Source organism: Pinus tabuliformis, chromosome J (assembly GCF_031772625.1).
Source record: "Pinus tabuliformis cultivar Carrire ecotype Pingquan chromosome J, CPIR1, whole genome shotgun sequence".
In the NCBI taxonomy this organism is placed as follows: domain Eukaryota; kingdom Viridiplantae; phylum Streptophyta; class Pinopsida; order Pinales; family Pinaceae; genus Pinus; species Pinus tabuliformis.
In genome coordinates, this window is record NC_142295.1 from 364,689,231 (window position 1) to 364,761,319 (window position 72,089).

General features: G+C 35.5%; 1 protein-coding gene across 1 annotated transcript; it reads left to right on the forward strand.

Moving 5' to 3' along the window:
- Nucleotides 1–14,649: 14,649 nt before the first annotated feature.
- On the forward strand, nt 14,650–32,033 carry LOC149227251 (uncharacterized). The gene is made up of 5 exons (XM_089377729.1): nt 14,650–15,025; nt 15,282–15,321; nt 20,638–20,735; nt 30,781–31,097; nt 31,222–32,033. The coding sequence occupies exons 2-5, from the start codon at nt 15,313–15,315 to the stop codon at nt 31,704–31,706; spliced, it is 909 nt and encodes a 302-aa protein (XP_089233855.1). The 5' UTR covers nt 14,650–15,025; nt 15,282–15,312; the 3' UTR covers nt 31,707–32,033.
- Nucleotides 32,034–72,089: the final 40,056 nt, after the last annotated feature.

Sequence of the window (72,089 nt, forward strand, 5' to 3'; positions counted from 1 at the left end):
ACTCTTCAACAGGAAATCAGAAAGCAAGGTCAGTATGGGAAAGCAGGGACAAAGACTCAAATGTGAGTCTTGCATGTCAAAATAAATAGCAATCAAGTCATACCTAGGTTCCCTTAAGATTTGTTTGTTGGAACTGCAAAGGTTACCCATGGAGACAAGGACCTGGGTTAGGGCCTACTGTGGAAGATAGAGACATAATTTGCCTCAAAGAAACACATGAGCATGAAGGGTGCAAGACACCTCGGTTTGAAGGATACTGGAAGATGGCAGTGTGGAACAAGGCAACAGGGAATGGAGGTATCATGGTTTTAGTAAGGGAGAAAGAAGGTCGTCTCATTCAGTTAGAAAAAGAAGACTCAAATAAGCAATTCATTTGGTTTAAAATATCAGAAAATGGAAACCACATCAGAATTGCACCATGCTATTTTGCGTCGTAGGTTTCAAAAATATACAAAGGTAGAGGGCTTGACCACAAAGGTCCATTTACAGCCTTAAAAGCAGATATTGCAACATATTCGCAGCTAGGTGAAGTCCTTATAGTGGGTGATTTCAATGCTAGGACTACAAGTGAACAAGCTAACATTCTTTGTTGTAAAGATGATTGTGACCCTATTTGGCTTACAGAAGAAAGTAATCATCAGTGGGAAAGAATTTCAGAGGACAAGGGCTGCAATATCTTTGGTGAACAATTGCTTACTCTATGTGGGGCCTTTGATTTAGTCATTTGTAATGGCTTGACTAGATGGACAAAGTCCGGTAATTTCACTTGCAATACTTACAATGGAGCAAGTGTAGTAGATTATGTAATTTGCTCGCATGGTTTGTGTGAGAACATGGAGGAAGTTTTGATTGGAGATCAACTGTGGGACTTGAAATCAGATCACAAACCAATTTATTTATGTTTCTCTTGGATTGGAAAGAAACAATTAGAGTAAAAAATTTAGCATGTCCAACAAAATCTCCCATAGGGCAAAATTCTTTTGACCCCAGAAAATTGTAATACCTTCAAAATGATGCTAGAGAGGCTCTTCCAAAAGGAGAAAATTACAATTCACAACCTTCATAGTCATGAATTAACACATTTAATTCAATGCACACTTGCAAAATGCAAAAGAGCAAAAATTAAGAAGTCTGAAACAAATTTCTTTCCTGTAAATGCTTGGTTTGACGAGGAATGCAAAAAGACAAGGTGAATGTGGAAAGAGTCAAACAAGGATAACATAAAGCTCAAAGATTACAAGGAGTTATTAAGCAAGAAAAAGGCCGATTTCATGGTTTCACGGAGGGAAGAACTAATATTCCTTGGGAAAAATAATCCCAAATTATTTTGGAAGGAGCTCCAACCGAAAAAGATACAAATTGGAAATAATATTACAGCTTCTAAATGATTTGGCTATGCAAGACAACTCTATGAGCAGGTTCCCAAGGTTGACCCTCCCCCCTTGGTCAACACTGATACTGAACTCTTCATGGTATAAGAGGTAGAGATGGGTATCAAGAAGTTGGGTGTTGGAAAATAAAAAGTCTTAGCTGAACTCCAAGAAGAATATCTAAAGTGGGGCTCAAAGATTCTCGCCCCTCACATTACAAAAATCTTCAATATCATACAACAAGGGCTCCCCACAGATTGGACAACTAGTCTAGCAATACCTCTTTTCAAGAGCGTTGACGTCAATAATCCCTCCAATTATAAGACCATCATGATAAACCCTTTCTTTGCAAAGCTATTTGGAAGCATGTGAAAACAAAGTTAGCAAGTGGGCAGAAGAAAGAGATAAGCATGCTAAAGGGCAAGCAAGTTCTAGACCTAAACATTCCACAGTTGATCATTGTATAACTTTAAGGCACATCATTGAAAAAGTTTGGGAGAAAAATGAAGAAGTATTTTGTTGCTTTATTGGTTTCAGAAAAGCTTTTGACTCGGTTCCTATGGATAAGCTTTGGCACAGAATGGAGGAACTTGGGGTTCCTAAACATTTTAGAGCAGCTGTGCATAGGCTGTGTGAAGAGGTGAAAGTCAAAATTAGAACTTCAGCAGGCATTTTTGAAAGTTTTAGAAGTGATATCGGGGTCAAGAAAGGTTGCCCACTGTCTCCTACCCTTTTTGGTTTATATATCGACAAGCTTGAGGAGTGGCTAAATTTGCAAGAGGGTGATGATATCTATTTGGGCAAGTTTGTTATAAGGCTTCTTTTGTATGCAGATGACTTTAGTCTGATTGCTAAATCGGCTCTTGGTTTGCAAGAGCACTTACTATCCCTTAAGCATTTTTGTAGAAGTGTGGGGATGCAAGTCAATATCAGCAAACGAAAGTAGTGGTCTTCTCTAAGAAAAGAAAACATAATCAGCATAAGTTCTACTTTGAAGGCAACATTCTGGAAGAAGTTGCAGATTACAAATACCTCGGAATTGACTTCAACAAAAATCTAAGCTGGAACGTTTGTAGAAAGAAAAGAACTTTGGGGGGTTGGAAAACATTTTATGCTTTTCAAAATAGGTGTAGAGAGGCAGAGTTATGGGACTAGAAAACCACTCAAACTCTTTTTAGGCTTCTAGTGATTCTGATGATTCTCTATGGTTGTGAACTATGGGCCAGCAGTACATCCGACATGCAGTGGAGACAAATTGAGAAAATTTAGAAGTGTTTGATTACAAACAAATTTAAGATTAAAAGTGTTGTTCCTTATGATATCTTGTTAAGTGAAACATGGATTGCTCCTATTGAAGCAATTGATATGGTGTGAGTCATAAGATATTTAAAAAAAATTGAGCAAATGGAAGAGGGTAGATGGCCTAAGGTTGTCTTTAATGATACATTGTGCAAGAGCAAAAAAACTTGGATGCAGCAAAATAACAAATGGTTTAGTAAATGGGGTATTGGCTTGAATGTGTGTCCCATAAACAACAAAGAGATAAAAGATTTTGTTATGGAAAAGTTCCACAAGCGTACTTGGGATAAGGAGCTAGGAAGAAAGAAAAATTACTATATTGAAGTGTTTAATCCCACTCATAGCCATAAACCAAAAGCATACATAGAGGCCAATATCTCTTGGAGAGCCAAAATTCTTATTGCTTAGTTAAGGACTAATTCTCATCAACTCCGTTGTGAAACAGGGCGTTGGAAAAGGCCAAAGGAAGTGTGGGAGGAAAGAGTATGCATTTTTTGTTCTTCCGAAAAAGTGGAAACATAAAAACATTTCATTTTAGAATGTGAGGCCTTCAAAGGCAACAAGAAAAGTTATGCAGATATGTTGGTAGCTAGCTCTTGGGATAATCTATTTAGCGAGGGGTTTTTTGAGAACCTAGGAGCATTTATTTTGAAGCTTCACAAAAAAAGGGCCGAATACATCAAGCAGATGAAGAAGCAATATGTCCCATAGGCTATCTTTAGCCTTGTAGACGTTAAAAATAATTTCTTTCTTTTTTTCTTTCTTATACATTTTTTTTTTTAGGCATAGGGTGAATTGGTAACTGCTAGACCTAATCTAAAAAAAAACCCAAGATCAATTCAATAGAAAAAGTTTGATTAAATAAAATGGCTTAATTTCTAAATAGAATGGAGACCTTTAATGAATTTGGCTCTAAGAAAACCAAACTATTCCAGAGTAATAATTTTGGATAAAGCAAACTATTCCAGAGTAATAATCTTGGATAAAGCTGTAGCAATAACTTTAGAGATAATTTTGTGTAGACTATTACACATGGCAATAAGCCTAAAGTCACTAAAATCATATGATCAATTCACTTTTGGAATGACCGTAAAATCCACTTGATTTTCTTCCAAATAGACGGATCTCCTCCAACATGTGCATATAAAAAAGACTGATTCCCCATTTTGGACGTGCATATAAAAAAACTGATTCCCCATTTTGGACGTAACTGATTCTTGAATAGAGAGTTGAAGTTATTGACCCCAGAGGCTTCTGGCTTTGTTACCCTCGCTATCACACAACTCCCAAATGATACTGTGAAAATACTTTGCATTTTAGCCTCTGGCTTCAATCCATAAAGCCCCACTCTTAAGGTGTCACTATCTTCCCTGGCTTGATAGCATTTTTGCTGGAAGAACCTCTCACTTTACTTATCCAATTTTGATTAATACTAATTTAATATGTAATAAGAATTCTAACTTTAATTTAATTTCTATAATAATCTAATTTTTCTCAAAACTTCTTATTTTAATTGAAGGTAGATGAGGATTTGTTGAATTTTTAATTTTTTTTAATTAACGATTTAGATTTATTTTCAAGGGAATATGCTTAGGTATGCTTAATCTTAATGTTTATCAACAGTTGTAGTGTGTTACATAGTTTGCTAGATTGCATTAACTTTTAATAGATTTTAAAAAGTTAGGTTCGTGCCAATGGCTCCTTACCCACCAATATCTTAGGGATTATGAGATTATTCCAATTCTAATAAGTTCATATTCTAATTAGATGGAGAAATTAATATATAAGCAAATTTTATTTAGCAAAATGGTCCATTTTATAATAAGATGTGTAATTCCTCCTTTTTATTTTTCAAATTAAATTAGATTTGTGCCACAGGGCTCCCCGCCCAATTTCCTAGGGATTTGAGATTATTCCAATTCTAATAAGTTCATATTCCAATTAAATGGAGAAATTATAAGACGTGTAATTCTTCTTCTTCTTCTTCTTCCTTTTTTTTTTTTCTCAAATTAAACTAGATTCGCCATAGGCTCCCCGAGCACCAATTTCCTAGAGATTTGAGATTATTCCTAATATGTTCATATTCTAATTAGATGGGGAAAATAATATATAAGCAAATTTAATTTAGCAAAATGGTCCATTTTATAATAAGATGTGTAATTCCTTTTTTTTTCTCAAGTTAAAGTTGACCCATAACCTTTTTATACATGGTTAATGAGCTAAATGTGCACATTGGTAAGACATTCTTCGTGCTGTAATAGTTTGTTCTGTTATACAGCTATATCAACCACATTAAAAATATTAATGTGGTTGTACTAATTAATTTTATTTTAATACTATTTCAATTTTATTTTAATAATTTAGTCATAATTTGATTTTTAATAGAAATATTTAATTCTAGCCCTAATTCAATTTGACCAAATTTAAGATTATTAGTTTGATCTAACAGTTTCAATTATTATTATTTTTTTTGAGGAAAATCTCGGCAAACAAATCACCAAACTAGCAGAGCTGACCCCGAGATCATATCCCCCCAACCAAACTAGGGATCACATCCCACCAACCAACCAACCAAACTAGGGATCACATCTGCCAACCAAACTAGCAGAGCTGACCGTGGCCTCCCGTTGGTGAGGTACTTTGGCAACGAGAACTCGTCCAATTGAGTTAACCCTCGAGGTTTTTTTGAGAAAATATTAGGCATATCTACCCAAAGGGATCACACCAGCTATAACAGAGCTGACTGTGGCCTCTTGTTCGTGAGGTAATTTAGCAACGAGAACTCGACAAATTAAGATAATCCTCCCGTTGGTGAGGTACTTTAGCAATGGGAATGCGACCAATTGAGTTAATCCTCAAGTATTTTTTTTTATTTTGAGAAAATATCTAGGCATGTCTACCCAAAGGGAGTTAATCCTCCCGTTGGTGAGGTACTTTAGCAATGGGAATGCGATCCTCCCATTGGTGAGGTACTTTAGCAATGGGAATGCGACCAATTGAGTTAATCCTCATGTTTTTTTTTTATTTTGAGAAAATATCTAGGCATATCTACCCAAAGGGATTACACCAGCTAGTACAGAGCCTAACCCCAAGGCCATTAAAGATAATTGACCCGGTGACCTCCCATTATTGAGGTGCTTTAGCAATGAGAGTTCAACCAATTGAGCTAACCCTTGAAACTAATTATTCTTCTAATCAATTTCTTATTTTAATTTGACCTATTATAATTATTCTCCAAATCCCTTTTTCACTTAATCTTATTATTAATAATTGATATTCATCAATGATCACATTTCTTTTTATCCTTCTAATAATTATATTCATTTTCTAATTTCTTACTTTTATTTATATTTAATGTGACACTCTTTGATTCATTATTTAAACTTTCTACCCCTTAAAAATAAATAAAATATTTATTCAAAATGTCATATGCTTCAACCTTCTATAAATTTTCCTAACATAATTTTAATTATAAAAATCTGCATATTAAAATAATAAATTAACATAATTTCATTTTAATACCTATTTTCAAATATTATTAAATTTATGGTTCCATAATATAGATCCCTAACTTAACTATAATTATTATAAATATTATTAAATAATTTCATCCACAAGATATGAGGTTCCAATCCTCGGATGCTCTTAAATCCACAAATTTATCAAATTACCAATCGTACATTCGTTAAATTCCCGCACATTTAAAAACCATTTTAATTTTAAATCTTAAATATCTATAAACTCATGATTCACATTAATATATAGGGGGATGATTCACATTAATATATATATAGAGGGAGTTGTTTTTGAGTCGAGATTCGAGGGGCAGAAGGAGGGGCGATGCCGGAACACGGGAGAGAAGCGGAGTCAGAACAGGCGTTGACAGAGTCCAATAGATTACAGCCATTCGCCATCTCCGGAGACAGACAACGCATTTTACTCCATTAGGCTTTTGGTTTCTGAACTTAGGAAGGCGGGGAGTATCCTCTGGTCGGTCTACTACAGGAAAAGTCGCTTTCCCTACAGCGACACCCGGCTGGAAAGGGCGGTTCACCGCATGCACATTTATCTCCCTGGACACGTAGTGCAGATAGGATGCTCTCCCCATGCAGAAGGACATCTGGGATTATCTTTGTTTCTCAGGTTCTAGTTATAAATTAGACTCTGATAGTTTAGCTGCGGTTTTTTCTTCCACCTTAGGCCTCAGGCCTTGGGTTCTTTACATGACTGCTCTCTCTCTGTTTCCTTCTTACTGAGAAGGTGGCCATAATTGCTTCCTATCAGGCGAATGCATATTCTGGGGTCTAGGTTGCGTAAATCAATGATATTGAATGGTTTCATTCTCTGTCTGTTTTTTCTGGGGTGGTGGTTGTGGATTTCTATAAATTTCTAAGCTGAACTGTTCTTGGCCCGGTTTGATGCTTTGATGAAGATGGTTATGGTAAAAGACGCTCTCTCTCCCGCTTGTTCCGGCAACGCATGAAAAGGTCAGTTTTATCAACCTCCCCTTATCTGTTCTTAGTTTTGTAAGGCAAAAATCATCGACGACGAATTACAGTAGTTTTTGTTTTAGCTTCTGGTTTCTCATTTAAGCAATGTGATAGTTCTGAACATGTATATAAAATGCTGAAATCTATATTCTTAAAGATAAAGAACTCTTTCGTCTTCTATAGTCCGTGTACTGATATTCGTATCAGAATTGGGAGGTGGTGGTGTGTCTTCCAGCTTGTTTGCTGCTGTGTTGATTGTCATGACCATTCCCCTGCAAAACCGCTTCCACCTACCTGAAAGGTGGTTTCCAGGGCTGCCAGAAAACCAGTGAAATTCCTGGTTTTTCCTCATCTCTCCGGTCACCTGAAAATTTTGAATTTTCTAGGGTCCTTCCCAGCTTTAATTGCCTTTATTTTATCTCCCATTCTCACAATCCATCCTTAACTGGCATAGTACGTATGATCTCTTCCATTTAAGGATGTAAAGCAGTCTTGGGGAAGGAGAAGTCCTTTTATGTCTTATCATCTAGTAGATTTTTCCTTATTGCTGATTTCCGCCACCCTTTCCCCTATTCTGGAGTCTTCCTCCGTATTGATCCTGTGTCCATATTACTCTGGATCCTTCAATTCTCCATATTCCGAGACATCCTTTGTCAGAATTGTAATCTTTGATACTGATTTCCCTGGCATTCTCTATTAAAAGCTTTCACTTCGGGTCTGTCTTCTCTCAATTTTTTTCTATCAGAACAGTCCTTTCTGCATACGGCCTTCCCCTCCAGGTCTTATTAAAAATGGGGATAGTATAAGGAAGGAAGTTATTAGGAGCATGATCACCGTTTCTGGCACAAGTGGATGACAGCATCAACACTGCCAATGAGTACTCACTCAATCCCATTAACTGCAATGGATGACTCGGACTCTTCAGCCACGCGAGCGCTTGTACAGGCAGCTATACAAGCTGAGGAAGATCGGAACAATCATACAACCTCTACAGGCTGGCAAGCTACAGTGGAGGACATGATCATTAAGCCAGCTTGCAGAGGATCACAAAAGCCAAAAAAGGCCTCTTCCAAAATAGCTGAATCCCCTTCTTCCTTCTTTACCAAGGATAGGAATCCTGTCAAGACCGACCCTTCTCCGAAAGCCATATGTGTAGACGGTACCACCCTCACAGAAAGAATCGATAGCCTGAAGAAATTGTCGCTGGTTGGGAAGTGGCAATTTCCCGAGATGGAGGATCAGGACATGCGTAAATGGTTATCGGTCAAGTGGGCTCCCCTCATTGGGTATACCCCAATCATCTCCCGTCTAATGAAGGAATGGTATTCCTTCCATTTCCTGAAAGAGTCTGACGTGGAGATTATCTTCAAAAATCCTTGGGTCTATGGAAGAAGTTTCTTAGCTCTATCTCGCTGGTACATAGGTTTTGATCCCTTAAAGAACACTCCTTCAAATTGCCTGATCTGGGTGAAGCTTCCAAACCTGCCCTTGGAGCTATGGACGGAAGAATCTCTTTCAAAAATAGGGAACTCGATAGGCAGGTTTGTCTATGTTGATCCCTGGTGTAGAGGAGAGACTGATAAGAGAGTTGCCTGGGTCCTAATCGAAAAGCCATACAAAGGCGGTTATCCAGATCACTTAGAGATCGCATGGGGAGATAGCAAAATCCTACAAAGACTAGATTTTTGGGGTATCCCCTTTAGATGCTCCTTATGTCATAAGACGGGCCACTTGATCAGGAACTGTAGCCGCCGATTACTTCATAAAAACAGGAAATCAAATATCAGGCGGGTCAGACATTCTGAGTCTGAGTTTTCCCAGGAAGCTGGTATTCGGGTCTCTGGAATGCAACAACAGTCGTTTCAAGCACAAAACATGGGAAAAAAGTCCCAGCTTTCAGATCCTCCTTCTGCACCTGATCCTTTCTGCTCCTATAGAGAATCACAAGTCCGCATAGATTCAATCACCTCGCCACCTTTATGCTCTCAAATTCCTGAACCACGTGAGGATACTCCAGTTCCTCCTCCTCCTGATATGAATAAAAAAGACTTTGTCGTAGGTTCTCTCCCTATACAGATTTCATCCTCCTCTCCGTCTCCGTTAAACTTTGTCATGGTGATTCGAAGGGAAAGGAACCTATCCGGCCCCAAGATTTTGACCCACGTCATGCCCGCTCCTCGGGTAATGCTTCCCCAGATTCTCTGGCTAATAATTTTGACAGTGATATTGACTGCCTCCTAAATAGAAATTCACTGGAACTTGAACCGCTTACCATACACAAACCGTCCAGCCCGCCCTATCCGTTCATCAGTCCTCAATCCGCTAAAAATATCACTGTCAGGAAGAAATCAAAGGGGGGTACTCGTCATTTTAGAGGGAGGACTGTAGCTTCTGAGCAGGATGTGAGAAATTTCTCTTTAGTGGAAGTTCCTGTTCTGGATTCACCTGAATTTCGGCCCCTTAGAGCATGTGAGGCCGGTGAATCATCAAAATGACTTTCCTTATCTCAATGAACATCAGGGGATTGGGCGCAGCCCCCAAATTTAACGCGCTAAAGGATGTGTTCTACTCGGCCCATCCGAAGATCATTTTCATTCAGGAGACCATGCATCCCAGCTTTGCATCTATAGTATATTTTAGAAAAATGTTCCCTGCGTGGCATATGGTGGCCACAGAAGCAAACGGTCAGTCGGGTGGCCTGGTGGTTCTGTGGGATCCAGTCTGGATCAAGGCTAAAGCATATAAATGCTTTGCTGGAATCTTAATACATGCTTCAATCAGGGGACAATCTTGCTCTCTCAACTTGCTGAACATCTATGCTCCATATAAAAACAGATTGGCCTTTTGGGAAAAACTTTTTGACTCACACATTCTAGAGGTTGAATCGCTGCTATTAGCTGGCGATTTTAACTTGACTCTTAATTCTAATGAATGCTGGGGGAACTGCAGGAAATTTGACCCTCTGGCAGAGAGAATAAAGAAAGAACTTCTCTACAGGGACTTGACGGATATTGCTCCTGACAGAATGTTTCCGACTTGGGATAATTGTAGGACCGGGCAAGCATATGCAGCTAAGAGAATCGACAGAGTCATTATACACGCCAGCATTATTGGATTTATGGGTATGCCTGTATTATCAATCAGAAAAGACCACTCATCCGATCACAGGCCTATCTCTCTGACCTGGCATGGGAACAATTACAGAGCGGGATACTCCTTTAAATTCAATAGGATATTCTTGGAGGACCAGTCCTACAACGAAATCATAACAGAGAATTGGAAGCTCATACAGGAATCTGAATTGGCTCCTTTCATGCCTTTCCGTGAAAAGCTAAAGAGGTTGAAAGATGTCTCGAAAGAGTGGCAAAAAAATAAGCAAAGATCGGATAAAGAGGAACTGATTTGCATACGCAAGGAACTGGACGGCCTTTGGGAGCAGGCCGACCCCAACCGCCTCTCTTTTGACATGAAAAACAAGATTAGAAAGCTGGAAAAAAGGAAAAATATGATCCTCCTAAAAGAGGAGGAATCATGGCGTCTCAAGAGCAGAGCCATCTGGCTCAAAGCAGGAGACAGGAACACAAATTTTTTTCACAAATTCGCTAGTGCTAGAAGAGAAAAAAATTCTATCTGGAGCATTAGAGATGATCGGGGGAACATTCTCTTATCACAGGACCAGATCACGGCGGAGGCAGTACGGTACTTCCAAGACCAGTACAGAAGAAGGGAGATTGCTTTCCAGGACGCCTTTTGGGGTGTTGAGCATATGCCAGATATGTTTAATGATGCTGCAAATGAAGACTTCATAAGGCCCATCTCTGAAGATGAACTTCTTAAGGCCATGAAATCCTTCAAAAAGGATAAAAGCCCGGGGCCTGACGGCTGGCCAATAGAATTCTTCCTTCATTATTTTGATCTCTTCAAATTGGATTTGCTGCGTATGGTGGATGCTTCCCGGATGGCTGGAAATATTCACTCTGCAACTACCTCTACATTCATAGCGCTTATTCCAAAGAAACATAGGGCTGATACCTTTCAGGACTTTCGGCCAATCTCATTATGTAATATCATGTTCAAAATCATATCAAAAATTGTTGCAGAACGTATGAAGCCTCTTCTATCCTCCTATATTTCCAGAGATCAGCACGCCTTTTTAAAGGGCAGATTAATCTTGGACGCGGTTGCCATGACCCAAGAAAGCCTCTTTAAAATGATATCGAAGAATATGGACGCTGCAATCCTCAAAATCGACTTGCAAAAAGCTTATGATTGTGTCGATTGGGGTTTTTTGAGAATCCTGTTAGCAAAAATTGGACTTAAATCCCAAGGTGTTAATTGGGTCATGTCTTGTGTGGAGAATGTTAAATACTCGGTGATCGTGAATGGCATTCCCTCGGTATTTTTTCAAGCTGAGAGGGGTCTTCGCCAGGGATGTCCCCTTTCTCCATTGCTGTTCATTCTGGTGATGAACTCTCTTAGTATTCAGATCAACAAAGCTGTTGCGGAGAAGAGATGCCTTCCAGTCAAAATCTGTAAGAATATCTCCATCTCTCATAGTCTTTTCGTTGATGATATTCTCATCCTTGCTATGCTCTGTAGGGCCTCCTGGACTTGCATAAATGACATTCTCTCAAGATTTCAGAGGGCTACTGGCCTGATCATTAACAAGGAAAAATCCTTCTTGTTCCATAATGATGTGAAGTTGGATATTGTAAAATGGATTTCAGACCTGCTGGGTATAGCTCCATATTCACTACAACACGGAATCAAATACCTGGGATTCTCATTAAAGGCTAAAGGACATACTATCAGGGATTGGCAATGGCTACTGGACAGATTCTACAAGAAGATTGCTCGATGGGAATACAAATTCCTCTCACTTGCTGGCAGACTTATATTAGCACAGTCAGTCCTCTGTCAACTGTCAGTCTACTGGGCTCACATTTTCTATCTTCCCAGCAGTATTATTAAGCAGATGAACAGGTTGATTGCTAACTTTCTTTGGGGAGGTCATGCATATCAGAGTAAAATCCATCTCGTTAAGATAGCGTCCATCTCTGTTCCAAAATGTAGGGGTGGATGGGGCTTGAAAAACATTCGTTCCTTTGGAAACACACTTCTCTGCAAATCTCTCCACAGAGGCATATTTGGGGACGGGCCGTGGAGTAATCTTATAAAGACAAAATATCTCAAAGGAAAATTTGTAGAATTTTGGTACAGAAAGCGGACCTTGGGAACCAGAAATGGCTCGTTGATATGGAAAAGCTTACGAAAAGTTCAACCATTTTTCATGGGAAAATTTTGCTGGACTCTATATTCTGGATCTAATATTTTTATTGCTTTCGACTCCATTTTATCTGGCAAGGGTTTCACAATCCCTCATCCGCTGCTTCATGAATTTCATAGGCTGGGGATCTTTACGTGGGACAAGCTGATCAAGGGATGGTCAGGTGCCTCTCCGATCTGGAAGGACGGGGAGGAGCTTCATCTGCCTCGACAGACGCTTCCTCTATGGCTGTCGGCAAAGGAGAGACTTACCTGCTTGGGGGTTTCCAGGACAGGCACTCATGATAGCTTGGTATGGTCCATCCATAAGCCTGTCAGCGTCAAGAACATATATGAAGACATGATTTCTGTTGTTTCTGGGAATCCTCATCCTTTTTTTCCTATGTGTTTTTGGAAAGCTGCTTGTCCGATGAAGATGGTTATCTTCTCCTGGTTGTTATTTTGGAACAAAAACCTTACATGGGAGACATTGCAAAGGAGATGTTGGCAGGGTCCAAGCAGATGCTCTATGTGCCTGAAAGCTTCGGAAACAAACCTACACATGTTCTTTCAGTGCCCATCGTCCCTTACAATCTGGTATGATTTGTCTACATATTTTGTTTTCCCTCACATCTGTTTCTCTTCTGTTCAGGAAGGCTTTCTTTGGTGGAGTGGGCAATCCCCCCCTCGGAGATCGCTGTTCATAATCACCTGCTGGCATCTATGGAACTGGAGGAATGCGCACACTTTCCAAGACTCTAAGGAGCCTATCCAGGCTATTTTCCAGCGTATTCTGGCCTGTCATGAGTCCTACCATTAACAACTTTCTGCAAAAATATGTTTCTCTTTTGATGTCGTGATTTTAGATCTGCAAGCGGACTCTGCCTCCTGAATGTCACTTGCTCTTTTTGATCATGGTTCCTCTTACAGTAGGCAGGGCGTAACTGCTCTCTTCCTATTGTATTTGATGGATTTTCTTTTTTGGTATAGTCTGTAAAGTTTTGGGTCACAACTCTATTAATCCGGGAGAAGTTTTAGTTTCTTCTCATATGCTCCTCTGACGCTCTTCTGATCCGGGTCTTTCTGAAAATGATGATAGGCATTAGTTTGCCGGTATGGAATTGTCATGCATCAATATGAATGAGGTCTGGGCATCCAAGCCGTATCAGTCTTTCTGAGTTTATGTATTCAAGATCTTTATATATCCTTAATATAAAGCTATGATGTTTTTTTCTTCTGAAAAAAAATAGAGGGAGTTGTTTTTAGTAAGATTTTTTGGAAGTATTTTTTTGGAATTTTCAGGGCTAATTTTTCTAAAATCTAACAGAAATTCGTTGAAATCACAAGTTTGATTAGTAATCCTTGCTCAATAGAAGTGCTCTAGAGGTTTTTCAAGGTGTTGAATCCATATATATAGTAAAAAAAAATTAGTTTAAATAACACAAATCAAGATTTCACCACAATTTTTTAGGCCGAATTCTAGCATCAAAAACTCCAAAAAATCGCACTAAAGACAATTATATAAAGGCGTTCTGACGCTACAAATTCATTTGGATAACATATTCTTATTGGAATCTGGGAATTTAATTTTTTTTTTGAATATTAGAGTGTTTGAATTGTTTTTTGATAGTGAAAATGAATTGAACACCATAAAAAAATATTTAGGGCACCCAAAATCTTAAAGTTTGACAACTATAACCCATATTTTTAAAAAATCCTATCAAATTTTATCATAATCCTATCAAAATTTCTATTATTTTCCGAGCTAATTTGTAAAGTTAACCTCTCCAAACACCTAACAAATCCAAATTAATATGGCATATAATAATACAAATGAAAATATTATTCGGTCAAACCAAAGCAGTTGGAAATATCGAAGTTTCTAGACTCTATGGTTGGTGTCGTCGAAACTTGTAAAAACTCTCGTCTAACATGCGGCCACGTGGAGGGTTTTAGCCAATCACAATACGGTGATGGTACATCTAAAATGCTTCGTGTCCAGTTTAGATGCATTTCAGGCGTTTCGGGATTCGTGGGTACAGGAATCTATATTGTGATATAACTGGTTGTTTGAATTGAAAAAATTGACAGTTAAGTTGGGATTGTTGGATAAACGAATTTTAAATTAATAATTGGTTGTTGAGATTGAAATTTACGGTTTAGATTGATTTAAAATTATGAGATGGGTGGATAAACGAATTTTAAATTCTAATAATGGGTTGTTTAGATTGAATTTTACTGTTTAGATTGATTGAAAATGATCTAAAATACATAGTTAATGGAATGAGATTGAATTCTGACACGATGAAATTATAACTGTTTGATTCCAACGAAAAATGTGAGAAAACCCGCTCAAGAAAGTTAAAAAATTCACCCAAAAGGGACGAGGGAGTTAGCGTTTGGTCCACGCTCCGGGGATGCCCCTGCTCTGCCACAAGGGACGCCTCCAGAATGTTCCCGACACCTGACCTTCTTCCGTGTTTCGGGCGGGAGTTTGCTATAAATGCTATGTCTGAGAGACCCATTGCCCATTTTCGGCATTGAGCAACCCACATTGCATTGCATTGCACTACACTTTCAGCGATTTCCAGGTTATCTCAGGTAATTATTTGGATGGAGTTTGACCACAATTTGTGTTTTAGCAGTGAATGGCAACAGATTCAGATCTCATCGTTTGTAGTTGTCGTTTGACAGATATTAGTCCGGTGATTTGTAGATCGATTCATGTTAGTATCTGTTGGGTATAAAATTAGAGTTTAATTCTTCCAGTTTTAGCATGTGGAATGTGTTTTGGGGATTTATGTTGGGGTCAGGGATAGTCTGTGGTAGCTAATTGATTACATTGGGGGTGTTTCAGGTGTGCAGCTTAAGCTTATTCTCTTGAAAATATGGCTGAGGTATGTATTCTGTTCCTTTCTGTACTCTGAACATTTCAAGGAAATTCTCTGCTTAGCTTTTATGGTTGCTTCTGCAGTTTTTATTTTCTCTTTCACCATTTTCATATTATAAGGCAATATCCTATTCCTTCGATGATATTTCCTTTGCCCATTTCTGTGAAGGACTCTTTTCAAGCTCTTCATGGATGCAGTATATTCAATTTTCGTTGTGATTACAGCAATACTGAAGAGTACCGTCCGTCGCACATAATTTTACCAGAAACATGCTCCAATTTTCCGTATAATTTTCAAGCTGTGTAGGAGCAGCCCTATATTTCTTTTCTCGAAAAATCTGGATTGTTTTTAGGGGCGTTGGCCTGGATGTAGGACTTCTCTCATTAGATTTCTCAATACATGAGCAATAGAGCCATCAGTTTTTTCCATATAATATTCAACCTCTATAGGAGCAGTCACATCTTTCTTTTCTCAAAAAATTATGGATTGTTTGTAAGGGTGTTGGCTTGGATGTAGGACCTCTATCATTAGATTTCTTAGTCCATGAGCAATATAGGCATCATATAGCAACGAGAATACTTTTATATACCAGAATTGAAAAGCCCCAGAAGTAGAGAAGATTGCCACAATGTACGTATTTGATACACTTTCCATTTGTTTTATCTTTTTATAGAAGTACAAATTCAGTGCAGAGAGTGATCTTTGATGAAGGTTCTCGAAGTTGCAACTAAATCCATCTTAACCCTGGTTTTGTTAAGCACCTTAGGTCATTGCTTAAAAGATAGGGGATCAAGATGTTAAGATTGATGTTTTTTCCATCTGTTGTCTTATTATGATTTTATTTTTTATTTTTTAAGTATTAAACATATTTTTTTTTTCCCATTTTACTTTATTAATTTTATTTATATATATTAATATCTACCAAGGCCAAAATTGACCCATGGCATTGAAAGCACCATAATATATTATATGATAGATGATATAGAAACTGCAAGCACAACTTCATGGATTACATAGCAATAAACCCTAATAAAAAATAAGAGAATCCCAGCACAAGGAAGATTGAACCTATCAAAATGTGGAAAATCAACGAACCTCATCAAGAAGGAAGTCACATAGAAAGAGAAGAATCTTGCTACATTGGAAAGGCTTTTTGGCACTCAGCACTATGATAAAATGTGATCAGTGTGACCCCAATGATTTCCTTGGATATGTGATGCCTCACGGGTCTACGCGAGCCAAGTTGTTGGTCAAAGGTTCCCTTCCCTTTTGAAGTGTGAGAAGGCCATAAGAAATAAGTAATTGGCCTAGTGCATGCCATTCCATGACTACCTAAAAGGAGCCTATGTGAGTCCCTAAAAAGATAGAAGAGCCATCTTTTGGTCTCATCAAAATGCACCTTGATCTTAGGCTCTAAAGTATAAATTTTATAATTATAGTGCTCTTTAGGATTATGGTAGTCCATCTTATTGTGAAGTCTATGGGAATGAGCTTTGGGTTGTGCTAGAGGGATGTTTAGATTGCAAGGCATTTGAGGTTTGGTGTACCTAGGAGGTTTAATTAATTCATCCTTGAATTGGAGATATAAATGCAAGTAGTGATAAAGCCTAGGGAAAGCAAGACTTCGACCACATGGACCAAAGGTAGGCTTTGTAAATCTCAACTTGAATGCCCTTATTTTATCTCTTGGAAAGCTCTAGAGCATCTATTAAGAAAGTTGTTTGAAACGAGCATACCAATATCAAGAACTAGAAGAACAACAAAGTGGACATGGATATCTTAGGCAACCAAACTAGAAGTTCATCATTCACATGAGCTTTTGTATCATCATCACTAGTTGGATTACCACCAAAGCAATGAGTGTGGTAATGTCAAAATTTTGCAAGAATAATAGCTCAAATAATTGATCTCTTAGCATGAATGTGCTTGGAAAACTTTAGGATAACTACCCTCCCTATTCGGTTATTGTCTAGCACTTGAAGTTATGTTCTTCAAATCTTGTACACACATAGAAGAGTTGGTGTCACCAACAAGTGAAGAGGTGGATCCTTGTCTTAATGTCTTGAAATTGAAGTTGGAAAATTATAGGAAAGCCTTAGCTACCAATTCCGACTAGCTAGGAATCACACTAAAGCAAAGCTTTTCACTCACCAAAGATTCTCAACAAATTGGCATCAACGTTGGCAAGTCTCCTTGGCACATACCAAGCTTATAATCACACTAGTTCTCTACACCAATGCTCTTTTTTAACAAGGGTTTACAAACCATAGCCATGTTGAATTACATAAATACATGGTTGGCCTCCAAGTTTACTTGTCCATCCTAGGGTTTCCTGAAATCATAGTTCTTCAACTTTGGCATCAAGACTTTCCATGGAACATTAAGAATACAATAATTGAGTTTTCTTTGGAGCAAATCATCACACCAAGCTCAAGATTCATCAAGCTAGGTTCCCCATGATCTTGCCCTAGTCTCCATCCACCACATGAACAAGGCTACAATATCATCCAAGTTGTTAGCTCCACTCTTCTTGTCTTCTACTACTGTTGGAAACCTAGTGTTATAATAGGAGCCACAAAATAAACCATCATCTCCTCAATTGTCATATTCTTTTTTTGAGGGTATACTTGCATAGCACGAACCTGAGTAAATAATGAGTAGTATCTAAAGAGCATCCAAGATGTGTCTTTGTCTTTTCTTGTCTTGTAGTAGCCCTAGTTTTTTTGTTTCCTACAAGATATCTTCAAGATGATGACAAAGATAGAATAGAGTACAATGGTATTACAAGAGCTCTCTTCTCCCTTTATATATAGAGTAGGTGAGGGAGGCTCATAGAAAACAAGATCTTGTGTCCACATGGTTAACCATCAAGGAATTCTTCAAGGAGTGTTCTACAATACAATAATAAACAATTATCGCACAAGGTTTATTCAATCCATGAAATGCCCCCCTTGTATCCCCTCCTCTAAGATGGTGTGCTCTCCAACAAGGTGTTAGTCCAATGCCTCGTCTTCCATGGTGGTCTAACATTCATGTATCTTCATGTAGGGCACCCTTCCTCTAATTGTGTGCCACATGTCCTTTTGTGCCCAATTCTCCTCAACATGTGTGCCAATGTGACCACTATCCTCCAATGGTCATCCTCAACATGTGTTTAGGTCTACAACCAACCTTCGTGAAGTATGCTCCTTAACCCAAGTGTCCTCATGCCAAGCATCCAATGTCGAATGTGTATATCACATGGTCCCATGCTCTTAGGGTTAAGTACCCTCCTCCATGTGCCTAGTGCCGCTTCTCCTAGGTAGATATCTCTCCTAATAAAGCAATTGATCCCCCATTCAGTGCACCCAATGAGTTAGGCATCATGTCCATTAGGGTAACAACCTCCTAGGTAAGGGCATTGTGCTAGCACTTTAACCAAGGTCAAGCATCCATCTTCGTTGAACCATCTATATGCCCATCAAGCATTGCCAAGGGATTAGGGGACCTAGTGCTCTCCTAACATGGTTAAAGCACTTTTGGAGTGACCCCAAAAGCTAATAGAAAGTCCAGAAAGAAGGAAGCCATCGGTGGAGCCAATCCTCAAGGTACTTGATATAATTACCTCTAGCTCATCCATGTAAAGTCATGGGAAACCTTATTTAATTCCTATGTTACTTTGAATTCCCTTGCACACACCAAGGCTTACATGTACCTACTATTGATAAACTTGTAAAGTGTTATCACAAGTAGTATCACCAAGGTGGGAAGACTTAGATCCTTAAGGTTGTTAATTAGCAAATGTCAAAGAATTGTGTCAAATGCCTTGCAAATGTTTACAAAGAAACAATGTATTTAGTGTTACACACATTATGTTACATGACACATATTTTCCACGTAGTTTGTGAAGTGCACTTCACTTCTAAATGTAAAGACACACATATTGGTGAGTGATAAGCTAAGTCATATGGTTTGCTGAATTTGAACCTTTGTGTTTGAATTTTGGTGAACCCCAAGTTTGTTAATCCCCACAGGTGAACATAATGTTAACCTAAATGAATTCAAATTTGTAAAAGCGAATTTAGTAACAAATTTAATTGGGGTTCAAGGAAGGGTTTTCTATGTTTTAATAGTTTAAGTAAAAAAATTATTACACCCGTAACCTATACCTCTCTCTACCCTAGGCATTCATTTTTCACATGTTATTTGTCGGTCTTCAAGCCTGAGATTGACTGCCTCTACTAAATGGTAAATACAGTTCGTAAAGCCTTAAAGGCTTTGGCTTTGATTTTCAGGCTTTTAGGCTTCAAGTCAATTACTTTCGACTTTTTTTTCATGCTCCAACGATCGTCGGCCGATTTGCATTATGACAGTTTATAGACTTATATTGGATTTCTATTTCATTGAGGATCAAGGCTTCGGCAAGTATATGAAGTTTGAGAAACATGTGCTATTCTTTTGGATTATTAAGTTATTCATGAGTTATACATGTTTATTGATTGGGGCTGTTATTCATATTAATATTTTATTAATGTTAAGAGAAACGATGATTTCTCATATTATATATATATATAATTGTGAGAAATATTTAATATATGTTTTTATTCTTATGGATTGTTCAGACAATTAAGGTTTTAAGTTATTGTATGAATATTATTCATTATGAACTTAAAATATTATGAACTCAAAATATTATCTGCAAGAATTGAATTTGGATAAGAAAGATAATAATTTCTCCAGATTATCTAAATTAATACAGGCAAGAATTGAATCTGGGTAAAAAAAATAACAATTTCTCCCCATTACCTAAGCTAAATCCTTTTTATATATAAATGAAGTTCATCGGAAATTTTGAATTCGAACTGAACATAATCACTAAAGACTTGGAAACAGCATATCATCTGAGAATCCTTTCCATTCTTAGTTCGTGTCCATGAGGAAACAAGGATATTTTCATGTAGTCTGTGGCTGTTGTGCACGAATGATGGCATTCTATATTTGTCTGTATTCACCCACGTGGATGTGTATGCTTGGTATACATTTGTGGTTTTTTGTTTTGTTATATCATGATACCATGCCGGTACGTTCAAAATGCAATGCATAAATATCTCATTTTTTTAAAAAGGAGTTTACAGTAGGTTCAAAATGTAATGCATAGAATCACACCCATTTCTCTCTGCAGCCGAAATAAAGGGGAACACCTCACTTCGTCTCACCCCTCGGGAGGGTGTTTTCATTTTTTTTAAAGGAGTTTACTTGTGTATCTTTGTGTAATATGCCTGTGCTTTTATTCATGTGAGATTATTACATGGAAGGAAATTACTAAACATCCTCATCATGCAGGAAGGAGAGAAGGTCATGGTAAATGTTTATGATCTAAGCCAAGGACTTGCTCGTCAACTCTCAACGACTTTTCTTGGAAAAGCCATTGAAGGAATTTGGTAAGTAGATTTTAGTTCTAAGGTTTGAACACATAACAATATTCATGAGCAACTTCTATGTCATGCACATATGGAATTTGAAATACTCGAGGACATTATTTGCATGTAAATTTGGAAATTGGAGAATGGCCTTCGCTCGTGACATGGTTGTAATCTCATTATATGTTTTTAACTTGATTAGAGTTGTACCTTATAGTTCATTTAATGTAGACCGATTTCTGTGAAATATACTTATTTTTCCATTCTTTCTTGCTGTTTTTACAATAGCCAAGCAAGAGATGTATGATTAATGGATTGCAAATATTAGATAAATTAGTTAGTTTAGTTTAGCTTAATAAGCCTATAGAACACCCACACAGATTAATAGATAGAATTTTCCACATGTATATGTATCATTGATGGCACTTCATTTTCGGTAACAGGGATACATTTTTTAATTTCAGAATGATCGACCATCATTGTTGGGTGTGAAATCTTAGAAGAAGCTTAGTGAAAACCATGTTAAGTCGTTTTTGTTAAACCGGCTAGTTGGCTTTATGTGTGAATTAGTATATGTTCATTATAGATTGCTATCCAAGTTTAAAAACTTGCAGTAGTTATGGCTACTTTGCTCTATTTAAGATATGAAGTGAAGCGTGCCCCGAATGTTTATTTGAACAGAAGTTCTTGGTAAATGATGTCGGAAAATGAAAGAGATAAAATGTATAAAGCATACTGTTGATTTTTCTTGCGTATGTTGGAAGGGGAAGCTTGCTTACCTCTGTGGTGTTCCATTAATGCAAAACTACATGGTGATTCTTGTTGTGTATATTACTATATCTATGAAGTAAAATTATTTTTATGGAGAAAAAAATCATAAATGGCTTGATAAGAGCCAGGGATTGGTAAAATTATAAGCAGGATTGAAAGTAAAGCAGACTCTCTCATGCTAGTTAATAAACTTTAAAGTTTGCCATCCTAAGTTTTTCATTTTCACAGGCCATTCTCAAATCTCAGATAGCAAATGTCTTAAGTTTCAATCTTAGGACCAGGTTGAGACATAGCACAAATGGATTATGAGTTTCAACTTCCTACTTTTGGTGACACTCTTCTCATAACTCGAAATTTTGTTATGGACAGTGTGTGGTCAATAGAGTTGTCTATGTTTGCATTTTTAATTTATTGAAAGTATATTTAGCGTGGGTGGAGTTAACACATTTAAATTAAGGGAGAGATATGTGTTGTCTTCATATTCATATTCATAATCATGTGTATGCAATTTGGATGGAATAATGAGCTTTCTTCAAAGTTTATGAACAAGAAGGTAAGCATCTTGGTAGAATACTTAAAACATAGCTCACATGGAGCTAGTGCATTATATGTATAATGATTACATCAAAGGATTGTTGCGGAAGAAAAATGAGGTTGTACCCATCAAATGCGAGGCATATTAACATTGTTCTTTAACTAATGCATTTTATCTCCATTCATTACCAAATTAGCATCGACATTGTCTCTTTAGAACAAAGAAACTTGGGAAGGCAAGGGGGCAAAATGTAACATCTCCCCTATACATACGTGAACTTTGTTAATGTACCAAATGGGGTTGAACTTTGTTAATGTACCAAATGGAGTTTTGCCATATGTGCTCATCTCCATCCAGAAGGTTATCTTATCGATTTTAGAATGTCCTTGGAAGATAATTGGAGTCTTGCATTTATCTATTCAATAATGATAGCGCTCCCCTTTCAGCTACCTTAAACAAACGAAACGAAGAACCTTAGTTGTGACTACAAGCTTAGTTAGCCAATGTGGTGATTTGTCTATTCAATAATGATAGTGCTCCCCTTTCAGCTACCATAAACAAAAGAAACGAAAGAGCCTTAGTTATGACTACAAGCTTAGTTACCCAATGTGGTGATTTAAGAAAAAAATGAATTTTGTTGAATCTCAAGTAGTGGCATATGTATGTAAAGAAAATTTGAGTTTTGTTAAATCTAAAGTAGTGGCCATATATATGCATGCATGCATGTGTATAGTCTCGAGATTTAATGTGATATATTTTTGATTAAATATGAAGTTTAAAAATATTTGTATTTGTTTTTTTTGTTCGAGTATATATAAATTTATAATAGAATTTTTGCAAAATTGTCTCTATCAAATTGACAAGTGAATTTATTATATTTTCTTGTATGACATACATTTTCCTTGAATTTAAACATGAATAAGGTCTAGGTAATGTAAAATACAAGTACATTAGAGGTATAATCAAGTATTTAAGTGAATCCTATTTGTTATACTTTAACCCTATAGTCAAGGATTATGACTCTGTAAATCAAGTTATAACATGCCTTGTCTTTAGACAAACATAGTAGAGAAGCTTCGAGAATTGGATGTGGAATATTATTAGGAATCATGTAACGCACGTTGAAGACAATTTAGTTTTTGTATAGAGAGGAGTCCTAGTACTTGTTATTGGATAGTTTCGGGCAACGGTTATGTGGTTAAGTGAAGGAACTTCAATTGACTCACCACTCTTGCGTTATAGTTCATTTTGACCCTACACAAGTTTAAAAATACTTCTCTAGAGAAACATACCTTAAGTTGATGCAAACAAACATTCAACTTCTCAACATTAAGTGTTCCAAATGGCTTAATTTATATCCTTGTTTTTACCCTAAAAGGTTGTACTAGTCGAAGCCACCATACCCCAACTAGAGGCAAAATTTGGGGATGATGATCAAACTATATGTTGGTGGTAAATATATTGGAAGATATTGTTGAATTGTTGGCAAATAAACCTATCCTTGGTGGAGACAAAAAAGCCATACTCACTGAATTAAGCATTATAATTGAAATCATGGTGTTAACCAAGTACTAAAGAAGCATCAATTCTTGTTGCATATTTCATCAAAGAGACAAAATTTGTTCCACAATGATCAATGTTGCACGAGGAGACTCAAACTCTTCCTTGTTGATTATACATAGAATTTTTCAAACCAATCCTTGCCCTATGAATGGTTTCTACACATCCCCAAAAAGAATCTCCATTTGCACAATACCCACTTCTAATATTCACCATCAAACCTCTCCTTAGATAAATTCAGATAAATTAACTAGTGAAAGGGGAAACACTTTTATAACAAAAGTTATGATCCCAACTCCAAATGGTTACAATGAAATAGGATCTACTCACATTGATGAGATGCATATTCATCTTTGTCAACTCATTTCTAACCAATGGAACTATCTGTAATAGATTAAATAAGCTCCTAACCGCGAAACATAGCTTTGCAAACAATAGAAAAATATTGTAGAACTTTGCCTTGCAGACATAGGGCTAAATAAATGACAATTAAAGATTATTAACGCAATAGCATGTGTTCAACCATTGGCCAAAAAAACAACATTACCATGAAGAAACAAGGTACACCCTTCATTAAACCAAAAAAACACTCCATGATTACAAATTCCAAAATTTCATTAACATAGATGGGTCCAAGACCTCCTTGCACAAATTAGACAAAAGGGGTGTCGTAGGGCTTTGCACATTCACATTGTAATTGAATTCCTCATGCCTTGAGACATAACCTTCCTAGTAGGACAAAACATGTAATGAGCAAGCAACTATTTCATGCCTTTTGTTAGTCTCTTCAAACTAATGCTTGCACCCAACTAACTAATTGAGTGATTTGCAGTTTGGAAGCCAAAGAACCCCCTTGGCACTTCTTATGCCTTTTTAAATAGCTTCCTACCAAGAATAAATCACTAACACTTACTATATCATCTCTTTTTACCACCAATAATGACAACATATTCCCGTTCTGCAACCTATATTTGGTGTTGCTAGATCCAATCACTTTCTCTTGAGCAGTGATTGCCTTCCTCCCACTAATATCAACAACCTTCCTCCCACCAACAACCTTCCTTTTCTTAACAACCTTAGTCCTACCAATGCCAACAATTTTAGGCTTGCTAATTCCAACAACTCCCAATGCCTTGTCATTAACTAATATCGATCAACGCCACCAACACTACCTAATCGATGCCAATAATTTTTTTACTCATCGATCCATCCTTCATCATCTACTTCTCCATACAAAACCTGTCAATCCTTTCTTCATTGTCCACCTTAGTGTTAATCAATACACATCAACCCCTTCAAAATCATCATCTCTACTCATCCAACCTCCCACAAGTGGACCCCCATTGGGTTATACTCGATTCTTTTGGGCCAATCCTTGCCGCCTTAAGATTCAATGAAAGAGTGGTGAGTCAATCGAAGTTCCTTCCCTTAACCACATAACCTTTGCTCGAAATAACCACTCTTTATGCACCAATTGAAATTGGTAGGGGATGCATTGCCATGGTGGTAGAGTTTTACTTAGAGACAATATCATAAGGAAAGTTGCCTATGACCTTTGGAATTGTTTTAAGAAAACATTGAAAAGTAGTTCCATCTCATTCGGTATGAACAAGATATGAAAAGCAAGTAGCAGTATCTTTAACATAAACAAAGGTAAAAAGGTAAAAGAGATATGATAGAATTCCATTGGCTCGCAATCAAATTACTGATTGTGGAGGAGAAAGAAGCAATAATGCAAATATTTCAAAGAATTACATAGCCTCATCCAAAAAGATATATCATTGTTCAATTGTTCAATACTAGCACATTGGGTGATGTATAGGCTAAGGCTAGGTATGTGGAAAGCAAAGGGATATTGGATAAAGGGTACCAATGGTGTTGTCATTTTTCAACTTGATACACTTGAAGTCTAGTATTTCATGAATATGTATGATGTTGATCGTGAGTGGCATTGATTCATGGACGCAATGGGGGGTGTCGATGTAGATAATGTGTCATAATGCAAACATAGATTCCATACGGAAGATGGTATGCTCTATTACTACCTAGATTTATGTTCCTAAAAGGGAATGCCAACTCTAGTTGATAAAGGGTAGTAAGGGATTTTCTTATGAATAAGACCTTGGCCAACCTATAGAGGTGACTCTAGTGGAATTGCATGCAAGCAAATGCTAAGAACGCATTAGACAATGTGCGTTGTGGAGCATCTCTAAGCCTCCAAACCAAAATTTGGAACTTAGATGTCACTTCCAATGTCCTTTGAAACCATGGGAGAGAGATTCTATTTATTTTGTAGGATGGTTGTCAGGAACACAATGTCATCACAATTAGATATTTATGATTGTTGATAAAAGAAATATGTATGTGTTTATTCCTTGCAAAATTTTGGTTATGGGGTAAGATGCAACAACATTGTTTTTACATGTGTGAATGTTGGGTTGTTTACATCTATTATGTTACATAGGGACCCTAACTTTCTCAACCACCTTTGGATCACATTGTCGATAGTGATGGACATCGAGATATCTCAATTGGGTCTACCTCAAGTGGTTGAGAGGAAAACTATTATACTCCCCACATGAGTTCAAACTTGCTTGTGAGCCAATTATTGATGGGGGGTCTTAGAGGCTAGAGGGTTAGATGATAAGTGAGATGTAAAAAGAAATGAGTGACACCAAGTTAAAAAGGAGTATCTCCTTCCATTTGCAAATAGAGGGACAAAGTGAAGTTGTTAATTACATATTGGTACAACTAATTGGATGGTATAATCACAAATATTTAAAGTCATGGGATGAGTGCCCCATATGTTTAGCATGCACATGATAAGGGAAATCATATCATGTATCATTGAGACTTTCACCTCTTGAGATGTCTTGAATTTTTGTAGTAAAGCTTCAAAGATGTAAGAGAGATTCCACCATGAAAATTTCCAAATATTAGTCTTCAAACACAAAAGATATTAAAAGAACTCACCATGAACAACACAAGAATATAGAGAGAAGAACCCTTAAGGTAAGATAACACCATCAAATGCTCCCTATGGAAGGGATCACTCCACAAACCATGGTTATTGCAGGACAGTACAATCCAATACACATTGAACACAATGATACTCATGTATTTATACTTTCTTATGAGTATTTCTAGGGACCTTATGCCAACTGCGCCTTGTTATTATATTATTTCCTTTTAATTAGAAAGTAGACCTATTACATTATTATGGCCATATTACATTAATTATACCTTTGGATACATCCCTATGTAGTCCATATTATCTTCCTTAGGTATATTACATTCCATCCCCTTTGGCATTGGCATGTTTCATCCTCAAAACATGGGAAGAAGCCATATAATATAACCTACTAACAATATAGCCAAATGTGGAGATAGGGTCTAATTGTAGTAGTCTTTTCTCGATTTTGATCCTAGTTTCTTCTTTGGACCCATGTCTTTGCTGTGATGCTTTGATATCTCCACGCATTGCTTTTAGTCTTTGATGTGCCTTCATATTGGCTGCCTTTTTGATTCCATGTTGCCCCATATGAAGTTTTGTTGACGTCCACACCCTTGTTTTGATGACTGTTGTTTCCCTAAATGGTGCAGGTGGTGATATATAGCAACTTTTGTCATTGAATCTTCTTTATTTGATTATTCAACACTTTAGCTACTTCTCACACCCTTATTTTGATGACTGTTGTTTCTCTAAATGGTGCAGGTGGTGATATATAGCAACCTTTGTCATTGAATCTTCTTTATTTGATTATTCAACACTTTAGCTACTTCTTCCTTTTTATGTCCTTATTGGGTTTTTTTTCAAGTTTTTCTTTAGGGTATTCTTCTAACTCAAGCTTGGAGTTTTCATTTGATTTTTCTTTCTCTAGCTTTCCAACATGCAATTCATTAGTTTCGTCTTCTTTTTTAAGCCTTTCCATCGGATTTTCTTCAAGTGCTTTTGTAATCTTTTCCTTTCTTTATTTTAAATGTGATTTCATCGTGTGGTCCCTTGGGCCCTTCTTACTTACTAAGAGACGTATCCTATATTGTAATCTTCTTTTTCTTGTACCCGAACTTCAAAAACTACTTTTTCGCATTAATATATAACGATCTCTAGAGTGATTTCATCCCCTGGTCCCTTGGGTCCTTCTTACTTACTCAGAGACGTGTCCTATATTGTAATCTTCTTTTTCTTTTACCGAAACTTCAAAAACTACTTTTTGCACATTAATATATAACGATTGGGCACATCATACATGCTATTGCTTTTATAAGCTTCAATTGCCCTTTTATAAGCTTCAAAAACTACTTTTTCACATTAATATATAACGATCTCTAGAGTGATTTCATCCCCTGGTCCCTTGGGCCCTTCTTACTTACTCAGAGACGTGTCCTATATTGTAATCTTCTTTTTCTTTTACCGAAACTTCAAAAACTACTTTTGCACATTAACATATAACGATTGGGCACATGCTATTGCTTTTATAAGCTTCAATAGTCCCTTGGTTGCGAGACAAATGTCTGTAATATCCTGCCATTGTTTGCAAATTTATGTTTTGGTTTTAGTAGATTATAAATTACTACGACTATTTTCGTGTAGTTTCGTTGGTCATAAATGAACTAATAGTGACGATGAACATCCAGTCAATGAGACTGTCTCCTAACTCGCTGAAAGTGTGGGATTTTGGATTAGTTGTATATACTAAATTAAACAATCGGAAGATATCGACGAGGCTAAGTAGATGTCACTGTTAGTCGACCTGCATGTTTAAGTTATATTTTGACCAAGAACACTTAGTTACATATAAAGAGGGAATCTCATGAAAGGAGGTCTCTACCAGAAGTTGTCATTTATATCCCCTCATTTATTTAAAGGGTGGGCAGGATCAAGTTAGGGATATTTAGTAGTCATGGAGGATAAACAATTTGTATGGTATAACGTAGTCATAAAATTCCTATAATTGATGTCGAGTAGGCCAAGCAGGTTAAAGGCTGAAGGCACTAGAGATGCTCTCTATGTAGTATCCTACCAGTGAATGTTGCTTCAGCTAATTAAGGATGGCAAGAGGCAATATGTGCAAAGGCTTGAATACCATCAGTCTTCAGTAACCATTGACCACTTTAATGGACCTATCATGCAAAGAAATCAACTCAAATGTGCTTAACTCAATGTGGAGGTCGGACTGATGACCAATTTTGATTTAGAATAGTTCTAACAATTTAGAACCTTAGAAACAATTCTAATTAAATTGCATTCTTGCATCAAGTCTGACATTAATAAAAGTTTTTCGTTTTCATTTATTTTTTTGAAGTTAGTGACTGGAGTTGGAAAAGTGTTTCCTGTCTATGTGGCATGACATCAAAAGTTTGACTTTGGCTGTCTGAAATTTGGTTAGTCTTATACATTTCAAATGTATTAACATTGTCACTATGGTGGATTTGGTAAAATATTTGGGGGACACACGTTCAAAACGTCTTTACAATACGAGATCTCGTTGGATGGCCACTGCAAGTCCATGCCCATCTTTGTATTTCCTGGTCACATATCGCATTTGATATGACCAAGGTCCTGGGGTTTAAGGAGCACAAGGAGTCAAAGCTAAATTATGCAAATTTTCCTTGTGGATATTTTAAAAATGAAAATTCCAAAAATTGCGTGGCCTTGTTTCCATTTTTGTCGGTAGCACATGCCTTTTTAAGTGGATTTTTATCATTCCTGGGTTTTGGTTTGCAATCAGTATACGTAGTTGTGACATTTTCTGCCGATAGGCTTTTAACGTGTTTTCATACTTTCTAAAATTGAATCTCTTACAATAAAAAAATATGAATCTATAATGGTCCCTCTAAATCTCTACACTGGTTAGAATGGTTATTCACAGTGGCCTAAATTAATCCATGGAAAATGATTTCTTCTAAGTGGCCTAAATTGATGTCTTCGTCGGTAGCACATGCCTTTTAACTTTTAAGTGAATTTTTATCATTCCTGGGTTTTGGTTTGCAATCAGTATAGTTTTGACATTTTCTGCAGTATAGTTTTGACATTTTCTGCTGATAGGCTTGTAACGTGTTTTCATATTTTCTAAAATTAAATCTTCTACAATAAAAAAAATTATGAATCTATAAGGGTACCTTTTGATCTCTACACAATGGTTAGAATGGTTATCCACAGTGGCCTAAATTAGTCCATGGAAAATGATTTCTTCCAAGTGGCCTAAATTGATCCATGGAAATGTTTGTCTGTTTTGTTTTTTTGTGTTTTTTTTTTGAATTTAAAGAAATATCTAGGTAGATCTACTTGAAAGGATCACATCCTATTGGTTTATTAGCAAAGCCTAACCTTGAGGCTCTTGAGGAGAATTGATTCCGCGACCTCATTACGACTCTCTATCAGCGAGGTGCTTTAGCAATGCGAACTCGACCAATTGAGCTAACCCATAGAGCTATTTCATAAAAAATGATAAACTTTGCAATTTGAATATTACTTTGAATGATCTTTGAACTTTTCATGAAAGGTTTGCACAGAGAAGACATCCAAAAATGTTGGAGGAAGTAGTGGCCAAGAAAATAATTAACCTTGCTGAATCTAAGAGGTTTTATGGCATGGTGAAAGTGCAGTCTTTGGATTTGATGTGGTGAGGTTTTAGTGTTTTTTTGGGGTGCAAAAAAGCATTTGAGCAATGGCTATTGATGCTTAATACGAGCAGAAAAATGGTTTTTAAGTTTGCTAGGTGTTCGATGTAAAATCCAAAAAATATTTCAATGAAACTTGAATTTTCGGAGCAAAATTATTTTACCTGCTTATCTTGTTGCTCATATTTCCACTAAGATTTCATACGTTTTGACGTTTGTTGATTCATTTCTAAAATAATACCAATATTTGCAAACATTGAAACTAAATGATTAACAAATCCAGTACCCGTGCTGTTCAAACACCAAAAGCCACTTTTAAATATATGTGAGTTAAGTTGAATTCTATATGAAATTTGTACATATATGATATAACTAAGCCATTGCTGTTCTGATGCATGCAATCATGCCAAATGGCTATTGAAAGGATCCGTCTTGAATTTACAAAATGCTTTCCTGGTACTTTCCAGATATGATGAAACTAACATAGATCCATGCTATTACAATAATTGGAATGCACCAAGATTTTGTTTTCTACACTGAACATTATTTGGCATGTGTTTTTATTCTTATGCCCAGGCATACCGGTGTGGTAGTTTATGGGAAGGAGTATTACTTTGGGGGTGGTATTCAACACAGCTCTACAGGGCAAACTCCATATGGAAAACCGTGGAAAGTGGTTGAGTTGGGTGTCACTCACGTCCCGATGGAAATGTTTGAAGAATTCCTGGAAGAAATAAGCCCTCGCTATACAGCTGAAACATATAGTTTGTTGCACCATAACTGTAACAACTTCAGCAATGAGGTTGCACAGTTTTTGGTTGGCTGCAACATCCCAGATTTCATCCTTAGGCTCCCACAAGAAGTGATGAACAGCCCAATGGGCCCTTTAATAAGTAAGTCGTTTTCAATACAGATGTTTATGCAGAAGAGTGGATGCGAAGAATGTTGCTGAGCTTGAGCGTTATATCACTAACTCATTTTTTTTTCATTTGTATTTTCCCATTTTCTGTGAAGCAGTGCCAATGATAATGCAGTTTGAAGCTACTCTAAGATATGGAGGGGTACCTCAAGTTCCTCATATGGGTGCTTCGTTACCCACGTCCAACCTTGTGCAGCAGCGAGGAATATCAAAATCCCCAAACAAGAAAGAATATAGAGGGGTGTCCGAATCAGTAAAAGTTGAAACTAATGTTAGCAGCAATATACCACCTACAGTTAAACCTGTCAGTCATCTATTAGATGACTCAACCAACTCAGATGCCAAAGGGCCCAATAATTGTAATGAAGCTACGGGTGAAAGTGGATCAAACTGTTTGGAGGGTGGAGCTCAACCAGAAGATCCCTTGGGTGATGCACGGGCCAAAGTTCAAGAAGAAATTACTTCTGAATTTGCTACTTTAATGGCTAATGGCAGTTTGCGGGCCAGTGAAGCAGCGGCCATTGCAACACGTCGAGTAATGGAGAAACATGCTACTCTCAGTGCTACACCATCTCAGGGTTAAAACAAACCAGTATCACTGGTTAAACTAGGTTGAATTCCTAGTTGGTATGAACTGTTTGTAATTTCCAGTACTGGGATGATGATGACAAAGGCAGTGGTATTCTACTCGCACTTTTTAGATATGTAAGACTCACGGACCATAGGCTTGTGGTTCAAAATTTAATCCTAGAAAGCCCGTGCTCTCCCAAATTCCAGTATCTACTCTGTGTAGAATGTGAGAATACCATTAGTGAAATTCAGTACAATACACTGTTTAGCGATTGAGGTGTTCCGATAACATCTATGGCATATATTCAAAAGCATGCAACTGTTTCAGTTTTTGTTGAAATTTTTTGTTCATTGTCCCATGTTTTCCTAACCATATTGAGTATGTCGTAAATATTTGATGAGTTGTTTCTATTTTGTTTTTGTGAGTAAAAGAAAAATATATAGTATATAGTTTAGAGTTATTGGTTGGAATTTGGTTAAATGATTTTTGGTTAATTTGTAATATTTTATTGTTTGAAATGTGTTTTTGATTGTATGTATAAATTTAGTTTCCAATTTTTTTTTGGACACTTGGATTGTGGAGACTTAAAGGAGTTTTTGGTTGGAATTTGGTTAAATTGTAATATTTTACTGTTTGAAATGTGTTTTTGATTGTATGTATAAATTCAGTCTCTGAAATTTTTTTTGGGCACTTGGATTGTGGAGACTTGAGTTTGAGATTTCAATAAATCCTCGCAGGGGTTTTTGGCTTAAATTTGGTTAAATAATTTTTGGTCAAATTGTGATATTTTGTTGTTTAAAATGTATTTTTGATTATATGTGGATTCAGCTTTTGAAACACTTTTTGGGTACTTGAATTGTGGGGAATTTAACAAGATTGTGATTTCAATAAATTCTCACTGAAGTTTAGACAAATATTATCTGAAAATATGGTTGGAAAAATTTCAAAATATGTAAGTAAACTACAGCATTCATATTCTTTTTTTTTTTTTATCCATTTTACTTTATCATTATCTAATCATTTGCCACACGATTATTTTTCGAATTATGCATTATAGTACTTATATTTCTTTCACATACATATCTGTATGATGTGATTGATGTGAATGATCTGACAGTTGTATATAATGTAAATATTGTACACTGGGCTAATACAAGCTTCTTCAGGGGACTCGCCCCCCATTTAAAATACTTATATTTTTTTCACATACATATTTATCTGCACATTTTTGTATCCATACTTCATATGTTTATACACATTCATGTATCCAAATTATATATTCCTGTCACATTCATATTTCTTCATATTTATTCTTAATTTTAATATTTTAATTATTCAATTTTAATAATTTAACTATTCAATTTTAATAATTAAACTTAAATTTTTAATTTTTTTTACAAATTTTAAATAAAATTAAAAAAGACGGCCAAAATCATTTCATTGTTAATTAACTTCATTGATATTGATATTTTTTTGGGGTCACCTTCTCATATATATATATATATATATTATTTATATTATATTATCATTTCATTGTTAATTAATATCATTGATATTGATATTTTTTGGGGTCACCTTCTCATATATATATATATATATATATTATATGATTAACGTTGCTTTTACATATCTAATTTTAATTTGAAAAGTTTATATATATATATTTTTATATATAAATTAATTTTAAAATTTTGATATTTATTTATTTTTTAATAAAATATTTTGTTAATATATATATACAAAATAATAACAATTATATATATATATATTTTGCATTACTATTATCAAAAGGTTACAAAGCTTCTATTTTTGGTGAACTTTGAAGAAGGCTAGACTAGAGATTGAACACTAAGATTTTTAAGTTTTGTTGATTTTGTTTGATGAAAGAATTAGTTAGAAAAAAAGAATATAGGATAGGAGGATTATGCAACTCTGACTAAAAATGAGTTATGATTGGACATCTTGAGGAGCATATCGGGCTTTTATCCATAACTTCTAGTTTGTCTTCAAATTCAGCAAGCTTGTAAATGTTCTACTCCTAGTCTGTGCGATAAGTTGCCAGAATGTGCCCAAGAAGAATCTTGGCGTGCCAGTAGACATTGATTGCCTACAAATTTGGCACAATTGGAAGTGCTTGTGTTTGGAATCTATTGTTGAGTTTCAACTTGCATATGTTGATCATAAGTGTACTTGCGATCCTGCCTAACTAGGGCTTTATAATGGGCAATTTCTTGGAGCACCATTTTTGGAAGGATTTGCTCTAGCGAGCTTGGGATTACTTGGCTTGATTTTGGGCTCTTTGTTGGGTGATAGGGGGAGGATTGTTGGGTGAGGGAGAAGTGATGGAGAGGCGGCTTATGCCCTTGCCACAGTGAGAGGTTGAGGGATTGTTGTGGGTCATACTGTTGAGAAAACGTTGTTTGAGGTGAAGAAAGAGGGGCAAATGTTTGGGAATAGGATAATCCGATGACAGAGAGAGACATGTGAACTTGAGGAACAAGGGCTTGAGAAGAGTGTGATGATAACATGGGAGTTGAGTTAGAGGGATTAGGAGAGTTGAAAGAATATAAGAATTCTAGATAGAAATAGGTCGTTGGGTTTTGTAGTGCTAGTCCATAGATCGAAGTATCTCATGAGTGGTCCAATTTGTAGGAATGTGAAGACAGGAGTTGAACTGTAGTGAGAATGATCTTACCCCGATGTTGGAGGAGCATGTAGTGAAGAGGTGTATGATCCAAATTGCTATTGTTCTTAGTGTTGGTAGTCTTTGAAGGAATTCCCTTGCTAGAGTGGATGGAGTAAGTTGCACTGTATGGTCCTAATAAGGTGGTGAGGGCACCTCGATAGAAAGAGTTTTTCCAAGGTTGAGAATAGGCATTTGTTCCATTGTCAAAATGCACTAGTCATACTTTAAAGAGATCCTTGCCTTAGTAGATTTGCTGCCAAAATTGTGCTTGGTACCAAGGTTATGATTATGAGAGGTGCTGCTAGTAATATTGTCCTCGATGGATTGAGATGGATCTCTTGATTATGATGGTATGTTATCATTCCCGAATGATGTAACAGAGTGATTTGAACTCGTTGAGAGGAGGTTTTCCCTGAGGTTGAGTATGCTTTGTGCGTGTGATCTTGATGGTGTTGTGAAACCGATGGAATGAGTATTATAGAGATGACATGTTGAGTGAAGTTGTGGTGAGTGGTAGACAATGACGATTTCCACCTAATCATGAATTTTCATTGAATCATTGTGAGGTAGGGGGTTCATGTTAGGGCACCCTCTTTCGGAAATAAACGATTATTTAAATAATGATATAAATATATAAAATAATAATAATTTAATATTAAAATTATAATCAACATATATATTAAATTAATATTTAAAAACCTTTATTTGTGAAATAAAGTGTTTTGGGTAATCTAACCATGAATAAAATTTAAAAAATGTATGCATTCTACCTTATAACACATTAAAGGCTAATATATAAGAAACGTGTTAAACGAAAATTCATATTCATATATTTGTTCATTATATCAAAGTTCATCATGTCACTTGTGTGAATTGAACTTGGGTAGGGGGGATTCCAATCATTCCTCCCAAACACCCTAGATAAACTCAATTAACACACACACATACATATATAAGTAGTCTAACTAATAGATGAAATGACTCTTAAGTAGTCTAACTAATAGATGAAATGACCCTTAAGTAGTCTAACTAATAGATGAAATGACTCTTTGGCCGGAATTCAACTATACTATCTTTAGTAAGATTATGACTTTTTATTGTTTAAAATATGTTTTTAAATGCATAATGGATTCAACATCTTAAAAAAGCCGAGACACTTTATCTACCTTCAATGATTTTTAAAAATCTTCACTAGATTTTGGACAAAATTGTCTAAAACAAGTGTTCGGAAAAGGGCCATTTTATTTATTAGTTAGATTGTGTGTGTGTGCATAATTGAAAATTTTCATATTATAAACAAATGTTTGTAATATATATATATATATATATATATAAACTATGATGAGAATATTGTATTAAATCAAAATCCATACCTAGATTTTGGCTTGTACAACAGGTGAGTACAATGTAAATTCTTCAAGGCCAATTATATTGTAATTTTATGACTGTCTTTATTTTCAATATCTATTAGCTATTTTACTATCTTAAAACACACAGGGTCTTTGGAGGTGTAGACTATCCAAACGTTGTGCCAGATACAAAGAAAATTTACATTGGATATGAGACCCACTCTTAAGAAATAGTTGCACGAGAAGGTACACCATTTCTCATTAAGACTCCTTGTTTAAGTCTACACTTTTATTGACGAGATCATTTGCAACATAATTATTCATTCTCAACACATGAAAAAAAGCTAATAGTAGAGAAGTCTAGTTTGAGATTCCTAATTTAATCAATAATGCTTCACAACTTGCAATCCTTAGGCAAAGATTTATAAACAACATGATGGATAAACATCGACGAATCTACCAACACCACCAAATCTTCAATATTTGGTTCTTTGGCCAAAAGGAGCTCTTGTAGTAATCTATGCCTCTGCTACATTATCTGCCTAATTGCCTAACCCCTAACTACACTCAATTTCAATTTGAGAATAACCCTTCCCGCACCTATCACTCCAATGTAAAAGAAATAATAATAAATAAACCATTATAGAAATTATATTTTTTAATTAATAAAATATGTTTATAATTAAATTGGGAGTAATTATAATTTGGCAGCAATTAGCAGCTTTGCAGCGATTTTGTTAATTAATAATATATCTATATTGAAGCTTAGAAATCCTCACTCCACCACTCACCCCACCACACACATGTTTTTAGTGGTCATATGAAATCTTGATGATATCTCATGCCTATTATGAGTGATAAGATGGGCAACCGTGAAATTAAGGTGGAAAGGGGATGCATGTTTTACAAGGTACGCTCCACCACTTATGTAAAGACATGTACTCAATTAGAAATGTTAGGGATGTTTATGCTTGTGAATCTGTTGCTTCGATATCTAGTGTACACATGGCATCCTATGAAAAATTGCCTCGTCATATGTTATCATTCTTTCACCCATGTGGCTGTGGAATTTTAGAGGTGGCTAACGAATGCTGTGTTTCCTAAAACAATGACGTGGCACACACCATTTACACAATAATTGAATTAAATAAATAAAGGGAATACAATGGGGAATGGACTTATATTTATTAGAGTTGTATGTTTTAATGTTTCAATATACCCATGGGATGTAGGTTAGTTGGTTTGCATGGGGTTTAGTTCCCAGGAGGTTACATGTTCAAACCTCATGGGGAGGAGTTGAAGATGGGAGCCACTTTGGGGGAATTAAACTTCCCAAGGAGCGTACAGGCTCAATCACGCCTCACACAATCTTGGTCATAAACATCCCATTGTGGGTGGATTGGTCTTCTTCCATCCAATACAAGGGCTACCCCCAACCTAGGCTTAGCTTGGTCACAAAATAAATAAATAAAGCATCCCATTGTGGGCGGATTGGTCTTCTTCCATCCAATACAAGGGCTAGCCTCGACTTAGGATTAGCCTAGTCACTAAAAAAAATAAAATGTTTCAGTATGTTTTCTTAAGTTAAAATTAAGGATGAAATGTAGCATCAATAATATAAGAAATAGTTTGAAGAATGAGATAAAGAGGAAAAAAGGTGTTTATTGGATAAAAATATATTTAAAAGTTATGGACAAGAATGTTACAAGAACCAGTTTAAGGGGTTAGCTCAATGGATTGTTGTCAATATTGATGAACATTTGACTAGTTATGGGCCAACATGTGGTTGGTTTGAATCCCGTTAGATGAGGCAAATATTTGCATTTATGGGTTTACTCAAGATGTCTTCCATGGCTATGGGGAAGCATCCTTTTGATTTCCCACAAGGTTTTCCATGAAAGAGAATGAATCCTACAAGAAAGGTAAACAAAGAAACACACTATAAGTGACTTGTTCAATAATCAAATAAAGCACTAGCTCTTGTGACCTAAGCACAAGATTAAGCTTGAGATGATCAACCCTAACATGCTTATCCTCCATAAAATTTATTTATTGATACTAGATGATATTTTTCTTAAGTTGGCATTGTAGTCTCCTCTTGGTAGTGTGATTGAAAGTGGGGCATGTCTTTAGCCTTCACCAAATAGAAGCTTGTAGATGGCCATTGGTGGGTATGTTCCAAACAAATACATGATGCTTGGCTAAACAAAATATGTTGCTTAAGATGCAAGAGAAATACTTTCTTTACTTTTTCTTATGATCCTTGTGGAAGTTAACATTAGAAACAAAAATAACCTTCATTATGTGATCTTTAGTCATTGAGGGGTTGCCTCTAGGTTACTTGGATATTCAGAGTCCTAATACACTTATTTTAGACATGCCAAAACCATTTAACATCTATATAAATTTTATACACCTCTTAGCCTTGGCTCATGACTCTATATATAACCAAAATCTCATGACCTCCATTACATGGAAATAAAAAGCTTATAGAGATCATCGACTTTTAACCTTAGAATTGCAATGTGCTTAAATACTTTTCATGTTGAGATACTTTTATTTTTGTGAAATATATACAATGACCTCGTATTTATAGGACATTATTGTGTTGGGTCTTCTTTTGGTTTTATAAATCGCTTATATTTTTAAGTTTGTCTTTGCAAATCACTTTTTCAGGTATTGAAAACCTAATTAGAAATAAATCACTTATAATGGTTGCCCTATTAATAGAGTCGAGCTCCTTATAATATGAGTAAGGAGTCACTTGGTACCTCATTTCCCTAGTCAACATGGTCTTGATAATTGTGGAACATGCAAGGATTGCTATAGAGTTTGACAATTTTGTTAGAGAGAGGTGAGAGTCCAGACACAATAAATGTTTTATGAACTCAACAAAATGATAATTCATTTTTGTGTTTTGCTTTTAACAAGATTCGGTGAATGAAAACCCCCAAAATCGATAATGAGAAATGGCTTTGGATTATTGTTGAGAATGACCCCACTTTTACAAAGTAGGGACCCACATTGAATGTCAATGATGAACATCTATTAGATGCTTGGTTATTCTTTGTTGTTGTGTGGGTCATGCGAGTTATGTTTAGGCCTTGGGCCTAACATTTATTTGAACCAATGTTTTTATTTATTTGGTATGCAATCATCGTTATTATGATTTCTTTCAATTTTGATAGTCTCTTCATACTTCTATAAGAGAAGAATTAAGCATCTCGTTATGATGCATTAATGACAATATATGCATACATATACATCATCGGTATATGCACATAGACACGATGAATTTTTATACAACTACATTTGATAGTGCATGCACTTATGCACATTGTTATTAATGTCACAACATATGATGCTTAATGCATATGGAGCATTAAATGCAAACATCCTAGGCTTAAACCAAAAATCTCGTTGGTGTGTGAAGGAGGGAATGTATTTGATCTTCTAGAGTTTGTTTCCCTTCATAAACAAAAATACTTAACACATGCCTAACAAATTATATTGGTTTAAATGAACCTTAATATTTCTTTATAACAAGTGATGTACATACTTTTCTTAATAATGAAAGTTGTTTTTATGTTAATAAACTTAGAGAATAATAATTAAGCATTTATGATATTATAACATATATCACTGAAACTACTTTTAATTATATTAATGTGACTTTTATAGATTATTATTATTATTATTTTTAATCAATTTTTAAGTTATTTCAGAATATCATTTTACCATGATCTTAAATAACAAAACAAAAATAATAATTTCAAAATTATTATAGATAATAATAATGGAAATATGATGAACAATATTTTATGAATGCAAAGATATTTCAAAATAATTATGAATGTTATTATTTTTCATAATTTCTATATACTTTGTACCCAATTATAACATAATAAACATTGGATCATCTATAATAACAATTTTACCAAGATTTAACCTAGAAAAATGAAGATTTGACCAAATTCTTTTTCATAATTTATATATACTTTGTACCCATAATTATAATATAATAAACATTGGATCATCTATAATAACAATTTTACCAAGATTTGACCCAAAAAATGAAGATTTGACCAATTTTTGTTGTTGTTGTTGGATTTTAGCCAAGAACTCCAAAATTCTCATGGATAGACAATGCCTAATAATATCACATGTATATATCATAACATCATTATTATAATAATACATATGCTAAAATCAAAACCTTAATATCATTAATTAAAATCCATATTTTGTATAAACATGTAATCCTATCCTCACCTCACTTCCAACCTATTAAGATGCACTCATCGAGATTTGCCTCATCCAACAGGGAAGGCTTATATCTTGAGCCATTGACCCATTAATGCGAGGCGACAATATATGCCACCTGTTGGCTTATGACAAGTACATAATCCAACGGGTGTTCTATACTGTTGCCTCGCATTAACGAGTTAATGGCCTAGGATATATTGGTTGCCCACCCAACAAACACACATGAACATATCCATATGTGATTACACTTCCAACCAATGAGAGATCACAATGTCATGGGTTCCCATGGTTGCATCCATGTGGTTACAGAATTTAGATATGGCTACCATAAGTTATGTTCTTCCAAAACAATGACGTGGCACCGACCACTTGTACAATAATTGAATTAAACAATAATGAATTGTGGGTTATAATAAGATGATGTTGGGGACTGGAGTGGGAACTTGGATGACAAGACTCCATTCCCTACTTTACTTGCAGAAATGGACAGCGAGACGCCCTTAAGGGAATTTGAGACTCCTTCCGGAAGATGGCGGTGACAAACAACATCCATGGAAGGAGAGCAGTGAACGTTAACAACAATAGAAGCAACCACTCAGTCAGTGAATGGGGAGGCAGTCATTAGAAAATACGCGTGTTGTCACCATCAACTTCTACGACAAAGGAATCAGTGGAAATAACATCGAGTTAAATGATAGTCTAAGGAGGCCACATTGTCATCCGCAAAATAATGGAAAATCTATCACAATTTTAATGATTAAAAAGATATCATAAAAAAAATGATTCAACACTTCCACAATTGAATTTCTTGAAAAAAATTCACTGAATTCCAATGAAAAAGTCACCTTCCACACAAAATCACAACGTTGATAGCTTGATACGCCTTTTGAGTGAATTTTATTTTTTTCTCAGACTCTAAAAATATTTAACGAATTTGTTCTTTTCTCCAGCTCTCAAAATATTTAATGAATTTATTTGGTGTCTGATTCGATTTCCGAGACCCAATTGGTACTCCAATTGCAAGATCTCAAGACCCTTTGATACCTATGTCAAACTAAGAGGAGGATTTTCTATTTTTTGGTTTTACCTCATTTTGAGATGTTTTTTTGTTTTTTGTTTGTTTGTTTTTTTTTGGGTGTGTTTTTGGACAAATCAATATATTGAGTATGGACAAGTGTGTCTGGCACTCGCAGTATGCTCTCTCTATGATGATAGAAGGCTGACCTTTACTCTCTTTTGTTGGTTGCCACGATTTTTGGTACTGGCTCTTTGGATTTGTTGGATGGTGCTTGAATTAGCTATGATTGGTGTTCGGTGGAAGTCTTTATCTGCTATACGACTATCTAGACTGAAGCTCAGGAGGTTCCTTAGTTTTCTCTATTTGTTAAATGCTTGTTTTGAAGAATGTGCTAACAAATTTATCAACAGTTTGGCATCAACAACTTTGTGGCTCTTGGACTATTTCCCTTTATGTTGACGCTTTCGGTCAGCGATAATGATTGCTATAATATTCCATTTTCACTATTTATAGTAGTTAATATTATTGTTGTTTGTAGTGGTCATTATTGTTATTACCTTTGTGCACTCAAAAGTATGGTTGCTGGATTTTCTCACACCTATTATGTTATATGGCTTTGACCATCCTTATAATGATATATATGTTCTGCACAATACAATATGATTTTTTTTATTAAAAAATTGTATGAAAATTATTTTTAAATTTAAAATTAAATAATAAATAAATGCATATCATAATTATGATAAAAGTATATGCAAACATTATATACATTTTAAATTAAAAAATTTTCATACAAAATATAATTTTAATATATATATATATATATATATATATATATATATATATATAATAAAAAAAAACCGGCCTGGAGTATGCCGTAAAACTGCTTCTGCTTGGCTAAGAGCTTGTCTTCCTCGGACGTAAGGAAACAGGTTAACGGCCCAAGACCCAGAGGCATCTGGCAGGAGTGAGAGCCTGCTCCCGATTACGGACCACCAGCAGGGTTATACCAGGTGGCGTGGTTTTACTATTTAACAGTGATGAGTCAAACCCAGCATTCGCGGATAGCAGCGAGAGATGGCTGTCCTCACTGTTGGTTTGACACCTGAGTTGATAGGTTTTACCACCTTCGAAAAAAAAAATATAATAAAAAATATTTAAAGAATGATAAAATAAAATGTTTAAACGCTTTTTTTTTTGAATTTTACATATTTCATTCTAACTGATTTTAATTTTTAAAAATATATATATAATTATATTTTTTTACATAAAGATACACTTTAATTTAGATTGAATTGAATCATAAAATAATACGATTAAAGTTTATGACTTCAACGCAAATGGCTTTATAATGAGGTAAGTTAATTATATTTTTAATAAAACTTGATTATAATACTTTAATTATATTTTTAAAGTTTTGGTGGGAATTTAATAAAATAAAATTAAGTGAGATGATGTTTTATTATACGTGTTTATAGGTTTGTTATATTGTAATTACTTTATAGGTTTGTTGTATTGTAATCACTTTATAATTAAAGCAGTATTGAATTTTAGTTTATTTTTTTTGGTTAAAAAAAAATATTATATTAAATTGTTTTTTTTTTTAATTAAAATTATTTTTATTTTTTTGATTGGTTTAAAAAATTAAATTGATGTTTTTTTGAGGTAGTTTAATTCGCAATGACCATGGAAGTAAAGTCTCATTGAACGAGAAGTTTTGGGTTCAAATGAAGTCTCACTGAATTGGAAGTTTTGAGTTCAAATCTTGTGAAGATGTAAGTCTTTGGTTCAAATTCTAGAGACCAACCCCATAATTTTATTTATTTATTTATTTATTTTTCTAAATACTAAAAATACAACCATAAGAAAATATCATTGGAAACTCAAAAAATATTAAGCATTATATAAAACTTTTCTGAATTTCACTTTATCGAACATATCATCTAATTTACATGTTATTAACTAAAACTATAATGAAGTCATACAAAAGAATATTATAACAACATAGGTACTGTTCACTAGGAGACGAGATTCAAGCTTGACTTGCCGCTATTTTCCCTCCTTCGTTGTCGATCGCCTCCGAGTGTGCATGTCGACGTGCTTAATCTGAATGTAATGACCCACCAGTTGACCTTCCAACCTACTCCTTGGGTACTCTCCTTCCCACGGACCCCCGAGCTGCAATGGGGTTGTACAATGGAGGAATGTATTAGCTGGTAGAGGAGAGCACTCTTTGGCTCAAGAGTCCCCTCTCTAAAGTCCTCTACCTCACCAAACTCACCATAGTTCGTAGTCACTACTCTGACATAGTTTCATCCATCCAACAATAGGGTAAAGAAAAAGTCTTTTCTCCCATGGCCTACCCCTCCTTTTATAGGAGTTCCCATAGGTAACATTTGGTCTTTCATGCATAATTAATTATTTTTGATAATCCAATAGTTTTATTATTCACCCACCCATGTGTCACTCCCTCATTAAGGATCTCCAAAATTATTTACATAAATTTTAATTTAAAAATAATATTTTTCTTTACCTCAACAAGATTCTTATTTCTTCTCCTAATTGTCTCTTGATCCCCTTTTTACTCCTTAATTTGTGTTCATTACTAAAGTCAATTGATAAATCAAGATTTGATCCCCTATCAACTCTCTAATTTAACTAAAGTTATCTCTTAGATGGATATTCTTATGTTGGTTGTTGTCACATGGAGGTTCTCTAAAATTTAATTTATTAATCTTATTTTAATTCATCATCCTCTTCTCTTAATTAGGTTTAACTATTTTAAAATTAATATCTATCCTTATATGTATGTCCCTCTTTCCTCTTTTTACCTAATTAAACTACATTATCTACCTAATATTTTCCAACATGAGAAGGGTAGAGTTTTTAAGGTAAAATATTTTATTTCTTCCTATGATTCTCTTAACCCAAGTTTTATTCTTGATTTAATTACCTCGGTTTCTAACATCATTTGTCCTTGATGTGAATTTACCTAGTTTTCATATCTTGATTATATTTATTAATTTATTTATTTTTAATGATTCCAAGGGTACTAAGTTTGGTCGTGCCCTTCAAGAATTTCCCTTGAAGTTCCAAGGGTGTCACGCCTAACAGTTTATTTGTGATGCCAAGTGTGCCAAGTTGGTCGTGACCTTCAAGGAATTCCCTTGAAGTTCCAAGGGTGCCACGCCACTTGCCCTTCAAGCATTTAGTCACTGGCTACGAGGGGAAAGTATAGGTGCAACGACAGAGACCACTATCATTTCTTATGTTGCCTGCTATAGTGAGACTAATGGTGTTGAGGATCAAGGAATCCACCTTGATGTGTGCCCCCCAGTGAAATCCTCATCAGCGAACCAACTTTGGGACCTGCCCCTATGACATCATGATCTTCAAGGTGAAGGTGTTTCAACTTTCCCAACCTAAGTCACAGCAGGAGTGCTTGTGGGTGAGATCAGAAACACTGTCCCACCCCTCCCATGCAGTTGCATCCAATTGTATAACCCCATCACCCATATGGGAGTCATTCGGCCAAGTAACTAATCTGTGCTTTTAACCACTAACATATCATTAGAATATAGATAAACATCTATAACATGTTTTCAAAATTGAACTTAGAATTTCAAAGACAAAATATAAATTTTCATCAAACCAGGTGTCGTCAACTCGTCATATGCGAGTGCCTCTGGTGGTTTCTTGCCGTACTCAATAATCATCAGTATCAAAGTTTCTCAGTGTTAGTCATTGTCATAATAGCATCATCAATATCACCTAGTCATTCGCATCATTGTTCATTGTGAACTAGAACTAATGCAAGTAGGTAACATAGGGGGCACATCCATTATGGCTATTATCATCATAACATCAATGGAAACATAAATATCCATCAAAGCTATCAATATCGTAACATAAATAGAAAACACACATATCCATCAAAGCTATCATCATCATGATATCAATAGAGAGCATATGTATCCTTTACTGCTATCATCACCATAAATTCAATAGAGACCAAACATAACCATTTATGCTACAATCATCATAATATCAATCGAGAACATGCATAACCATTAATGCTACGATCATCATAATACGAATAGATAACATACATAACCATTAATGCTATTTTCATCATAATATCAATGGAGAACATACATAAACGTCACAACCACCTATATCACAACCACTAATAATAGAGTCATGTGTCCGGATCCTCAACTTGAGGTCTTGAAAGAATAAAGTGTGGGCCTTAGGGCTAAATAAATGTTAATGTCATATCACTGTCAGTCAACTAGAGCGGGGCACTACATTCACCCCCTCTTAATAATAGAATTCGTCTTGAAGTCCTTGGAGTAGATAAGGAAAATGGTGACGCATCTCCTCGACGTCCTCCCAAGTAGATGAATTGGGATTATAATTGTCCCACTGGACCTTAACCTAGTCCACTAATTGTCGTCTAAGATGAAAATTTCGCTGGTCCAATATGCAAACTGGTTCGGCCATTACTGTTCCCTCGTCCGAAACTTGCAAATGACCAAAGTTAATAACATGCGAAGGATCTGAAATATAATGACGCAAAACAGAAATATGATACACATCATGCATATGCGCTAAATATGGAGGTAAGGCAAGCCTATATGCCACCGACCCTTTCCTTTATAAGATTTCAAAATGTCCTACAAACCATGGAGACAATTTTTCTCCCTTTCCAAATCTTATAGAGCTTTTTTGGGGCCTTTCTATCAGGAACACCCTATCTCCCACTTCATAACTTCGGTCTATCCGACGAGCATCATCATAGCTCTTTTGTTGATCTTGTGCTTCTTTTAGCCTTCCTCTAATCATAGTCATGGTTCTTCCATCTCTTGCACCACTTCTGGTCCTATTAATACTTAGTCCTCTAGTCGATCCCCACTGAGAGGTGTTTTGCAAGGTCTTCAGTATAAGAACTCAAATGACGCCATTTTGATGGAACTCTGATAACTATTATTATAAGCAAATTCCACAAGGGGTAAAAACTCTTCCCATCTCTTTTGCTGGTCCATCACATATATTCGAAGCATGTCTTCGAGGATTTGATTAGTCCTCTTTGTCTGCCCATCTATCTCAGGGTGATAAGAAGTGCTGAAGTTCAACTGGGTTACCAAGGCTTCTTGGAAACTATTCCAAAACCTTCTTGTAAACACTGCTCCCCTATTAGATATGATCTTCATAGGCACTCCATGCAATCTCATAATCTCATCAATAAAAACTCTGGCTATTTCTGGTGCCTTATATGTAGTCTTAACTAGTATGAAATGGATGCTCTTGTTCAATGTGTCCACCAATACAAATATGGAATCATGTCTTCTGGAGGTCATTGGTAGTCCCATAATGAATTCCATTGATATAAATTCCCATTTAAATTTTGATATCTCATGGGGTTGCAATAATCCTGCTGGATGTTTGTGTTCAACATTTACTCGTTGACACTCTAAGCATCTTGCTACCAAGTTTACGATGTCCTTCTTCATCCCTTTCCAAAAGAAGAGTGGTTTCAAGTTTGCACTCATCTTCTTAACACCAGGGTGTGCCATGTATATTGTGCGATGTGCTTCATTCAAGATTAACTGGCGTATATCTTCATTCGGTGGTACATATATCCTTCCCCGAAATCGTAGTAACCCATCATTATCAAGGGAGTATTCTTCATATTTTGGGACCCTCATTTCCTCCTCCCTCAAACTTTTGCTAACCTCCTGGTACCAGGTGTCTTTAAATTGTAAATCAAGCAGTTTCTCCCTCAAATTTGTCTTTAAGGGAATCACTGAAAATATCTGAGGTCTCCTACTTAAAGCATCAACCACCCTATTTACCGTTTCTTTTATGTAAGTGATATCAAAATCATATTCACTAATTAGCTCAGACCATCGTCTTTGTCTTGCATTTAAGTGGGCTTGAGTGAATATGTGTTGTAGCCCACAATGGTCGGTCCTAAGATAAAACTTTCTTCCTAGAAGATAGTGTCTCCAAATTTTTAGTGCATAAACAATTGCTGCCATTTCTAGATCATGGGTTGCGTAGTTTTCTTAGTGGGTTCTAAGTTTTCTTGATGCATAGGCTATTACTCTTCCTTCTTGCATTATCACACAACCCAACCCTTCCTTGGAGGCATCAGTGCAAACTAAAAATTCTTGTTCCATATCCAACACCTTCAAAATTGGTGTTGTCGATAATAACACCTTTAACCTTTGAAATGCCTCTTCACATTTTTCAATCCAAATGAATTCTTGTTCTTTCTTTGGAGCTCGGTAATGGGGCTTGCTATCTTTGAAAACCCTTAGACAAATCTACGATAATACCCTGCCATGCCCATGAAACTTTGTATTTCATGAACATTGGTTGGTGTTGACCATTCCATGATGGCCTCGATCTTTACCGGGTCTACTCCGATACCAAGTGTAGGGACCAACCCTATAATTGTTCTTTTTTTTAAATAATAAAAATAAAACCATAAGAAAATAGCATTGAGAACTCAAAAATTATTAAGCATTATATAAAACTTTCATGAATTTCACTTTATTGAGCATATCATCTAATTTACATATTAACTAAAACCATAATGAAGTCATACAAAAGAATATTATAACAACATAGGTATCATTCACCAGGCGACGAGATTCAAGCTTGACTTGCCGCTATTTTCCCTCCTTCATTGTCGGTCACCTCCAAGTGTGAATGTCGATGTGCTTAATCTGAATGCAATGACCCACCAGTTGACCTTCCAACCTACTCCTTGAGTACTCTCCTTCCCCGCGGACCCTCGAGCTGCAATGGAGTTGTACAATGGAGAAATGTATTAGCTGGTAGAGGAGAGCACTCTTTGTCTCAAGAGTCCCCTCTCTAAAGTCCTCTACCTCACCAAATTCACTATAGCTCGTAGTCACTACTTTGACATAGTCTCATCCATCCAACAATAGGGCAAAGAAAAAGTCATTTCTCCCATGACTTGCCCCTTCTTTTATAGGAGTTCTCATAGGTGACACTTGGCCTTTCATGCATAATTAATTATTTTTGATAATTCAATAGTTTTATTATTCACCCACCCATGTGTCACTCTCTCATCAAGGATCTCCAAAATTATTTACTTAAATTTTAATTTGAAAATAATATTTTTTCTCACCTTAACAAGATTCTTATTTCTTCTCCTAGTTGTTTCTTGATCCCTCTTTTTACTCTTTAATTTGTGTTCATTACTAAAGTCAATTGATAAGTCAAGATTTGATCCCCTATCTAGTCCCTAATTTAACTCAAGTTATCTCTTAGATGGATATTCTTATATTCATTGTTGCCACATTGAGGTTCTCTAAATTTCTCTAAAATTTAATTTATTAACCTTATTTTAATTCACCATCCTCTTCTCTTAATTAGGTTTAACTATTTTAGGATTAATATTTATCCTTACATTTATGTCCCTCTTTCCCCTTTTTACCTACTTAAACTACATTATTTACCAATATTTTCCAACATGGGACGGGTGGAGTTTTGAAGGTAAAATATTTTATTTCTTCCTATGATCCTCTTAACTCAAGTTTTATTCTTGATTTAATTACCTGGGTTTCTAACATCATTTACCCTTGATGTGAATTTACCTGGTTTTCGTATCTTGATTATATTTATTAATTTGTTTATTTTTAATGATTCCAAGGGTGCCAAGTTTGGTTGTGCCCTTCAAGAACTTCCCTTAAAGTTCCGAGGGTGTCATGCCTAACAGTTTATTTGTGATGCCAAGTTGGTTGTGCCCTTCAAGAAATTCCCTTGAAATTCTAAGGGTGCCACAACACTGTCCCTTTAAGCATTTAGTGGCTGTGAGGGGAAAGTATAGGTGCAATGACAAAGACCACTATCATCTCTTATGTTGCATGCTATAGTGAGACTAATGGTGTCGGGGATCAAGGAATCCGCCTTGATGCGCGCCCCCAGTAAGATTCTCTTGAGAGACCCAACTTTGGGACCTGCCCCCATGACATTGTGATCTTCAAGGCGTAGGTGTTTCAACCTTTCCAACCCAAGTCACAGCGGGAGTGCCGGTGGGTGAGATCAGTGACATTGTCCCACCCCTCCCATGCAGTTCCATCCAATTGTACAACCCCATCACCCATATGTGAGTCAATCGGCCAAGCAACTAATCTCTGCCTGCAACCACTAACATATCATCAGAATATAGATAAACATATATAGCAGGTTTTCAAAATTGACGTAGAATTTCAAAGACAAAATCTAAATTTTCATCAAACTAGGTGTCGTCAACTCGTCGTATGTGAGTGCCTTTGGTGGTTTATTTCCATACTCAATAATCATCAGTGACAAGGTTTCTTAGTGTTAGTCATTGTCATAATAGCATCATTAGTATCACCTAGTCATTCACATCATTGTTTATTGTGAACTGGAACTAATGCAAGTAGGTAACATAGGGGACACATCCATGGAAACATACATATCCATCAAAGCTATCAACATCATAACATAAATAGAAAACATACCTATCCATCAAAGCTATCATCATCATGATATCAATAGAGAGCATATGTATCCTTTACTGCGATCATCATCATAAATTCAATAGAGACCAAACATAACCATTTATGCTACAATCATCATAATATCAATAGAGAACATGCATAACCATTAATGCTACAATCATCATTATACCAATAGATAACATACATAACCATTAATGCTATCTTCATCATAATATCAATGGAGAACATACATAAACAACACAACCACTAATAATAGAGTCATGTGTCCGGATTCTCAACTTGAGGTCCTCAAAGAATAAAGTGTGGGCCTTAGGGCTAAATAAATGTTAATGTCATATCGCTGTCAGTCAACTAAAGCGAGGCACTACACAAATCTTGTGAAGATGTAGTCCTACCAAACTTACAAAAAAATATTGAATTGACAATTTTTATGGGGCTTTATTTTCAAATGATCAAATAATTTAAAAAAAAATACAATTTAAAAATTTTCAAAAAACCATATTTTATAAAATAAAATTTTGAGAAAATTATATAAAAATAATATGTTTACGGTAATTATATCCATGTGTACAACCCTTTTAATTCTACCATATAATCTTTAAAAAATATTTTATTTATTTAATATTCTTTTATAACTGGAATATTGTTTTATTTTTTTTGATTTTCTGTTCAATTATTTCCAAGTCCAAGTGTAATTTATATAAAAAAATAATTATGTGTTCTTTACAAAAACGATTTATTTTTCATCTCTTAATTGTGATTAAATAAAATATATATGTTGCACTCTTTCTACAAAATCTTTTATCGATTAATTACAATTATATATATAGATATATATAAAAGTGGTTGCTGTCATTCTTCTTTCAAGGACAACCATCTTTAATAAATAGATCGTCAACGATTATGATTCTCACGTCATCGAAATGATAAGTGGCATATTATTATTTATTTAAATTTTATATATTTTATTAAATTATTATAATTTTAGGTTAAGGTATTATTTTTTTATGCAATATGGAATTTGTATATAATATTTCAAAAATATATGTAATATCAAATTATTATTCTTTTTACAAGGATAATTTTATTTTTTTTTAAGGTATTTTTTCAAGAGAATTTTTTTTTGATTGGACTTAATATGATGTTAAATATGTTGATGAGAGCTTTAGAGGGGGAGGAAAAGAAAATGGATCCGGCGCGCTCTGCTGTTAACCGCGAGGGTTTCAGTTAGGGCATCCTGAAACCCTATCTCCTCAGCCTGCAGACTCCCTCAGCCTCCGTTTCGAACCTGCCGACCGGGCCCGATTTTTCAGGTCACAACTGTCGCTGTCTCTTTCACCATGGAGCCGGTTAATGAGGTTATGGACACGGAGGAGGAAGTCGATTACTCCGAAGACCCGCACCCGTCTCAGGTCATTTTCGAACGCCCTCCTCTCGCATCATCGTTTGCTGCTCCGGGCCCTCTGCTTCCTGGGTCGCACCCCTCCCCTGCGGTATCTATCCCGGTCCCCCCCCCCTCGGGCACGCCAGAAGGTGTTGTTCTCTCTGAATCGGCTGGACTGGACCTTCCCCCCTTATCTCCGGGAACCCTTCGCTTTTTATCATCAGTGATCCCTCCATCACCGCCTTTCGAATCGCGTCCCCTGTCATCCTCCATCCCGGCTCCACCCTCCTCAAGCCAGCCCCCTCCATCATCGTCTGGTTTCTCCGCGCTCCTCCATTCTCCCTCGGGGTGTTTTGAAACCCCTGCTGTCAAAGTAGTTTCTTCCAGGACAAATCCGCCAGACTGCCTCCCGGATCCCTTGGTTCACCACCCTTCTGCGCCGCGTTCTGGTAAAAAGAGAACTAAGTGTGTCAAATCCACAGCAAAAGACATCTCTATCTGGTTTGGTGAGACTACGGCCATAGCAGAGGCTGCAATCATGGCCAATACTATTCTGGTGGGTCATGTCCGGGGGCGAGCCTACTCTGCGACCCGGTTAACACAATGGGTAAAGGAAATCTGGGGTGGGATTCTGATGGAACTCCCTGAAGTACAGGTTCTCCCCCGCGGCTGGTTTGCTCTACATTTCGCAAAAGAAAATTATACGGATCTGGTTCTGGCCAAATTCTGGCATATTGAGATGGCGCCGGTGCTGCTCAAGCGATGGAGTCCCCTGTTTGATTCAGAACGAGAACAGATTGGAGCTGGGCCTTTATGGGTTCGACTGCCGGGTCTTCCCCTACAATACTGGAACGAAGAGGTATTCATCTGCATTGGAAATGCTTTGGGCACATACCTCGATCATGATCGCACCTTTGTGGAGTCTAGGAACAGAACGCTCGCCCGGATCCTGGTGCACCTAGACACTCGCGAAGGTCTGGAGGAAAAAATCACTCTTCATTGGGGAAGATACACTCGTGTTCAGATCTTAGATTACGAAGGCGTTCCCTTCAGATGCCGTCGCTGCCATAGGGTGGGGCACGTCTTCAAGGACTGCCCGCTCAACCAGAGACGAGCAGACGCACCTGATTCCTCCATCCCCACTCCGAGATCAATCTCTCCGGCTGCTCAACATGTCCCGATCACGAGCATCCCCACTGATACTGCTCCACAGGCTCAGGGTGTCTCGCATGGACGTGCAACTGCTCCGGTCACTAGATCTCGGGCGGCCACAGCATCGGCATCCGCAGGCATACCGGGTAACTCTCTATATCCTTCATTGTCAAATTTGTCTTCATCTCCATTATCATCTCCTTCATTATCTGCTGCATTCTGTTCGATGCCTTCATCCTCCGTCATTGCCCCTGTGGTCACCGCCACTCTACCACCTACATCCCCTACATCTTCCCTCTCATCACCCAGGGGCGCAAATCACCCTTATTTCCTGCGGCCTCGCCCTCACTCTCAGGGTCCTCAATCTTCACACATTGGTTTGGGTATAATTACACCTGGTCCGTCCTCCCTGCCCTCGCGAGGGAGAAAATCTGATCTCACAAAGGCTATCCGGAGAGCGGGGGCAGAGGTAGCCACCGGGAGACAATCCACTATTGATGGGGTACTTAGAGCGAAGAACACCCCTGGACACCTTCCCCCATGAAGTGTCTCTCCTTCAATTGCAGAGGCCTGGCTAGTGCCTCAAAGAAACTAGCCCTCAAGAGATTGTATGAATCCTCTCCTGTCGATATTATATTTCTCCAAGAAACCCTTGGACCTGTGGACTCCATAGCGGCCTCACTATCTTCTATCTTCCCCGGTTGGCAGTTCTCGGCCATGGACTCCTCTGGTCGATCAGGTGGTTTAGCGATTGGATACAATCCTGTTACCATTAAAGCCCAAGGTACTTGGGGGGGACCTGGCTTTCTGGGGCTCGATCTTTTCTCTGCAGACTTGGGCATCTCTCTCAGGGCTATAAACATATACGGGCCGTGCCACCAGCGTGAAGCCTTCTGGAACAATCTTCTGGGCTTATCCATCCTATCTGTTGAACACTTATTCATCGGGGGGGACCTAAACTTTTCTCTGGGCTATGGTGAATCATGGGGAGCCTCAGCACAAATTGATCCCATATCCGCTTACATGACTGATCTATTGGATCGACATGACTTGAGCGATGTCCCTATGATTAAACCCCTACCCACCTGGAGGAACAGAAGGATCGGTGATGCTGCCCTGGCTCGTAGACTTGATAGATTCTTGATGAAAGGATCTCTGCTTCAAAGACTACACCTCTACAGGCAATGGGTGGGGAATGGAGGTATATCAGATCACCATCCTATCTATCTGGAAATAATCGGTCCAAATAAAAAACCAAAGGCGCCATTCAAATTCAATCATGGATGGCTACAGGACCCATCCTACATCAAACTTGTTACGGATTTTTGGCCCTCACACCCGATTGATCGAGCTGACTCCTTGGCTAAGGGCTTCTGCACGAATCTATTGCAGCTCAAGGAACTCTCGATCGAATGGGCTAGGAACAAATACAGGCAGGAGGTAGCAGCTCTCATGCACATTGAAGATGAGCTCACCTCTCTCACCGATGAAAGAGGATTGGGTTTCATATCGGAGGCAGATAAATCCCACTTAGTGGAGTTGGAAAATCAGAAGCAAAAAATCCTCAAAGAGAGGGAAGAATCTACTCGGTTGCGCAGTAGGGCCACCTGGCTTAAGGCCGGAGATGACAACACTCGCTTTTTTCACAATTATGCCAAAGGCAGAAAAGTCAGTAATACTATTTGGAATCTCCCAATGCCCGAGGGTGGAGTGGCAGACACTTTCAATAAGCTCTCACAGATGGGTACAACCCATTTCAGGAACTTATATAAGCAACCCCCGGGTTCCAACATTGCAGATATCATCAACATTGCTGGACATTTCCCCAGGTTTGTAAATGAAGACGAAGCTGAGAGTCTTTTTGATCCGGTGACCCCAGAAGAACTTGAGTCCACCATCAAATGGTTTAAAAAGGAGCGTAGCCCGGGTCCAGATGGATGGACCATCGAATTCTACATTGCCTTTTATGAGATGATCAAAATGGACCTTCTTCGGGTAGTAGAGGAATGTAGAATGTCGGGAACCATGTATAATGCCATCAACTCCACTTTCATTGCCCTGATTCCTAAATCTGACTCGCCCTCCTCTTTTGATGAATATCGCCCCATCTCTCTCTGCAATGTTCTCTACAAAATCATCTCAAAAATCATTGCCAATCGCATTCGACCCATTCTGTCTCGCCACATTGCCCCTCAACAATTTGCCTTCCTGGAACACCGCCAGATTCATGAAGCTATTGGGGTTGCACAGGAGGCCTTCCACTCCATCTGGACAAAACACCATAAGGCCATCATCTTAAAAATTGATCTTGCAAAAGCCTTCGATCGGGTAAGCTGGCTATACATCAAAATGCTCCTCATACATCTGGGCTTCCCCCACCAATTTATCACTTGGATCATGGCTTGTATTACTACCCCTTCTTTCAGTGTGTTGATTAATGGATCAGCAACACCTTTCTTCCACTCTGAGCGTGGTCTCAGACAGGGGTGCCCTCTGTCTCCCCTTCTCTTCCTCATTGTCATGGACAGCCTCAGTCGCCTTATTGAATCTGCCAAGAGAAATGGAGACTTCTGTGGCCTCAAGATATCAGATGACTGGTTCCTCACACACCTACTATTTGTGGATGATGTCATGATCTTCTTAGATGGTAGCATCCGGGACTCGCGCTCTTTCTCAAATATTATCACTCTCTTCTCATCCGCCACTGGGATGCAGGCCAATCATTCAAAGTCATCAATCATTCTAGCCAGAACCGCTGTAAATGAATCGCATATGGCTCTCCAGCTATTTCCCTACAGCTTACATCCCCTGGATCAGGGCCTCAAATACTTGGGATTCTGGATCAAGCCTATTTGTCCCAAAATAGCTGACTGGATTTGGCTAGTGGCTAAATTGGAAAAGAAACTAAATATTTGGAGCCATCGATATCTTTCTCGAGCGGGTAGGCTGGTCCTGATCAAAGCAGTGTTGGAAGCTACCCCGGTCTTCTGGATGGCATTGGCCTGGATCCCTCGCAGCATTTTATCTAGATTACAGCAAACCTGTAATAGGTACCTATGGAATGGGGCAAAAGAGAAGCGCATATTTGCTTGGATCGGATGGAAGAGGATTGCCATTCCCAAGAAATGGGGGGGCTGGGGGCTCAAGGATCTCCCTTCTTTCGCACAGGCTCTGGCTGCAAAGATGGGATGGACCCTAATCTCTGGGGAAAATCTGTGGACTCACATGGTTTATCATAAATACATATGGCCTCTACAGCTTATGGAATGGATCCGACTTCCGACTTGGCCCAAAGCTGGGATATCCTCCGTTTGGAAAGCACTTCTTCATGCATTACCACTTATCAGAGAAAACCTGATATGGAGAATAAATGATGGTGCTCAGGTCAGGGTCGGACTGGATCCTTGGAATGATAGCGGGGGCAGGCACATATTACCTGAAGCTCTCATCCGGTTCCTGCACTCGCAAGGGATCACTCACATTGCCGATATTGCTGATCAACAGAATACCTCCATCTTTGAACAGCGTTGGAAATCTGCTGACCAGATCAACATCCCTCCTCAATGGCACCAAGATTGGATGTCATATACCAGTGCTCTATCTGAAGCACACATTAGAATCAAACAGGGCCCCGATGAACTTATATGGTATCCTTCCAAGCACGGTATCTACACCCCTAAAGATGGGTACCTCTCCCTCATCTCTCACAAGATCCCGGACCACATATCTTTCTGGTGGAACTCCATTTGGAAACTAACGGCGCCTCCCAGACAGAAGTTATTTTTTTGGTGCATCCTAAAGGGTGTAGTCCCCACGGGAGATTACCTCATGAGACGCGCGGTCCATGGACCATCCTGGTGTATCTTATGTAAACAGGCAGCTGAATCATGTGTACACCTTTTTCTGCAATGCCCTGTACTGACTCACATTTGGCAATCCATTTCCTCTGATATTCGATACTCAGGTCGATGGGAAGGAGATGACATAAATCTTATCTGGGAAAATTGGTACCAACAACACAGGAACTCAAAATTGCAAAGCTTGCCCATCATCATCTGTTGGTACCTCTGGCTGGCTCGGAACCGTTTGACCTTTGAGGATAAAACGGTACTCTGGCCTCAACTCTCTGCAAAGATCATTGCTGTCTTTAACGAAATACCGGAGCCTGTGCAGCCAAAGTCCCGTCGTCCTCATGACCCTCCTCACATCAATCAAAACAGCCCATGGGCTTTTTTCGATGGTGCTGCCCAACAGCAAGGTTGTGGGGGGGGCTTTCTTCTTTACAAATCTGAACAGCATTTCTACAAAGCAAAGCTGGGATTGGGTGCTGGTTCAAACAATTTCGCTGAGCTCATCACCCTTCGCCATCTTCTACATTTTGCTTTGAGCCACAATTGCATGCATCTGAGCATATATGGGGATTCAAAGATTATCATAGATTGGTTCAATAATAATACTGCATGTCACACTCACACACTCAGCAGCATATTGGATGAAATAAATTTATTGAAGGCACAATTTAATGATATCTCTTGCAATCATATCTACAGGGAACACAACAACAGTGCCGACCAACTATCCAAGGAGGCCACGACACTTCCCAGAGGCGAGTGGATGATACAGGAGCAGCGAGGCGCCAATGCATACCAGTACTACCACCGTCCGTATATAGATGCACAGTATCACAGGGCAGCCAGCCCATGAAAATGTTTATGATCTGATATTTATTTTTGGAACATTTTTGTATATAGCTGAAAAAGAAAACAACTGATAGCCCTGCGTGGCAACATATATATATGACGATACAGAACATCCTATAGGATGCATTTTGATTATTTTAGATTGTAATAGAAGCTACAGCTACCCACATGTGTGGTGGAAGAACATACAACATATGCTAACCGCATCTACAACATGTAATTTTTTCCAATCAATGAAAAGATTATGATTTTTCCAGTGGAAAAAAAATGATGTTAAATATGTTATATGTAAATAAAAACAAATTAATATTATTTATAAATAAATTATATTTAGGCCAATAGGCCTCTCCTATGCATCAACTTTTCGTCAACACTTTTATTAGGCCAATAGGCCTTTCCTATGCATCAACTTTTCGTCAACACTTTTACTTTGATCTGTTAGATCAGATGAAACACTTTCAACCGTTGATCTGAACCAGAAAACAAAACAATGGAAAATCAAGAAAGCACGGAAAGTCAAGAAAGCACAAAAGCTCAAAAAAGATTCTATGCAAAAAAAATCAAGAAAGCACGAAAAAGATCATAAAAATCAAAGATCGAAAGAAAAAAGCTCAGAAAAGCAAAGATTTTTGAGGATTTTTATTTTTTAAATGCAATGTATTATTAATTTATTTTTATAATTTAATTGAAATATAAATTTTTAAATTTTAAATTTAAACATTAGTTTAGATTTATTTTTAGTTGTAAGTTTATTATGTGTTAAGAGGGATTTTTTTTTGAGGTATTGATTTTTTAAGAGTGAAAAGAGATTTGATTTTTTTTGGCATTTGGTAGATGTAGAGTTAAAATGAATTTAGATTAGTTTTGATATTAACCTTTAAATAACTCACATTAGAGAAAAATACCATGGGAAAAAACCATAGGTTAAAAATATGATAAGGAAAAACCATGGGTTGGAAAATTTTATATTTTATATTTTAATTTTAATTTGACTAAGTCAAAATGTTAAACATTGTAACATCTCTCTAAAATAATTAAATTCAATTTAATTCCATGCTAGCTCCCATCATTTTCCTGCTCAAAAGATAGGCGTTCTCAACACCTTAGCTACTTTTGCGGGCGTTGCAAGTTTATGACGAAAATCACCTTGAAGATGAGAAAACTGACCTCCTGGAAGTTTTTAATAAGAATGGTTATAGTAAGTCTCAAGGTCTTAAGACTTTTCAAAATGCTGAAAAGGGTCCTAAGAGTAAGATTGACCCCAAGGATTGGTCTTCCGGTGTTCATCTTCCCTTTATTCAAGGGACCACGGATAAAATTGCTAGGATCTTGAGGAAGCAAGAGATTCATTCTTCTTTTAGACCTCTTAACACTATATGAAGTTCTCTTCATTTTGTTAAGGACCCGATTAACCCCAAGGATTAGAAGGGTGTTTATATCATTCCCTGTTCTTGTCGAGCTCCTTATATTGGTGAGACCGGTCAATCCATTAACCAAAGGATTTGTGAACATGCTGTCGACATCAGGCATGGAAGGTCTCGCTCCTCCGCTTTGGTAGAGCATGCAAAAAAAACCAATCATCACATCTCCATTGAAGAGGCTAAGGTCATTGCGAGGATTGACCATTTTCATTATCGTAAATTTAGAGAGGCCTTAGAAATTGAAAAAAAAGACTTGTTAATTTAAATAGAGATGATGACTGGAGTATCAATAGATGCTAGATTCCTGCGCTTTCTTCCTAAAAAATTATTTTTATTTATTTATAGATTAATTAATTTTTTTTTTTTGTTAATCCCTATATTGCTTAGTTTATGACTCTCTTAAATTATTTTTGGTAATATGAATAGGATTAAAACTTAATATTAATATAATGTTATATATAATAATATTCATTAATAAGATTATATAGGGTTATGAATCCTTTCTCACTTGAGGGGGGATGTGAAAAAGAGAGCGATGAGGGCTCTGTCGGCAGGAGGACTCGAACCAGTGCAACCTAGGCCATCGGCCTAGGGTGCTGCAGACTAGACCTCATTTTGGATGACGAAGACTAGGAGGTACGGGGTGGGTCAACAGGTTTTCTGTGGAGATGGTCCATACAATGGCAATGTAGGCTGTGGGTTGGATCCAGGGTGCTCAATCTGCAAGGATCCCAAGGAATATGTTTACTGGGACAAATTTCATCCAACTAAGAGGGTACAGTGGATGATTGCAGAGGAGGTTTTGGGCGGGGATTCTTCCTTCGTTTCTCCCATGAATCTCAGAGGCTTGATCCAGTACACAAACCCCACCCCTTCCCCCTTTGATCCTTTGTTTACGTAATAGATTATACCCTAAATTATTCATTAATCGAGCATGTCCAAAGGTATGAATCAACAATCCAACTGTATATATTTGTGATGCTTACTGGTGCAAATTTTCATTTTTTCACAAATGCGTAATAGCGAATAGATTTACCTTAAATTATTCAACGTCCAAAGATATCAATCAACAATCCAGCTGTATAGGTATATGTGTGACGTTTACTGGTGCAAATTTTAATTTTTCACAAAAGCAGAATCGTTGTCAGGGTTTACCGGGAAGAGTTGTGGCAGTGTAGGCAACCAGGCTGATTGAACCAATATCTCTTCTAAAAAAATTCAACAATTCCAATTTAATAATCCTATCGGCCTCTATTTGTACCTTTTGGGACAATTGCTAGTAATATTTATTTTAATTAAAATTAGTTTATATTAATTTTGTATATAAAGAGAGGAATAGTTAAAAATAACATTTAAATGTGTATATGTATGGCTAAAATATTTGTGGTAACATGATTTTTTTAAACATATCAAATTATTAATATTATTGTAATTTTTTTTTCTTTAGAGAAGATTATATCAAATTTTATTTGTCGAAATATTTCGAATTATCTAGCGTGGTTCATCCTCAAGACCATATTATTATTATTATTATTTAAATACAACGAAAAAATAATGAATCCATACAAGTGAGGAGAATTTTCAGTAGTGGAGGAATGACCTATTATAGAGTTTTTTGAATCCAACGTTTCAGACTACCAAGTGAGTCCATCATCAGGGATGCGTCAATAGAATTAAGAAGATAATAATGAAGTATCCAGGAGCTAATCATGAGAGTATATATATGGATTATGAAAAGGAATAATGTCAGAGATTTAGTTGGCCAAAATCTAAATAATTTGGTAAAATTTGGAAATTTAACCATTAGGGTTTAATTAATTCATTCATTATAATCTATTAGTAATTTCTCTAGTAGATTAGTAATGATTTAATTTTGAATTCAGAAAGCTTAACTTAACCTCCTGAATTACTTATAAGATTATTTTTAATAAAATATGATTAGAATGTAAATTTTTTCTCCTAAGTATTTTTAATCTTAGATTAATAAATGACTAGTTATGAAATTTAATTAATCTTGTGAATTAATTTCTATTGAATTTTCAACAATAAGGATTTAATTAGTTGATTCACTATAAATGTAAAATCTTTATAATCTAGTGTTATATATATATATATATATATATATATATATATATATATATATATATATATATATATATATATATATATATCATTTTTTTTGGGGTGATGATTTACTTTTGAATTAAGAAATCTTTGAATTAATTTCCATTACTTATAAGATTATTAATAAAATATTAATATTGATGTCTTATGTGCAATATTAGGGGTTTGATTAGTTAATTTACTATAATCTAATATGTAAATTCTAGTGTTAATTAGTTTTTATGAAATATGAAAGCTTTATTATCCTCTTTGGTTTAAATTCATATAATACTTTATCTTCTTTGGTTTAAATTCATATAATACTTTGGTTTAAATTCTTATAATACTTTATCTTCTTTGGTTTAAATTCATATAATACTTATAAGATTGTAATTAATAAATTATGATTAGAATGTAAAATTTTTCATATAAGTGTTCTGATAGATTAATTTTTGGAAGAGGGATTAAATCATTATAAGGGATATGAGTTAATTATTGGTTTTTTAGGATTTCAAATAAAGGTTTCCAGGTATTACTTAGTCTTAATCCATCGTCACAATTCAGGTTGTTCTTTTTTTTTTTTTCTATTTCGATGGCTTTGATTTTTCTTTTAAGATAGTGGTCCTCTTTTTTAATTAGTTTGGCTTCTTCCATGCAGATATAATGAGAGGAAGAGTGAACATGTTCCACTAAGGCCGATTTTGAGGTCCTTTCTCTTCTTAAGTCTGTTGTGTGCTCTTTGATTCTGATGTTGAAAGACCTTCCTGTTTCGCCTATATATTCCTTACCACATGAACAAGGAATAACATAAATGCCTTTTTGAAGGTTAGGGTTTATGGGATCTTTAACCGAGTTGAATAGTTGTCTTATGGTGTTAGGAGGGGAGAAGGCTACATTAATGTTGTGTTTATTAAGAATTTTAGTGATTTTGTCAGTGGTGCCTTTTATGTATGGAAGGGAAACCTTAGGAGTGATTGACAAATTTTGGTTTTTTTTATCATTATTATTCTTGCTTAGGGATTGGTACATGGCTTTCTTAATGGTATTCTTATTATAACCATTTAATTCAAATACTTTGTGAAGATGGTTAAGTTCATATTTTAGATGGTCAGGGTCAGATATTCTAGCGGCCCTAGTGGTTAAAGTCCTTATGATGCCAATTTTTTGTTTAGGGTGGTGATGAGAATTTGCATGTAGATATCGCTCGGTATGTGTTTTCTTTCTGAAGACTTGGAAACCAAGTAACCCTCCTTTTTTAGTTAGAAGGATATCCAAAAAGGGAAGTTGATTATTAGTTTCAATTTCTATAGTGAATTTATATGGTTAGAGAGGTTATTTAAGTGATTGAGGAATAGGTTAAGTTTTTCTTTCCCATGACTCCACTTGGCGAATATGTCGTCCACATACCTTTTCCATTCTTCAAGGGTGTAGGGAAATGACTTAAGGGCTTTCTGTTCAAAGTGCTCCATAAAGATGTTGGCAATTATGGGGGATAGAGGAGAGCCCATAGCCACTCCATGGGTTTGTTCATATATTTTACCTTTGAAACTGAAGTAAGAGGATTTTAAGAAAAGCTCTAGAAGGTCCACAATTTCTTTATCAGTGATGTCCCTCATGATATTAATTGCTTCCTCAATAGGAATCATAGTATAGAGAGATACAATATCAAAGCTAACCATAAGGTCATCATCCTTTATTTCTATGTTTTTAATCCATTGAACAAAAGAAGAGGAGTCTTTAATATATGAAGGAGTCATACCCAATAGGGGTCTGAGTTTTCTAGCAAGGTATTTAGCAAGAAGGTACATAGGGGAACCTATCGTGTTAACTATAGGTCTGAGAGGTAAGTTGGGTTTATGAACCTTTGGGGCGCCATAAATTCTAGGAATAATAGAACTATTAGGGATGATTTTCTAAAATTTACCAAATTATTTAGATCTTGGCCAACTAAATCTCTGACATTATTCCTTTTCATAATCCATATATATACTCTCACGATTAGCTCCTGGATTCTTCATTATTATCTTCTTAATTCTATTGACGCATTCCTACTGATGGACTCACATGGTAGTCCAAAACGTTGTATTCAAAAAACTCTATCATAAGTCATTCCTCCACTACTAAAAATAATATTATTAATATAAAATAAAATAATGTTTAAAATATAATTAAATAGTTAATTTTTTAATAATTTTTTTTATTAAATATAATTAAAAATTAATAAATCAAATTTAATTACGAAAAAATAAAATAAATGTAATTAACATCATATAAAAATGTCAAAAATGTCAAAAATATTTATAACATATAATAATATTAATATTTTTAGTATACAAATTTAATGAACAAATTTTACTATTTTAACAATGTTTATTTAAAAAGGAAATGAAATTTTCAACGGAATTCATAAAACTACTCTAATTTACTTTAAACACAATACAAAATTTACTTTTATACTTAATTATTCTATTTAAAAAAATTAAATGCTTAATTATTTTATTTCTAAAAAAATTAAATATTTACTAAAAACAATTAAAATACATTATATAGAATTTTGAAATATAAGATATTTTAAGTGGATATTCCCCTCATCATAAATAATATATAAAATTAAAATATTAAAAATAAGGTTTAGGGAGCAAACTTAAAAGATAAAAGTAACATGATATAAAACTAAAATTTAAGGAAAAAGTTCTAGTGAGAAAGCTTATAACATAAAAATCACACGAGAATCATTTGAGACACAAAGAGATTATTATAAAATTAAATATTAGTAATAATAAATTGATTAGTTTTGAAAAAAAAATATTATAAAAAAACACTTACATTGGTTAAATCTGTAAGTCTTTGAAAGTCCATTTTAAAGAGTATATAGTTGATATAATCCATATTGACATCATTATGCCCGTTATTGCAAAATACATTTTCAAATTCAAATATCTTATTTACTTTGAAATCCAAAAGTACTATAATAATTTTAATTGTAAAAATAGTTACAAATGGGTTATAAAATGGTTAAAAACAATATTTTTGAATGTCAATCGTTGAATGCCTTAGGATATGACAAATTGAACTATTATACATTTTGCGCTTATATTTTTTCTAATATCCAGTCATATAATTTTTAGTCAAATTTAGAATTTTGATTATTTAAAACCTATTAGAATATGGTTCAATTACTATTATACATTTTGAGTGTTTATTTTTATTTTTTATTCTAACAAATCTCTACTAAATTTGAAAAAAGTCATATGTATTAGTTAATTACTTTTTTGCATAAGAAAAACAGGTACTAAGTAGCGACGCTGCATATGTTCATTTAAAATTTACTTTTAAGTGTAAAAATAAATTTAACAACTTAATAAATTTTTAAAACATTTAAATTATATAAAATATTTGTAAGATAAATTTGTGATTTCAAAAAATTCCTACAATATTTTAAGCAAATTTAATTAAATAATATAATAAAATAATTAAAATCGAAAAAAAAAATTAAAAACTTTGATTGTGGATGATTATTGTATTTGTATACCTAACATGCCAAAATTTGATTCTTAACGATTATTGTATTTGTCTATAACATGCCTATAACATGCCTTTATGAAATTAATAAATTTATCTATAAATATTAACTAAAAAAGAGGAAGAAACTATTTACCAAAACGGAGGAAGAGACTATCGAGCTAATAGTATATGACCTACTTTGAAGATTGGGCTATATAAAAAGGAAAACCCGTTATTAATCAAATATTTTGTTAAATAAACTGCCGTTCATTAATCAAATATTTTGTTAAATAGACTGCCGTTTATTAATCAAAGTTGTATAATTTGTTCAAACTTGTACGTCGTCACCCTCACCGGGCCACCACCACATTGTGTTGGAAGGTTTCCTTCTGCGTTCGTAGACTTTAGAATTATTAAAATCTATTCGCATCGAAAAAACATTAAAATAAAATAAAATAATGGTTATATAACGTCAATCATCACTTCCAGCACTTACACTCAATGATCAAATTTACAATAATAATAATTTAAAAATTTTAAACAATTTTAGTTGTTATATACTTACAAATTGTTTTTTAACTCTTTCTACTATTTTTAAAATTAAATATATTAATCTATAAATATATTAAAATTATATATATATTTAACGTGATCACAGCATAACAAACGTTTAGGTTCTAAGTACGACATTTTTCTATTTTATCTTATTATCCTACGGAGAAAGCATAGACTCGTAAATTTTTCTTGTACTTAACTTAATTAATATAATATTTTAAAAATATTAATAAAAAATTATTTCAGTTTTAATTATAAATAAATTAATTTAATATTTATTTTAAATAAAATATTTTTATAACTATTTATAATAATAATGGAAATGGAGGGAAGATTTTAATAAAAATGAGTAGAAATTTTGGGAAATCTAGGGTCAAGTTTTTTGGTGCTCTAAGGGTTTTTGATGGTGTTGAATCTATTTCCACCTTAAAAAATATAATATTTTGGGAAATCCAGGTTATAGCTTGTTAAGTTTCAAGTTTTTGGGTGCTCCAAGGGTTTTTGATGGTATTGAATCCATTTCCACCATCAAAAGCATGATTCAAGCACTCGAACAGATTTTTTAAGAAAAAAAGGTCTGAACGACTTCTTGCCCTCCGGGCAAATTTGCTATCTCAATAAACAAACTCATATATATATCTATATATATATATATATATATATATATATATATAAAGAGATAATTTATATTCTAAGAATATGTACTTTTTGCATTTTACTATGAGAGAGACGTGTCATTCTTTCCATGCTTAACATGGATTTGACACATGACACACATGCACACACATATAGAAAGAGAGAATCCATCGCAACTTTAGATCTGTTATGGGCAAAGAGGGATGAACTCCCTCAAGGTGAAAATTCTTTTAATATTGAAAAAACTTGAGAAGGGGTTTGAATATCAAGGGATTTGATACAGGTAGATGCATGATGGATTTGGACTTAAGATGAATTTGTCTAGTCTATCTCATACTTAACATTACTTGGATCTATTGTCATTAGTCATCCTTTTATGAAGTTTTGTTTTGTTAGTCTAATTAATATTTTCTTGACCTAAGATATAATTTAAACTATCATTTAATTTAATTATGAAAAACATAATTATTGTCTTGACTTCAAAGTAAATGGCTTTGCAATAAATTAAGTTAATTATATCATTAATAAAAATTGTTTAAAACATAAATAAATTATATTGTTTTGAAGTAATAAAGGCTTAGTACAATTGGTAAATAATTTTGAGTTAATTCAATCTTTTTGTGTTACTAATTGTGCAATTTACAATCATATTGCTTTCCATTTAGATATTTGAAAAAAGGAAAAACTTCATGAAGGTTGACATGGTATCATCACCCCATTCTTCACATAAGTTAGTTCATTTTCCCAATTTAAACTATTTAAATTATACATTCTCAACCCACTTTAAATGTGTGGTTATCAACAAGCAAACGAGAGAGAGGTCCATTCCTTAACCATGGGTATATTTCTATAACATGGCCTCACAAAGCGTAACAACCCAATTTAAATGTGTGGTAATAAAAAAGGAAACGAGAGAGAGGTTCATTCCTTAAACATGGGTATATTTCTATAACATGGCCCCATAAAGCGTAATAAAGTTATTTAATTATGATGCTTGGTGAGCAAAAACAAAGGACAAAAATATCACACCAATAGTGTAAGAAATGGTGTGAAGATTAGGGTATATAATAAGAAAGAAGTTTCTTGGATAAAAATGAGTGAAAAATTATATTATAAAATAATATAAGAACAAGGGTAAGGAGATAAATATAGTTACTGGTTTAGTTAGAAATGAGAATTTTAGTCTTAAAAACTTATATTTCTTTAGTCTAAAATACCAATTTTTTGAATATAAAAGTGGTGTTATGGGTAGTTTTATTTTTTTCATTGTTAAAATCACCATCTTTACCAAACATGGCTTTAATGTGTGGTGTTTTTTATTAGTAAAAATAACAATTATTATCTAGATTTACTAAAAAAAGATAGATTGCAACCACAATAGACAAATAAAGAACTAAAATATCACTAGAATGTGGTACCTTTAATATTGGAAGCAATATTCACTTGCCTCTTCAAGGGGCCAACCCTAATTGAGTAGAGCTCTAGTTACAAATAACTTCACAATATGTCTTTTATATTGCTTTTACATCTTTATATAGTACTTTCTACCTCTCATAGGAACACTCTAGAGAAGGAACTTTCTAGTAGGTGGAACCTTCTAATAAGCCTTCTTCCATTTATTGTTTTCACATTATTATATAGGCCTTACTTACTAGAGGTGGCCTATAGAAGAGGGAATTGTTGAAAGATTGTTTATGGTACCCATGTGGCATTCTTGGGTTGTGTATTCTTCCTTTTGATCAGGACCTCCTGGATTGTGCACAAACATAAACGACTCTCTCTTTTGTAAATGACAACCTCAATAAGGGAAAATTTGAAGGATGTAAATTTATCTTAAAATTTTGAAACATGGGCGAATCTTCATAGTCCTTAATATCCAAGCTATAAAATGTTTAGTGATATTTTTGTAAAAACATTCAAATTTCTAATGATTTTATAGAGCCTCTATAAAATTTTAGTGAGTTTTGAAATAAAACATTTTTATCCTATAAAATTGGGCCAATTATTTTTTAGAAAAATGGAAATTAGCATATCTTTGGATAATATCAAATGGGTCTTCTTATCAATATGATAATGTGTACTTGTTGGATGTGGAATTTAATTCCACATTGAACGAGTGTGTACACTTGAAATATGAGTAAACCATTAAAGAGATAAGCCAAAAATACAATTAAAAAAAGTAGTTTTCTTCTTTTCCTTCCAAAATATTTACATCTATCACTTTTTAAATTTAAAGGATTTTGATTGGTTTACATGATATGTACATTAAGCACTTTTAGGCTAAAATTTCCTGTAATGTAAGTGCATAAAAATGAAATGAATTTTAACAAATAAATTAAATTATAGTAAAAAAAATTACATAAATTTACTTAATATCAATAAGAAATCAGTGAAAAATATTAATAATAAATTAAAATGATTATCAATTCAAACAACAAATAACTAAGCAAATAAAGCAACTCTATTGTTAATATTTATATATTTTGAAAGGAATATATTCAACCTGTTCCACAATAAATCTAGCAAGAACAACTTCTCTTTAAAATATATCTATTTATACTTTACACATAAAATGTATAACCTTCTAGACAATCTTATCCATAAAAACATTTTCACTACAATAAGACATTATTATTGTCACTAGGTAAGATTGGATTCTCGGCGACCATAATGCACAATTAGAATTAAAAAAATACTTGAATTTACCAATCAATACAACCTAAATTGATTGCATTCTAAACCTTAACACTAACTTGAATTCAATATTTTTACTTTAATTTAGCTATATTTAGACTAAGTCATAGGTACTATCTACTATGTAGGACTTGTTAATTATAAAATTAATTAATATAGAAGTTATATATATATATATATATGAAAAAACATGGAACAAGATTCTTATCTTTGGAGATTTACCCCCACTTTACCATGGATATTCTTAATGTGTAAATATACTTTATTACAATACCATGCCCCAATACCAAAGATTATCACTACCTCATGCCTAAAAAACCATAACTCATTTCATATAACACTTGTTGCTATGATAACATTTTTTTTAATTAATCAATTTAATTAAAAAAACAGAAAGAGCATAACTACTTTGTAGATAAATCTCAACATTTGATTTGTGTATGCTACTAAAACTATTCTAGAATATTATGTGGAAGTTAAATTCCTACCATCCACCTAATAATTATTGATAATTAAATATAAAATTTGGAAGCCTTATTACGAAATAGATATGCCTATCAACATAATTAATGTTTATGATTTCAGAATAATTGACTTTATAATAAGTTAAGTTTTTTTTTTTTTTTGAATAAGTCTACTTCTATTATTGATACAAAAATTTTACAACGAGGCGGCAGCTTCAAAAAGTCTAGCCTGGAAAATGGCTTTCTCGCATGACAAATTTGGAAAATAATCCACTGAAGCAAGCATTAGACCGCCTAGATCTAGAACTAATACCAGAGCCTTTAAACCGGAACCGCTTTGACAAAATGAAGACTGTATGGAAACCCAAAACTGCTTAATAGGGGTAATGCTATTGACTCGGACTATTGACATAGACAGAGACCAACTGAACTGAGACAGAAAACAACAGAGCATTTCCTTTGAACAGACACGATAATTTCAAAAAGGACAACAACCTGTTTAGGCATCATGAGCATTGGAGGGCGATTCTTCCACTATTGGACAACCGAAACTTGAGAGGTCGTCCTCATCAGAGGGAAGGCCCTTTTCTTTTGGTGGACTCCCATCGTCTGGAGGATTTGAACGCGCCGCAGTAGGCTGAGCCTGGAATGCCGAATTCTTTGTGATTTCACACTGCTGGCCTGGAAAGTCTTCATCCCCCGGCTTTGGTGGAGCGTGAGGAGAAGCCGAAACCATGCCTGTTGCGCCCTCACTTAACTGAATTGTAACTGTGGCTATGAAAGAATGATTGCTTAGCGTGCAGGGAATTTGAAAGCGGGCCGAGTGCTCATGAGTGTGATGGGAGCTCGAAGTTGCCACCCGTTTTCCCCTGCCTCGACCTCGCTCACGTCTGGGAGCAGGATGACTCTCAGAGGAAGAGCCAGTGAATGTATCAGCTGAAGAGAACGAGGCGTGGCGCACAGGACGACCACGAACTCCACCCCTGCGGCATCCCATTCTCTGACGCAGGATAGTCATGATGCCCCGAGAGTAAAGCGCAGGAACAACAATGCTGAGGTGAACAGGGGAGATGGAAAGAGGGCGATTTAACAAGATGAACTGAGAATTAAGAGAGCGGGAAGGCAAACAGCTGAGGAGAATGCTGTAGGGGCAGTAGCGAACCAAGAAAACTATAAACGTAATTGCTCCACTAGCCTGAATACCGTAAAAGCCTGAAACCTCCAGCAAACAGAGCATAGCACCTGCGAGGAGACTTAAAATGCGAGAGAATGGAACGGAGTTGAAATGGATCTGCGCCATGTGATTTGAGCAGGGGAGCCTGTGTGAAACGTTGGGCCTCATTAACTCTGCTTTGAATAAACTCTCTGGAATATTGAATGCCAGCAGCAGATGAAGCCAGATGGCGTTGGAAGTACTCCACGCGCCGACTGCTCCCGCCGCCTTCGTCCTATTAGCTGTCCCGATCACCCGCATCCGGGAGTTAAGTTTATTATTTTATTAATAAAAGTTATTTACAATAATTTAATTATATTGTTAATAAAAATTGTAAAAATTAATATGATGAGTAAATATGAAATTATTACCATTAATACAAAGAAAGATTTACAAAATAGATATACAACCTTTCTTATCAAAATTATTACAATTTCATTTTGGTTTTATCATTGTTAATGTTTTCCATAATTTCAAATTTGAATATTTATTATAAGTGAAGCATAGTAAGAAGTCAAACCTCCATAAGATACACATGGGTGGTTGAAGTAACATTTGAATCTACACATAACTAATTACCAAACATAGCATAACACATTCCTTAATCACAACAAATTAACAATTATCCAATTTCAACACATATTAGTGTCAATCAAATCATTAATATGCTTTTTCTCAAACCCCCCCCTACTCCTAATATGTTTTCTCTCATATATCTCTGCACCCCCACCCTCATGAGAGTGGGGGTTCGGGGAAATGTGGGTGGGCGTTGGGGGGTAATGTGAGAGAAAACATATTAGGGGTGGGGGGAAATATGAGAGAAAACATATTACCATTTATTTGCTTAGTGGATGCACTTGGGAAAATAGTTCCATAGGAGCATTTTTTCTCCCAATCATAGGCAACAACTCATGTAGATGTAATTCTCGTATTGGGCAATGAAACAACAAGGTGACTTCATTGGATTTGGTATTTCTTACTTAAACCAATTTCTAAATATCACAAATGAGAAATTAGTATCCCAATCCTTTCCCATTCACAATAGTGTCACTCGACCAACATCTTTTTCTCCTCAACCTATAGGACATAAGAAATGGGATCCTCTTCTTTGATAAGAAGTTCCTTAAGTTACCAACACTTCCCTTTAGTGCTCAACTATAAGCTAGCCACGGAATCTTCACTAGTGACCACAAAGGATTTTAGTTGTGATCAATGGATTAATCTATGTTTTTTCATAGTTGCAACATATGGTAGCATAGGGAAAAGTAGAATAATCCTAGTTGAATTGACAATTAAGAATTCTCAAGCTAAACCCCCTTCACTCCTTGGCATAACCAACCTTAACATTAGTTTGCAAGAATAAATACTTCCAAAGATTGAGTGAATCCCTTCTCAAAAGTTCGCATGAAGGCCTCCCATGAAGCTTGGAAAAGCAAAACATGGGACATATAAAACAAGATCATAGGAAGGCTTGGAATAATGACACTTGGGTAGTAGAAATAAAACATTAAGACTCACCCTACTTTGCCACTCATTGGTTCATTACGCCCATTATGTTTAGAAGAAATTATAGCCCCAAGTCACCTTATTATTATTATTATTTTGTAGGCCAAATAAAAACCAATAATAGAGTATTTACATAACTTACCATAAGCTTATGATACCTATCCCACTAGGGCTTGGCTTATCCTTGAGCACATGAAGCATTAACACACTCAAACCTATCTAGAGTTCATATATGTTATTACATTGAACATTCACCACCAATATTAGCATCTAACCAATACAGGTCTCCATGTTTATAACAACATGCTATTATTTATATTTTTTCATCTCGTCTTTGATGAGAAAACTCTTATTATTGAATTTTGTCTTCAATTTTTTTTTTTTTTTGTTTGAAGTAAACTCCTCTATGAATCAAGGACATATGACACTGCATTTATTGTTCTCTAGCATCTTCATTACTCAGTGAAATTAGGGCATCTCCATCTCCTTCTGGTTGAACTTCAAAAGAATTTCATCTTCAAAGTTAAGTCCATATTTTCCAAACCAATCTCTTTACCAACCATATGTTCAAATATGCCAAAACCTTTCTAACATACATCTTTTACTATCATTTTTACTAATAAAAAGGTCAATGACATGCCATTCTCAGTGTGCTTCTTATGATTTTTTTCACAACATATTGTCCAATGTAAAATGGGAGAAGGAATGTGACTAATGTGATAAAACACGATGCACAATCTTAATATAGAACAAGAAAGCACATCATACTTAAAAGAGAAAGCATGTAAACAATGTTAGCATCGAGAATAAAGTGGAGTATGTGAGATAAAAAGACAATGAGTAGACAAAATAAATATAACCATGAACATGAACATGTGGTATACATACGATAAGAAAAAACCACGAACTCAACATATTAAAAAATTAAACAACTAAAAGAAGATGAAGAGTTGTAACATAAAGAAAATTAACTGAATAATTATAGAAGAAAATATTTAGATAATTAATGTTGAAAAATATATAAGATGGTAATAATTATGATTTGAATGTTAAATGTATTATTAGAGAATGAACAAGAGCTAAGTAATAGAACATTAGGAAGCCTGAAGTTTGTAATGTTTATTTTTTTTACTTGAGTAGTAAAGAAAAGTGAGTAGGCTATTGCCCTTATAACATGTAATTTAGATATATATTATTATGTTATTAATTACTGTGTAATTGT

Excerpts from the sequence above, each read along its gene's own strand:
- LOC149227251 (XM_089377729.1), top strand. Across the intron at positions 20,736-30,780 it reads AAAGCCATTGAAGGAATTTG|GCATACCGGTGTGGTAGTTT; the intron begins GTAAGTAGATTT and ends TCTTATGCCCAG. Across the intron at positions 31,098-31,221 it reads CCCAATGGGCCCTTTAATAA|TGCCAATGATAATGCAGTTT; the intron begins GTAAGTCGTTTT and ends TCTGTGAAGCAG.